Source organism: Chionomys nivalis, chromosome 21 (genome assembly GCF_950005125.1).
Source record: "Chionomys nivalis chromosome 21, mChiNiv1.1, whole genome shotgun sequence".
Classification (NCBI taxonomy): Eukaryota; Metazoa; Chordata; class Mammalia; order Rodentia; family Cricetidae; genus Chionomys; species Chionomys nivalis.
Genome location: NC_080106.1, coordinates 37,701,070 through 37,772,581, shown reverse-complemented (window position 1 = coordinate 37,772,581; position 71,512 = coordinate 37,701,070). Strand labels below are relative to the sequence as shown.

General features: G+C 42.8%; 1 protein-coding gene and 1 non-coding gene across 4 annotated transcripts; both read left to right on the top strand.

Annotated features, from left to right (window-relative positions):
* Window positions 1–13,723: 13,723 nt before the first annotated feature.
* LOC130864199 (5S ribosomal RNA) lies at window positions 13,724–13,842 on the top strand. The gene has a single exon (XR_009055900.1). It is a non-coding gene; the product is annotated as a 5S ribosomal RNA (ribosomal RNA).
* An 8,969-nt stretch (window positions 13,843–22,811) lies between these two features.
* On the top strand, window positions 22,812–71,156 carry Tent4b (terminal nucleotidyltransferase 4B). Of its 3 annotated transcripts, XM_057753870.1 has the most exons (13): window positions 22,812–22,935; window positions 23,606–24,097; window positions 52,741–52,864; window positions 54,704–54,750; window positions 56,367–56,487; window positions 58,602–58,709; window positions 60,391–60,519; window positions 61,769–61,982; window positions 62,738–62,864; window positions 62,966–63,069; window positions 63,176–63,363; window positions 66,016–66,180; window positions 68,560–71,156. In XM_057753870.1, exons 2-13 carry the CDS (start codon window positions 23,700–23,702, stop codon window positions 68,734–68,736), a joined length of 1,902 nt encoding a protein of 633 aa, XP_057609853.1. In that variant the 5' UTR covers window positions 22,812–22,935; window positions 23,606–23,699; the 3' UTR covers window positions 68,737–71,156. The 3 variants fall into 3 exon arrangements, with proteins under 3 accessions (XP_057609853.1, XP_057609852.1, XP_057609850.1); XM_057753869.1 differs by lacking the exon at window positions 22,812–22,935 and having other exon boundaries at window positions 23,370–24,097; window positions 63,317–63,363; XM_057753867.1 differs by lacking the exon at window positions 22,812–22,935 and having other exon boundaries at window positions 23,379–24,097.
* Window positions 71,157–71,512: the final 356 nt, after the last annotated feature.

The window sequence follows — 71,512 nt, the reverse complement described above, 5'->3', positions numbered from 1 at the left end:
TGAGTCTAAAGTTTCATATCTAATTTATCTTTTATCATAACTAAGGAAAGCTATAACTCTTCATCTCCATCAAAGACCCCTGAAGGATATAGTATTACCTAAGTAAACAGGAAGTACATTGTAAGCAACTTCCAAAATTCTAGACACAGACATCTCACTGCCTGGACAGTCAACCAAAGTTCTTCTGTAACATTTGGGCATCCATCTTCAGCCTACAGGCCCATAGTACTTGGCAGACTTTTTCATGAAGCAGGAAATTTCAAAGACTATTTCACCTATATTGGCAGTTTGTCAGTCACTTTCTTCTGTGTCCTGCAGAATGTCTGGCAGATTCTTTTATGAAGCAGGAACCCTAAAGGACTATCTCACCTTCTTTTGGCAAGTTCAGCAGACATTTTTCTGTGGGTCCTGCATGTCTAGTTTATACAGCATACCATCAAGTAGTTCAGGCAAAAACTGTTTCTTGCCCAAATGGCTAGCCTTGTTACCTTGAAGGCAAATTCCATAATGAGTTTCTTCAATGCCCATCAAGCTCTCTAAAGTAATTAGTGCTGCCAGAAGCAGACATGTCTCACTGTCAAGAAAAGTCTAAGTTCTTAAAACATATTAAATACCGTATTTTATAGGTCTTTAAAGTGTTGAAGGTTATCTAACTGAAATATATCTCTGTATATCTAAAAAACCTAATATAATTAAAAGTTTGATTACTATAGATGACTATCAATCTGTATTTCTTAATTATACATTGCATTTTTAAATAAACTGTATAAACATAATACCTTAAACAAGAGTAGAAATATGCATATAACAAAATTGACCTGAAATTTGTATCGATAAATCAAAGTCCATACCAGTGTATTCATTTCTATAACATATTCCTCTTATTTATCTTCTTTCTAGAAATTGACTGTGACCACTAACCATTTATAACCAACCTTTTTAAAATGAAAATAAACATTTATAAACAATTATTTGGGGAATTTGGGTGTAGTTTTTTCTCTAAACTGTTTTCTGCTGTTTGTTGGGCAAAGTATTTTTAGGGTGTTGTGGAGACTTTTAGGGGGTGGATCTTGTTACTTCAAACCATAATAGCCTGGAAGGAATCCACAGGTTTCCATTCTCTGTGGAAACAAAAGCAGAACCTCTTTTCCAAAGTCACATATCCTTAGACTCAAATTTTGAAGTCAAGATACCTTTATGTTGGTTTAGCTTAGGAACCCCACAATCAAATGTCTCTCTGCAGTTAGCCCATTAAGAGTCAAAAAATTCAAAGAAAACAAAATAGTATACATAAGCCAGACTCTGTGTATTTTCCATCTTTATGTGACTTTTATATTACTTTTACTGTCTCTTTAAAGACTTTGTTTTATTTTTTAAAACTATTTCTTTTATAACTACCTATCCCTATTTTCTTATTTCTTAGGCCTGTGTACATTTTTTAAACACACTATGACCCATTCAGAAGTTTATTTTTGGGCCAGGAGGTGGTGGCGCACGCCTTTAATCCCAGCACTTGGGAGGCAGAGGCAGGCGGATCTCTGTGAGTTCCAGGCCAGCCTGGTCTACAGAGCAAGTTGTAGTGATTAACCAACTTCCTGCTCCCATCTCTGCGGTCATGGAACTGTAATGAAAATGACCCCATTTCTTTTTTTTTTTTAAGTTGAACTCTGATTCTTTTTCCCCCTCTTTTTTTATTGATATTTATTGAGCTCTACATTTCTCTCTGCTCCTCTCCCTGCCTCTCCCACCCCCCTCTTCAGTCCTCCCCCAAGGTCCCCATGCTCCCAAGAGATCTTGTCTTTTTCTACTTTCTGCTTCTATTATATTATATATATGTAAGTCTCTCTTAGTGTCCGTATTGTTGTCTAAGTTCTCTGGGATTGTGGTTTGTAGGCTGGCTTTCTTTGCTTTATGTTTAAAAACCTCCTATGAGTGAGTACATGTGATAATTGTCTTTCTGTGTCTGGGTCACCTCACTCAAAATGTTGTCTAGTTCCATCCATTTTCCTGCAAAATTCATGCTGTCATTATTTTTTTCAGCTGTGTAGTGCTCCATTGTGTAAATGTACCACGTTTTTCTTTTTTTTTTTTAATCCATTCTTCGATCGAGGGGCATTTAGGTTGTTTCCAGGTTCTGGCTATGACAAACAAAGCTGCTATGAACATAGTTGAGCACATGTCCTTGTGGCATGATTGAGCGTCCTTTGGATATATACCTAAAAGTGGTATTAGTGGGTCTTGAGAATGGTTGTTTCCTAATGTTGGACCCTAGAGTCTAAACACTGAGAAGGAGTTGCCCCAGAGACCACCCCTCACACCATAGCTGATGCAAAAGCAAGAGGATTTTATTAATTCTGTCATGACAGGCTTCCTTAGCATTCGGGAAGCTGAGAGATCTTGAATAGCTGGTACAGGCTACTTTTAAAGGAGAAGGCCACAGAAGCAAGGGGGGTTTTTCTTTGACTATTATGATTGGCTTATTTGAAAGAGCTATTCCCAATAATTGGCTGGAGAGCTGTTGCCAGATCAGATGAGGTAAGAGGTCATTTTGACCCCGTTTCCCAGGGGACTGAATCAAAACATACGTGTATGGGTAATTGTTTAGGAACTGAGTCAACATCTTAAAGGCTATCTTGCACCAATTTCTGGAGACCATACGTGCATGTGTAGCTGTTAGGTCCTTGGTTCCCAGGGGAAGAAGGGAACCACTAAGGCACGGAGGCTGAGAGGGTTCAGAATTCTCAGAAATGGCTTCAGAATTGTCTTAAAGTTTTACACTAATTTTCTGAGAAATCACCACACTGACATTGAAAGGGGCTGTACCAGTTTGTATTCCCACCAGCAATGCAGAAGTGTTCCCTTTATCCCACATCCTCTCCAGCATAATGAACTCCGTTTCTTAAGTCTACTTCACTACAGCAACAAAAAATTAACTAACATACACCTAGGAGAGGGAGGCAAGAGGATCCGGAGTTCAAGGTATTCTTGGCTGCTGCTTAGCAAGTTAAAGACTAGCCTGAATTACATGAGACTTTGTGACAAAAACTAACCAACTAAATAAATAATAAAATAAGCTGAAGCCGGGCGGTGGTGGCGCACGCCTTTAATACCAGCACTGGGGAGGCAGAGGCAGGCAGATCTCTGTGAGTTCGAGGCCAGCCTGGTCTACAAGAGCTAGTTCCAGGACAGGCTCCAAAACTACATAGAAACCTTGTCTCAAAAAACAAAACAAAAAGCAAAAATAAAACAAAAACAAAGATTTGTTTTTAATTGTGTTTATGTGGAGGGAGACATGGGAATGTACATGGGCCCTTGGAGGTCACATGAAGTCATTGGATCCCCTGAAACTCTAGTTACAGGTGGCTGTGAGCTATCAGACGCCGATGCTGAAAATTCAACTCAGGTCCTCTGCAAGAACAGTATGTGCTCTTAACTGCTGAGCCAGTTCTCCAGCCCTTGAATGCAAAATCTTAATTTCCTTAAAAAACTTTTATGTATATGAGTGTTTTGACTGTTTATATGTAAATACACTACATTATCAGAAAAAGGTGTCAGATCCCCTAGAACCAGAGTTAGAGTCCTGTGCTCTGCCACGTGGGTACTGAACCTGGGTCCTCTTTTTTTGGGGGGGGGGGCGTGGAGTTTTCGAGACAGGGTTTCTCTGTAGCTTTGGAGCCTGTCCTGGAACCAGCTCTTGTAGACCAGTCTGGCCTCGAACTCACAGAGATCCGCCTGCCTCTACCTCCCGAGTGCTGGAATTAAAGGCATGTATTGTTACATTGAGCATTAATGCTATTTTCACTTCCTACCTCCTTGAGTTAAAAGTATATACTATTTTAACAATTAACAAAAAGGTCATTCGTTTTTGCTTCCCCCTTCCCCCCTGAGACAGGGTTTCTCTGTAGCTTTGGAGCCTGTCCTGGAACTAGCTCTTGTAGACCAGGCTGGCCTCAAACTCACAAAGATCCATCTGCCTCTGCCTCCCAAGTGCTGGGATTAAAGGTGTGCACCACAACTGCCTGGCTCATTTTTTGCTTGTTTTATTAACATGTTTGAGGCCGGGCGGTGGTGGCGCACGTCTTTAATCCCAGCACTTGGGAGGCAGAGGCAGGCGGATCTCTGTGAGTTCGAGACCAGCCTGGTCTACAAGAGCTAGTTCCAGGACAGGCTCCAAAGCCACAGAGAAACCCTGTCTCGAAAAACCAAAAAAAAAAAAAAAAAAAAAAAAAACATAACATGTTTGAGATAGAGACTCCAGTAGCCCACGCTGGCCTTGAATTTGCCAAATAACCAAGGCTGGTCTTGAACTCCTGTCTTCCTGCCCCCACTCCTGAATGACAGCATTACAGGAATGTACCACCACACCCAACTTAAGTCATGTCTTCATAGAGGGGGAATGTCCTCAAATTTTGCTCAATAAGAGAGATACTTTCTTTATTATTATTTTTTAAAGATTTATTTATTATGTACACAACAGTCTGCCTCCATGTATGCCCGCAGGCCAGAAGAGGGCGCCAGATCTCATTACAGATGGTTATGAGCCACCATGTGGTTGCTGGGAATTGAAATCAGGACCTCTGGAAGAGCAGCCAGCGTTCTTAACAACTGAGCCATCTCTCCAGCCCCCAAGATACTTTCTCTAATGGAACTGTTTCGTCCACTTAATTGGGCCCTTCTCCCCTTTTTAATGCAGGGTGAAACATTATCAGCAAGTAGTTTCCAGTGGTTTTGCTTAAGTGTGTATTTTTATACTCTCTAATCTTGCATAGGAATCTTAATTAACAGAACACAGTCACCCAAAATTTCGATGTTTTCTGGAATATTCATGAAATGAACAAATTCTTTTTGAATTAAGGAGCAGCTGACTTCACTTACTTCCATTTGCTAGGAATGGAAGCAGGAAACACAGTCCCTTCTCTAGTGTTTAGGAGGCGATTCCTGCCAGGCGGTGGTGGCGCACGCCTTTAATCCCAGCACTAGGGAGGCAGAGGCAGGCGGATCTCTGTGAGTTTGAGACCTACTTGGTCTACAAGAGCTAGTTACAGGACAGGTTCCAAAGCTACAGAGAAACCCTGTCTCAAAAAAACCAAAGGAAAAAAATAAATAAAATAAAATAGGAAGAATCCAGTTTTCTTTTTTTGAATGAATACTTTTAAAGGAGTAACCAGTCATTTTTGAGATTTCCAGAACAGCTCTAGACATGAAGCAGAAACGATTTTCACAAGGCTGTCTCAGAGAGGCAGCTTCACTTTCCCCCTTTTTCTCAGTCAAGAATTTGTACAAAAATGGATATTAAGTTTAAAGTTATAACCGTCTTCCAAAATAGTACATCTTTCAGTGAAACAGACAGCTGCAACCTGGGCATGGTGGTGCACGCTCATAATCCCAACATTGGTGCTGGGATTTGGGGATTTATCTCAGTGGTAGAGTGTCTGGCCTAACAAGCATAAGGTCCCGCTTCAGTCCCCAGCAGAGCAAAATAAAACAAATCATAAATTAACAAGATGCTAGAGGCAGGAAGCTTAGGAGCTCAAAGTCATCCTCAGATATTAGTGAGTTTAAGTCCAATCTAGGCTATGTGAGATCTTGCCCCACCAAGCAAAAAGAAAAAAAAAAAAAGGAAGGGATAATGCCACATCATGCAATTATTTTCATTAAAACGTGTACATTAATTTATGACTATAGATTACTAAATACTGGTAAAGCTGTATGAAAGGAATGGAAAATTTTCACTTTAGGACTCCACATTTCACCTTAAATCATACGTTAAAGTAAGTCTGGAAAAATCTAGAAGATGACATTTACCATGTCTTTTTTTCTTTCCTTTTTTTTTTTTTTTTTTTTTGGTTTTTCGAGACAGTTTTGGAGGTTTCTCTGCAGTTTTGGAGCCTGTCCTGGAACTAGTTCTTGTAGATTAGGAGTATAGGGATTAAAGGTGTGCACCACCACCGCCTGGCCCATGTCTTTTCTTGAAAGGAATTTTATTTCCTGTCAGACATGGAGATATAATCTTGTAATCCCAGCACTCAGGTCGCCAGGCTTGGTGGCGAGTGCCTCTACCCACTGAACTACTTCACAAGCCCATAGCCTTTTTTTTCATGTTTGTTTTAACAGTATCTTTTGGAAAATAGTGTGTTTATTTTGTAGTATGTATATAAATGTTTTACCTGCATGTATGGACTGCACTGTATTCATAGAGTTTGGAGCATCAGATCCCTTGGAACTGAAATTGCTGATGGTCAAGAGCCATCATGAGGGGCTCAGAACTGGACATTGGCCTCTGCCAGAGGAACAAGCGCTCTCAAACTCTGAGCCATCTCTCCAGCCCCTAAAGTCATTTCATTTATTTTGTGTCCACGTTTATGTGTGTGAGTACGCGATGAACACAGCATGCATGTGGAGTTCAGAGGACAACTTGAGAGAAATTAAATTTCTCTTTGTATCCTGTGGGTACTAGGGATCAATCTGTGAGGCTTGGCAAGACACACTCAGTTCTTGAGGGACAATTTAGGTCACATGGCACCTTGAAGGCCCTGGCTAGGAGATCAGTCTCTACCAAGGTCAGTAGTAGGCTTGGAATTGCTTTTTGTTGTTGTTTCATTTTGTTTTTAATATTTAATAATTTATTTATTTTGGTTTTTTGAGACAGGGTTTCTCTGTAGCTTTTGGAGCCTGTCCTGGAACTCGCTCTGTAGACCAGGCTGCCTCGAACTCACAGAGATCCATCTGCCTTTGCCTCCCAAGTGCTGGGATTAAAGGCATGTGCCACCCACCTCCCAGTTTAAGATTTAATTTTTGTTTTGTTTTGTTTTTTGATACAGGGTTTCTCGGTGTAGCTTTAGAGCCTGTCCTGGAACTAGCTTTTGTAGACCAGGCTGGCCTCGAACTCACAGAGATCCAGCTGCCTCTGCCTCCTGAGTGCTGCGATTAAAGGCATGCACCACCACTGCCCGGCCAAAATTATATTGGTTTTTTTGTTTGTTTGTTTTTTGTTTTTCAAGACAGGGTTTCTCTGTAGCTTTGGAGCCTGTCCTGGAACTAGCTCTTGTAGACCAGGCTGACCTCGAACTCCCAGAGATCCGCCTGCCTCTGCCTCCAGAGTGCTGGGATTAAAGGCGTGCGCCACCACAGCCCCGGCTTGGTTTTTTTTTTTTTTATTTGTTTGTTTGGTTTTTTTGGTATTTTGAGACAGGGTTTCTCTGTGTAGCTTTGGAGCCTGTCCTGGAAGTTGCTCCTTAGACCAGGCTGGCCTTGAACTCACAGAGATCCATCTGCCTCTGCCTCCCAAGTGCTGAGATTAAAGGCGTGCACCACCATGGCCCCGCTAAAATGTATTTTTATTTATTATGTATTCTGTCTACATTTATGCCTGCTCACCAGAAGAGGGCATCAGATCTCATTACAGATGGTTGTGAACCACCATGTGATTGCAGGGAATTAAACTTAGGACCTCTGGAAGAGCAGCCTGTGCTCTTAACCTCTGAGCCACCTCTTCAGCCCAGGGTTGTTTTTTAAAACTGTTATCTTAATTTGAGGCAGTTCTAATGGCTTCTGCTTGCGCTTTCCTGCCCTAACCACCATCTCTTCACAGGAATGGGAATCAATGTGAGGATTCTAGTAGGTGCTGAATGTGTCGATTTCAACTTTGCATTCTAGAGCTGAAAAATAACAAGATGGGTTAAGGGCCCAACTAGGTCAGCTATGAGGCAGATCTCAACTAAGAGTCCACTGATGACCTGACCTCTGGTAGCTCTTCCCCTCACTGGTGGCCATGGTGATACATGGTGGCATACTAGAGTAGCAAAGGTTCAGTGAATGCAAAAATATTTATTTATTTATTTTTAAACCAATCCAGAAATATCCATGTATTTTTATCTTCTTAATTTTTTCCCTGACAAAAGACCATAGATCTTTTTGAGGAAGGCTGGAGAAAAGGTTATAATGTAAAATGTCAGTTTGTTTATTTATTTTATTCTATGTGTATAAGTGTTTTGCCTGCATGTATATATGTACCATCGGTAGGCCTGATGCCAACTGGAGTTACAGCCGGCTGTGACCTGCCATCAGGATGTCAGGAATTGAACCCAAGTCCTCTGCAAGAGCAACAAGTGTTCTTAATCTCTGAACCATCTCTCCAGCCCCCAGATTTTCAGTTGAAATGGTGCCTTCCTTAAGGGGAGCAGCTCTCCACTTTGGTCAGGGGGCCTCTGGGTCTATAAACTGGCTGAAGTCCAGGATTCATTGAGGGGCTATACTTCATGTACTTATGATTCCAAGCTAGACTTGTGCTTATTTCATCTAGAACTTTCCTGCTTATCCAGATCAAGAGAGACTCTAATAATTAGACATCCATGTAGGGAGACGTGAAGGCCAGAGAGGACATGCACTGTTAACACGAGCACGGCCACGCCAAGGACCCGAGTATCACGGCCTTCCTCAGGTGAGGCCTTCCTCTGGTTGGTAGTGTGTGCAGAAAATGTCCACTGTAGCTTTCTCCCCCAGCTTGTTCACAGCCTGAAGACTGCTCCCTACAGAGACTGCTAAACTTGCCTCATTGTTCCTCTCTGAATGTGATAAGCATGCTGAGTGTCTGGGGTGCTGAACTTCATCAGATGCCCAGTTCATCCTATCCCAGCTTTTTGTGTGTCTCTGGATGTATCTTCGTTATTCCTTTGCAGTCTTAGTCAGGTCAATCTCTAGAGCTGTGCAGGATGGGACAGCCAACCTATTTTACATCTAGGAACACCATGGATCTATCAGCCAAGACTAAAGGTCTTGTGTGAGTCCCAATATCCTGATAAATGTCTTGACTGTTTTCTGCTATGGGAGCCATAACTACTTCATCTTAGGTGGTCAAGTGTCCAAACTGGCACCTGGATAGGAAGGAGGAATTCAACTGTGCTCACTACACGTAAGATTCCCAATTCTGTGATGATAGCCTGACTTAGAAGCTCTAGTTTGTAGAGAAGAGCAAATACAGAGTCCTTCAAGGATGCTGGACATCTCCACAACTTTGTTTCTTTCAGTACTGCCATACTCTTTTGTGCTGTTACAGTGTGGGTTCCTTTGAAACCTGTGAAACCTGCCTGTGCCAAACATTCTCATATCTCTAGGTCTTTCAGTGTTTTCCTTTATGGTAAACTGAGGCATTGCTACATCTAGGACTCATTTTGGTCCATGTTTGAGTCACCCAAGCAAACAGCATTTTCTAACTCCTCAAACTGTAATGCAGAAGGTAGAATGGGCTTGAAGGATGTATGTTGGTGGCAGAGAGCTTTTCTAGCAAATGTAAAGTCCTAGATCTAACCCCTAATACATTCATGTACCCTCATGCACATGTAGAAAGAAAGAGAAAGAGGAAGGGGGTCTTGATAGAAAATGGCCCCCAAAGGGAGTGGCACTATTAGGAGGTGTTGCCTTGTTGGAGTAGGTGTGGCTTGTTGGAAGAAGTGTGTCACTGTGGAGATGGGCTTTGAGGTCTCATATGCTCAAGTCATGCCCAATATCTCAGACCACTTCCTGCTGCCTGCAAGTCAAGATGTAGGACTCTCAGCTTATTCTCCAGCACCGTGTCTTCCTGCACATTGCCATGTCCCACCATGATGATAATGGACTGAACCTCTAAACTGTAAGCTAGCCACCCCAGTTAAATATTTTTCCTTCTAAGAGTTGCTGTGATGAAGGGGGAGGGGAGAGGCAGGGAGCAGAGCAGAGAAAAATGTAGAGCTCAATAAAAATCAATAAAATAAAATAAAGAAAAGAACCAAAAACAAAAAAATAAAATAAAAAGAATAAGAGTTGGTGTGCTCATGATGTCTCTTCACAGTGATAGAAACCCTGACTAAGACAGGAAGGAAGAGAAAGGCAAGAGTCTCTGTGTAGTGAGCCCATACGAATACGTTCAACTTCGTTCTCTTATGGTCTTGTCTCACCCTCTCAGTATCCATTGTCATACACACTCCTCCATTTCTGTCTATGAACAGCTTACTTGTAAGCTCAAGCGTCTGTTTTGTTTTGAAATTTGGCACATCTCTTCCTGGTTTGTATGTTTTATTTCACCTTTCGTGGCTTCTGGGACTGCAGTCTACTTCTAGGCCTGGAAGTGAAGAGGAAGGTGAGAGCTGTTCCCGCAGAGAGTGAGTAGGGTCCTGGACGGGATCTGCCTCACGGGGGGGTCATTCCAGATTCTCTCAAGCATTCTCAGCTACTCGCCTGAACTAAGGATAAGGAGGTCGGTAGGGAGGCCACGAGGGCCCGAGGACTGTTTCTGCTCCGGGTGGAAAGGCCTCTGGTGATAAAGACTCAGTGTTTCAGGCTCAACGCTCCTGCTCCAGCTCCTTCCACACAAGCACATTTCAATTTACAGCAGCCTGTTCCTTCTCCAATCAGTCACCTCACTTTAATAGGCCACATCTTGGGAGGCTGGGAATTCAGTGTGCTTCAGAATCCAGCCAGTCACAGGACAAGGTCCAGCGTTTGATTTGTGGTAGTCTCAGGTCTACACCAACAGAAGGTAGGTCTTCTTCAGGGTAGATCTGTGGTTTTCAACGTGTAGGTTGGAACTCCTTTTGTGGGGGGGTTGAACAATCCTTTCACAGGGATTGCATATCAGATATTTACATTATGATTCATAACAGTATCAAAATTGTAGTTATGGAAGTAGCAACAAAAATAATTTTATGCTTGGGGGGGTTTTACCATAACTTGAAGAACTATGTTAAAGGGTTGCAGGGTTAGGAAGGTTAGGAACCCCTGCTAGGTCATTTATCTTGGAAACTGTTAATTTGAGTTCTTAAGGGCATCTGTTGTGTAACACTTTCCTCCTAGACTGAAACAAACTATCCTGCAGGGAAACTCTTTAAACAAGAAGGTAAACCACTCAAAATAGCTTCAGGAAGTTCCCGAAACTGACCAGATTCATTAGGTCCCTCCCTGCCAGAGTAAGCAATTAAAGCTGAGAGTCGGTCTCTGAGACAAAGAAACCAAGCGACAAAAAGATTCAGACAAGCCAAACTGCAAAGAAGACTTTGACCAGACCAGTTGCCTAGAAGAAGCAGAAACCAGAGAAGCTTCTTGGAAGAGGTTTAGATCAACTGAGGCACCTGGAAAGGACACTGTCCAACCTGTTAAGCTTTTTGCAGGCTGTGCAATGTGCCCCAGGTTTCCCAGATTTGGTGAGCTGTAACCCATGCCCGGTGGTCTTTGAGTCATTTCTGCTCCTGTAAGTAACCCCTGATCCATTTACCTGTAAGTAAATCCAATAAAATTCCTTGGTTCACCAAGTTGAACTTTGGCAGGATTCATATTTTAGCCTGTCATGGATTCCCGTTCTGGGGGGAGTATACATGTGTGTTGCATCTCCCTAGGAAAAGTTTTGTTATACAACATAATTGACACTTGAACAGGGACACAACAGAACCAAAGATGAGTTGGGGAGGAGTGAGTTCATGGTTCTGGCTATTGGTAGCAAGGCATGCAACTAAGGCTGAGCCATCAGGATTAGTAGTGTCTGTGGAAGGAATCCAGGATGGCATCCTTCCATCTGTGTGGTGTGGGGTGTCATGCCTGCCTGATGAGTGGGGTCCACCAAGTGAATAGGGAGAAGCCCTGAGAACAGCTGACAGTTTCAAGGAAATTTTGCATTCCTTGAGATTAGCACATCCAAAGGTCAAGATCGTCAGCAAGCAATGGCAGCAGTTGCCTGGCCTCTGCTGTGTGTGGTTAGAAATGCATCTGAGGCTGAGATGGTGGCCAAGCAGAACTTGTCACTGTAAAGGAACAATTACAAGAAAAGGAGATGAAGCTGGCCGGTGGTGGCACACACTTTTAATTCCAGCACTCAGGTGGATTGTGGATTTCCATGAGTTCGAGGTTAGCTTGGTCCAGGACAGGCTCCAAAGATGCAGAGAAACTCTGTCTCAACAATAACAACAAAAAAAAAAAAAAAAAAAAGAAGAGACTAGCATCCTCCCAGTTAGCTTCTGACTTGACAAGTATATTAAATAAACAGGAGGAGGAGAAAGAGGTGTTAAAAACAATAGAAGACAGCCTTCAAGTCTGACCTTTAGTAGAAAAAGAGGAAAATACAACATATAGATGGGTAGATTTCCCTCCAGAAAACGGTTGTTCTAGGGGTAGAGATTGTTTTCTCCCTCAGGAACTACTGTGACAGCTAGGTATAGTGAATGAGGAGGCTATAGCCACGGTGCCAACTCAGGGCCACTCTGACCCGAGGAGACAGCAACTTCTTTTTTTTTTTTTTAAAGATTTATTTATTATGTATACAACATTCTGCCTCCATGTTCACCCACACGCCAGAAGAGGGCACCAGATCTCCTTACAGATGGTTATGAGCCACCATGTTGTTGCTGGGAACTGAACTCAGGACCTCTGGAAGAGCAGTCAGTGCTCTTAACCACTGAGCCATCTCTTCAGCCCTGAGACAGCAACTTCTGTAGGGGAAAGCAGAGCCACATTCGCTTTTGTCCCTGAGTTGATCTGAGCAGAGTAAGCCAGGCCCACTGCGTTTATTCGGTGTGGAGAAGTACAGGGAGACCCTGTGAAAGAGGTCTAGGATACAGAAACATGATGGCTCAGAAAGAACGACTGAAGATTACTGGGAGAAAGTCAGGTGAGTGCCTCCTATGCATGCTTCGAACTGACCTTGATCTGTGGAGGAAGCAATCACTACAAATGGGTGGAACCGTTCCCTGCTGTATTAGATATTGTTCCTGTTTGACTTAGTATTGTTTTGGTTTGGGTTTTGGTTTCGAGACAGGGTTTTTCTTTGGAGCCTGTCCTGGAACTAGCTCTTGTAGACCAGGCTGGCCTCGAACTCACAGAGATCCACCTGCCTCTGCCTCCTGAGTACCGGGATTAAAGGCGTGGTGCACCACCACCGCCTGGCCCCCGAGACATATTTGTTGAACTAATTGAGTTTGAATATTTACCTCTTTTTGCTTCCTCAACCAGGCAGTGAATTCATGAAAATCGGGCAAATGCCAGGTGTGCCACCACTGTCTGGGTGAACTTCTGGGATCACCTGGCACTTCCTGAGATCCGGCGGCAACACACTTTCAGAGTGCTTTACCAAGGTTGTCTTTCTAACCCGACTGTCTGTTATGGGATGATGGTTCCAGATGTTGCCTTGTCTTCCTGCTCATCCTCTAGAGAAGGTTTTGTTAAGTAGATTAACCTCAGAGCGTTTTGCAGATTTGGAAAACCACTGGAGAGACAATCAGGTACAATGTTACTTCCGTTTACCCTTACAGCCCTACTGGAGCTAAGCTAAGTGTAACAAACAACAAACAAAACCCAAAATAAATGCTACATGGGTAAAAAAGGACATCCCTAGAAACGATAAGGTTAGTGAACGAAAACCCCAGTGCCAGGGTTAGGCCACCTCCCTGTGAGGGTCCCCGAAGCCCCTGAGGGTCCCCATATCATGAAGGCTATCACTATTGCTGTTTTTTTCAAGACAGGGTTTCTCTGTGTACCATTGGCTGTTCTGGAACTCACTTTGTAGACCAGGCTGGCCTTGAACTCACAGAGATCCACCTGCCTCTGCCTCCTGAGTGCTGGGATTAAAGGCACATGCCACCACCGCCCAGCCACCACTTCCTGGCCACCTCTGCTGTTGATTGTATGCCAAAAACTAGACAATAAGATTCTGTTGCTGAAGACACCATATTACATGCTTTGACTATAGAACATGAAGAAATTAGTCTACAGCCATACCACCCTGAACGTGCCCAATCTCGCCTGATCTCGGAAGCTAAGCAGGGTCGGGCCTGGTTAGTACTTGGATGGGAGACTGCCTGGGAATACCGGGTGCTGTAGGCGAGAGAGAGAGAGAGAGAGAGAGAGAGAGAGAGAGAGAGAGAGAGAGAGAGAGAGAGAGAGAGAGAGGGAGAGAAAACATGAAGAATTATTCTGGGACTGAAATGGAAGCTCTTACTCTATTAGCTGGCTTTCATAGTGTCAGAAGGGGCCATGCAGGCTGCTGATGGAGAACTGTCACCAACATTCTGTGGACCCTACATGGTGAGACACCAACATGCTATGCAGGATATGCCTGCTCATGCAATAGTGGCTTGGCGATCGTGGGTAAGACTAAGTCTTCTCATTTATTAAAACCCAACACACAAAAGAGTTCACCTTTGGTATTATAAGCCAGGACAAAAAAACCTGTGGCTGGGAAGGTCATAGGTCCCAGTGTGAAAGTAACTTGTATTTTTTATAAGATAAATGTGATGTGCCTGCCAAATTGTCTTCTAAGCATGTGTTTATACCCATAGACTACTGTTTTTTTGTTTGTTTGTTTGTTTGTTTTTTGGTTTTTCGAGACAGGGTTTCTCTGTAGCTATGGAGCCTGTCCTGGAACTAGCTCTTGTAGACCAGGCTGGTCTCGAACTCACAGAGATCCGCCTGCCTCTGCCTCCCGAGTGCTGGAATTAAAGGTGTGCGCCACCACCGCCCAGCCTTTTTTTTTTTTAAAGATTTTTTTAAAAATATTTATTATGTATACAATATTCTGTCTGTGTGTATGCCTGAAGGCCAGAAGAGGGCGCCAGACCTCTACAGATGGTTGTGAGCCACCATGTGGTTGCTGTGAATTGAACTCAGGACCTTTGGAAGAGCAGGCAATGCTCTTAATCACTGAGCCATCTCTCCAGCCCCATAGACCAATGTTGTTGTCAACCTTAATTCATAACCATTGGTGAAAATCCTGAGAACAAGTGACTAATATTTTGACGTGGTGGTTTACTTAATAACCATAGGTGGGCATCTATAGCCACCATCTCCAAGACTCGGGGATCATTGAGGAAGAGGGGCAGAAAGAATGTAAGAGTCAGAGAGACAGGAGTGTAATGAAACAGTTTTCTCGGAGATTGAAACATTCTATCCTTCAGGGAAGCTTTTTAAAAAGGAAGGTAAACTACTCAAAATAGCTTCAGGAAGTCCCTGAAACTGACGAGATTCACTAGGCCCCTCCCTGCCATAATAAATTATAAAAACTTAGAGTTCCTCTCAGATGGACAGAAACAAAGTTGGGAAGAAGACGCTAAGATCAGACCAGCTACTTGAAAGAAATAGAAGTCAGCCCAGCTGCCTGGAAGTTTAGACCAGAGTCACTTAGAAAGGACACTGTCCATCTTGCTGGGCTGCCTGTAGTGTGTGCTCCAGGTTTCCCAGATATTATGAGCTGTCACCCATGCTGGGGTGGGCCTTGGTGATGTAGCTGTCTCTAAGTCATTTTTGTTCCTGTAAGTAAACTCCAATAAAACTCATTGGTTCACCAAGTTGAACTTTGATGGTTTCCATATTTGGTGTGTTGTGCCATCCTATGGGGGGTGAGTAGATGTGTATGTTGTGTCTCCCCAGGAAGTTTTGCTATTCAACAGCATTCTTTTTTTTTCAAAGATTTTTTTTTAAACCATTTGTTTCTTTCTTTTTTTTTTTAAAATCTTTTTTTTTTCAAGATTTATTTATTTACTATATACACAGCATTTCTTCCATGTGTGCCTGCAGGCCAGAAGACAGCACCAGATCTCATTCTAGATGGCTGTGAGCCACCATGTGGTTGCTGGGAATTGAACTCAGGACCTCTGGAAGAGCAGCCAGTGCTCTTAACCACTGAGCCATGTCTCCAGCCCCTTTTCAAAGATTTTATTTATTATGTATACAACATTCTGCCTCCATGTATGCCTGCAGGCCAGAAGAGGGCACCAGATCTCATTACAGATGGTTGTAAGCCACTATGTGGTTGCTGGGAATTGAACTCAGGACCTCTGGAAGAGCAGCCAGTGCTCTTAACCACTGAGCCATCTCTCCAGCCCATTCAACAGCATTCTTGACTTGTACTGCATTGTCCAACCACATTAGCAGTAAACAGCTAAGTTAATTACGCTCATTCGGTTTCTGAATTATTTTCCTTATGTGTTTGGTGTGTGCACCCTATATGCATATGGATGTGTGAGAGGAGAGGCTGGAGGGTGATCTGGGGTTTCCCATCCTATTATTTGTCTTATTCCTTGAAACAGGGTGCTTCACTCAACCTGGACTATGCTGGATAGCAAGTCTCAGGAATTCTCCTTCCTTGATATTCCCTTCACCCTCCCAGGTCAGGGGTGACAGGTGTGTGTAGAGGCCTCCATCTTTTTAATATGGGTTGTGTGCATTTGCACTCCAGTCCTCATGCCTGAACAGCAAGTACTCTTATTCACTGCTAAGCCATCTCCCCAGCTCCGACATGAGGAACTGGATAAAGGGTCGCAGTGTTGGGAAGGTTGAGGACCACCGTACTAGACAGAGTTGTTTCTATCTAGTCAGATCTAGATAATTCTAAAAACACTAATTCTAAAAATTCTGGAACCCATTTAGGACTTATTTGTAATGTTGCATTAGTGTTATGAATTAGTTGAGATAATCAGCTTTTGAGGAGGGAAGATTTATTTTGTCCATAGTTTTGGAGGGGTCAGTTCACTGCTAGTTGGCCAAATGCTTGTGAGCCTGTCATGAGGCCTGTCATCATGCTATCATCATGAGGTCATGCTGTCATCATGCTATCATCATGAGCCTGTCATGAGGCCTGTCATCATGCTATCATCATGCTGGAGACATATAGCTGAAGAAAGTCACATGACTCATTGGTGACCAGGAAACAGAAGTAAGACAGACAAACACGCCAGAGCCCATTATGGTTTGAATGTGAGATACCCCTCACAGGCTTATTTATTATGGATTTGAACATTTACTTTGTCCCCAGCTGGTGATGCTTTTTAGCAAGTTATGGAACCTTGGAGTTTATGGCCTCTGGTTCTGGCCTGCTTGTTCTCTGCTTCCTGGCTCCGTTGTGACGTCACCACCTGCCTCAGGTTCCCACTGGCCAAGACTGAGCTGATCCTGTCACCATGCTTTTCTTATTTCTTTTCTTTTTTTTTTTTCCTGTTTGTTTTTTGTTCTGTTTTTTTTGAGACAGGGTTTCACTATAGCTATCAAGCTTGTCCTGGAACTAGCTCTTGTAGACCAAGCTGGCCTCAAACTCACAGAGATCTGCCTGCCTCTCACCATGCTTTTCTTGGCATGATGTCTGAACCTTCTGAAACCAGGAACCTAAACAAGCCCTCCCCTCTTTAACTTGTTTCTGTCAGGTGCTTTTTAAAAATGAATACATTCCCAATATCTCCTTTGAGAGCATGTCCCCAGTAATCCAACTCCTTCTAAGAAGCCTCTTCTAAGAAGGAGTTCCAATGCTAACACCAGAGATCCCTATGAATATTCTGTTTCTCTGGAGCCATTTTTCTTTTCTTTTCTTTCTTTTTTTTTGGTTTTTCGAGACAGGGTTTCTCTGTGGCTTTGGGGCCTGTCCTGGAACTAGCTCTTGTAGACCAGGCTGGTCTCGAACTCACAGAGATTCGCCTGCCTCTGCCTCCCGAGTGATGGGATTAAAGGTGTGCGCCACCATCGCCCGGCCTTCAAACTTTTTTTTTCCAATTTATGATGACGCATGCGCGCATGTCACAAGCACACACAGACACAAGCCGGGATTTGAACCGGCGACCTCAGGCTCCGCGGGCTGCATTCCCATCCTCTCTGCCAGCGCTCAGACCGTTGCTCTGGGGCCATTTTTCGCACCAATGTCTGTGTTGTGATTCTCCAGAAAAAAAAAACCCAGCAGGATATGAATTTATTGCATTATAAGGAAATGATTCATATGCTTAGAAAGACTGAAAAACCCTATGGTCTACCATCTCCACCCTGGTGGTCCAGGCAAGCTAGTGCTATATCCCTGAAACCTAGAGGGCTGATGGCCTCAGTCCCAGTTAAGAGCAGAAGTCTGGTGTTCCAGTATGAGCAATCAGGCATAGAAAGCAAATTTTCTTTTCTTTTTTTTCTTTTCTATCCAGGTCTCAATGAATGGATGATGAGACTGGGTGAGGGAGGCTACCCACATTGGGAGGGCCATCTGCTTGACTCAGTCACTGATTCTAATGCTTATTTCATTGAGAGAAACACCCTGCCACACTCACAGAAATAATATTTGACATGTAAAATTAGCCATCAGAAATATGTCCACACACCAAAGATCCCCGAGATGCAAGCAACTTGTGTTTTGTTTCTTGAATAGTAGAAGACATTTTGACTGTCTTCAATAAGATACAGACTTTCAGCCGGGCGGAGGTGGCACACGCCTTTAATCCCAGCACCCAGAGGCAGAGGCAAGTGGATCTTTGTGAGTTCGAAGCCAGTCTGGTTTCCAAAGTGATTTCCAGGACAGAGAAGCCATGTCTCAAAAAACAAAAACAAACAAACAAAGGATTTTTCACATTGCTTTTTTTTTTTTTTTGGTAAAGATTTGTTTATTTATTATGCATACAATGTTCAGCTAATATGTACATGCCAGAAGAGGGCACCAGATCTCATTACAGATGGTTGTGAGCCACCATGTGGTTGCTGAGAATTGAACTCAGGACCTCTGGAAGAGCAGTCAGTGCTCTTAACTTCTGATCCATCTATCTCTCCAGCCTTTATGTTCCTTAGTTTGAAGAGCTATTGGGAAATATTTCTGTGATTGGAATCCTCTTAATTTATGAAAGTGAAAAATAGTGTATTGCTGGTATATATTTTGTACTAACGGGAGCAAGTATGTCAAATGGGGACTAAGTCTCAGATTATTAATACCTCAAACAAATGCTTCAGAGCCTAAACACAGAAGATACTAATTAGCATATAGGTGTCACTCACAGTTCTTATTAGCCAGATGAGTAATTTAATCACGTAAAATCATAGAATTAGTTATAATGGTGATTATTAATGACAAAATTATCATGTGGCAGTTTGTATGTGTTATTTCCCATTTTATCCAATAACTCAGTAAACACATTTAAATTTGTGTGATTCTTGGCTAACTTTCATTTCTCCACTCAATTTGAACTGTGTGGAACTTTAGTGCTTCACCAAATCCTCCAAGTTAAGATGACCAGATCATCATTTTCCCCTCATCAGGAAAAAGCACACTGAAAACAAACAGGATTCTGGAGCATGGAGAAAAATGCCTAGGTTTGTAATAGCTGTGTTCTTTTTTTCTTTCTTTGTCAATATACTTTAGATTGTTTTTGAGTAATACAGTCTGTAGTGATGAGGCAAGCGGGCCTGCTTTTCATCCCACCCGGCTCCCGCACGGCTAGCTTTACACCCGAAATAACAACACACAAATTGTATTCATTTAAATACTGCCTGGCCCATTATATCTAGCCTCTTCTGGCTAATTCTCACATCTTGGTTAACCCATTTCTCTTAATGTGTGTAGCACCACGAGGTAGTGGCTTACTGGGAAAGATTCAGCATGTCTGACCTGGCGGCTGGCTCCATGGCATCTGAGTCACTTCCCTTCTTCCCAGCATTCTGTTCTGTCTACTCCACCCACCTATGTTCTGACCTATCAGGCCAAGCAGTTTTCTTTATTAATTAACCAATGAAAGCAACAGATAGACAGATGACCCTCCTCCATCAATAGTCTCCCAAGTATCTGGAATTAGTCTTATGCTACTCTAGCAGGTATATAGGCTGGATGATTTTGTGTTTGCAGCATTTTTTACTTTGTGTGTGTGTGCCACTGCACACATGTGGAGGTCAGAGATCAACTCAGGGAGGTGGTTGATGGAGGAAGGTCATTGGTTAAAAAATAAAGAAACTGCTTGGCCCTCATAGGTTAGAACATAGGTGGGTGGAGTAAACAGAACAGAATGCTGGGAGGAAGAGGAAGTGAGCTCAGACGCCATGCTCCCCTCTCCCGGGGAGATGCAGGGCAGCTCCTCTGAGAGACAGATGCCATGCTCTCCTCTCCGGGGCAGACGCGATGAAGCAAGCCACCAGGTCAGACATGCTGAATCTTTCCTAGTAAGACTAGTGCTACACAGATTATTAGAGATGGGTTGATTGGGATATGAGAATTAGCCAGTAAGGGCTAGAGCTAATGGGCCAAGCAGTGTTTAAAAGAATACAGTTTGTGTGTTGTTATTTCAGGGCATAAGCTAGCCAGGCGACCAGGAGCTGGGGCGGCAGGAACACAGCCCGTAGCTCCCACAACAGGTTGTTTCTTTCCTTCTACTGAGTGAATCCAAGCAGCTTCGCTGAACCATCTTGCTATCTCAGCCTGGTTTTTGAGACAGATCTCTGATCAGGACCTGGAGCCTGTCAAGTGTGCTAGGTTGACAGAGCTGCGCTGGAATATCCAGCAGAAACCAGTATGCCTGTGGGTTTTTTGTTTTTTTTTATGTGGGTGTTGGGGATCAGGTTTAAGTCTTCATGGTTATGGGAAGCACTTTATCAAGTAGGCCATCTCTGGATGATTGGTAAGGAATCCTCCAGAATATACTGTATGCCACACATTCAATATTTAACTAAATTGCCTTATTATGTTATACACAAAGCAGATTTCTGCCTCAGGGCCTTTGGACTTGTTACTCCGTCTAATAATTCATTCCTTAAATGGTCATAGCCCAGTCTCTTACTTAAGTCCCTCCTCAAATATCACTACCTCAGAGCAGCCTTCCCTGGTTAGCTCATCTAAAATTAGCATGCTCTTGCTTTAGCCTGCTTCCCCGCCACAGCATTGACCAGTGTCTGACTTTGTATGCCTCACGCACTGGAATACAAGGTCCAGGAAGGCAAGAACTCTATCAGCATTGTTCATTGTCGTAGCCTCAGAACCTGGCATATATTTTGCCCAAGACTTTTTTTTGTTTTGTTTTGTTTTTTGTTTTTTTGAGACAAGGTTTCTCTGTAACTTTGGAGCCTGTCCTGGAACTAGCTCTTGTAGAAGAGGCTGGCCTTGAATTCACAGAGATCCTCCTGCCTCTGCCACCCGAGTGCTGGGATTAAAGGCATGTGCCACTACCACCCAGCCCCTGAGACATATATGTTGAATTAATTGAATGTATTTACCTCTTTTTGCTTCCTCAACCAGCCTATAAATTCGTGGAAATCTGGCAAATGCCCTGGTTGACTAACTTCTCTGAGGTCATTTAACTTAGCTCTGCCTGAAGGACAGACATTCTAGGACCTGCTGACAGTCTGGAGAAGTGGCTAAGTTACTGGCAGGGCTGGGCCCGGGGTGAGCTGCTTCGTGAGATCAGTAAGTATGGCAGCTCAGCCACACTTGAGTCTATAAAGTACTTTTTTATTCATTTCATATTTTGTTTAATGTACATTGGTGTTTTGTCTACAAGTATGTCTGTGAGTGAGTGTCAGGTCCCCTTGGAACTGGACAGTTGTGAGCTGCCTTGTGAGTGCTGGGAATTGTACTTGGGACCTCTGAAAGAGCAACCAGTGCTCTTGACTGCTGACCATCTATCTCTCCAGCCCTTATAAAGTACTTTTATATATTATCTCATTTGGTCATTTTAGTAACACTGTAGTAGTCCTTAATGTTTTCTGGAAGAAGAAATCGCTGAAACATCAATAGTAACTTTTGGTAGGTGCTACTGTAACTGAAAAAAATGAAAATGCACAAAAATTTAAGATACCAGTGGTGGTAGTATTTAATTAATGTGTTAGCAGACATTCGGGGAAGTGCTGAATTACTGAGTATCTACTTGTATTTTGACACGTATTGTACAGGGAGTTGGAGACGAATGGAGGAATGTTCAACAATGTCTTCAGCAGTGGATATTCATAGTAGGCTTTTTGTGGCTAGGGTCTTAACGTATTCCAAGTAGCTACATAGCTGGGGATGACCATGAACTTCTGATTCTCCTGCTTGGTCTTTATGGCGCTGGAGATCTGGAATCAACAGCAGGGCTTCTTTTGCTTTAGGAAAGCACTCTACCAGGTTACAATTAGCCCAGCCAGGGGACATTGTAGTCTTTTTTAGCAAGAAAAAAAAAATCAATACTTCATTCTGTAGCAAACAAATTTTTATCCTTTGCAAAATAAGTAAACACCAACAATCCTAAACTTTCCAGGATCTTGAGCTGGGCACAGAGCCAAAGCCCGTGTCAGGGGCTTGTTCTGGAATTTGCAGCAAGTGTTTCACTATTGATGATTTAAAGTACTGGAAATTCCCCTTTTGTGGGGTATTCTTCGGGCCCCAAGAAAGCGACACAGTTGACCACTCTATGGAAAACATCCACTAACGGCAATGGTAGAGTTATTTGAGGTTTATTTATTTATTTATTTATTTATTTGGTTTTTCAAGACAGGGTTTCTCTGTAGCTACGGAGCCTGTCCTGGAACTAGCTCTTGTAGACCAGGCTGGCCTCGAACTCACTGAGATCCGCCTGTCTCTGCCTCCCAAGTGCTGGGATTAAAGGCGTGTGCCACCACTGCCCGGCTTGAGGTATTTATTTATTTATTTTATTTATTTATTTAGTTTTTTCTAGACAGGGTTTCTCTGTGGTTTTGGAGCCTGTCCTGGAACTAGCTCTTGTAGACCAGGCTGGTCTCGAACTCACAGAGATCCGCCTGCCTCTGCCTCCTAAATGCTGGGATTAAAGGCGGGCCCCACACCGCCCGGTTTATTTGAGGTTTAAAAGGCTTCGAGTTTTCTTAGTTAGGAAAGTTAAGGGGCCCTGAGCCTGCAAGTGCATCTTGGAGCAACCGTGCTGCGTAACCCTCGAGCCGGGCAGTGATGAGAGGACGCGTGACACCGCGTGCCTCTAAGACCGCTCCGGAACGGAGATGCGCGTGCGGCCGCGTGCTTGCCTGGCCCCTGAGCGGAAGCCCGCCCATCCAGTGCCCGCGCGGCGCGCCGTCAGGAGTCCCGGGGCCGCGCCCGGACCAAGGGGCGGAGCGGGCCGTCCGGAGCGAGGTGGGGCGGCGCAAACCAGCCACTTTCCGCGGACTCGGCAGCCGCCTCGTGCGCCTCGGGTTTGTCGCAGGGAGACCGGAGCCGGGCGGCGGCGCGCGCCTCCGATCTGCCCGAAGACCCAGGTACGTACGACCCTGACTAGGCTAGCGCGGGACGTTTGACCGGGCGGTTGCGGCCTCGCAGCCTGCCGCGGCCTCTGTGACGCGCTGTGCGGCCTCGGGACGCCCGCGGACGGCGGGCTGAGGGACGGGGCGGGGCGACCGCGGCGGCGGGGCGGGGCGGAGCGAGGGGCGGAGCCGGCGGAGGCCCCGCCCCGGGGCCGAGCAGCGCGGACGCTACGGAGCAGGCGCGTCCCCCCGCCGCCGCCGCTGCCGCCGCCGCCGCCGCTCGCCCTTCTCGGGAGCCGCCGCCGCTGCCGCCGCCATTTGCACGGGAACCCCGGTGACAGGGGCTCGGCGGAGGGGCGGAGGGAGGGGGGAGGGCCTGCGAGCCCCGAAGGCGGGAGCGACGCCGCCGGCGCCGGCCAGGCTCCCTGCGCGACCGCGCCGCCCGCGGCGGAACCCGGGTGGCGGCGGCGGCGGCGGCCGAGGCCGGGCGTGCGCCTGAGGCGGCGGCGGCGGCGGCCCTGCGGGCGGCCGGGAGGGGCGGGGGCAGCGGCCGCCGCCGTTTGATGGATCCGAGGATCGCCTGGTTCCAGCCAGAGCAGCTCGGACCGTCCAACAGTCTGTGGATGCAGATCTGGGAGACGACCCAAGGGCTGAGGAACCTCTATTTCAACCACCACTGTCACAGCAGCGGCACGAGCAGCACGAGCGGCGGCACGGCCAGCGGCGGGAGCGGCAGCGGCCCCAGCAGCCCCGGCGGCACGGCCTCGTCTCCGGCCGGCATGTTCCGCTCGGGTGAGCGCCCGCTGGGCGGCCTCGCCGTGCCCGCGGAGCAGCGGGACTTCCTGCCCCTGGAGACGACCAACAACAACAACAACCACCACCAGCCGGCGGCCTGGACACGGCGGACAGCGGCAGGCCCCTCGGCGTCGCCGGTCCCGTCGGCACCCTCGTCCCCGCGTCCCGCGGCTGCGCTCCCCAGCTCCGAGCCCACCGATCCGGCCTCGGGCAGCAGCAACAAGAGGAAGCGCGACAACAAGGCCAGCACGTACGGACTCAACTACAGCCTGCTGCAGCCCAGCGGAGGGCGCGCGGCCGGGGGCGGACGGGCGGACGGTAGCGGGGGCGTGTACAGCGGGACCCCGTGGAAGCGGAGGAACTACAACCAGGGAGTCGTGGGGTAAGTGCTGGCGCTGCGGCCTGCCCTGAGGGTCTGCACACACGCGCAGAGGGGCACACGCCCACAGGGACCTGGGGGTGGGGTGGGGAGGAACCCCGGCAGGGCCTCCTCCAGAGCATCAGTGGTTATTCCTTCCTTCATCGCTTGGCGGTCCTAGGCCGAGCTTTCTTGGGGATTCCCTTCAGCTGTCCACTTCCCTTCCGTAGTCATCCCCACCTTCCTTCTCTCCTAACTGTCCATACCTTCCCGATGCATTCTCCCGACGCCGTCTCCTCCCATGCCCTAGAGTTCAGCCTGCCCGCTGATCCCTTCCTGTCCCCCACACCTTGATCCCCATCACCACTTCCTTAAGATGAAGCCCCTTAGCCCTGGGCCAGTACTAACTTCCTAAGAACGTTCGTTCTTGCGTCTTTAGATGGTTAGGACCGGGAGGTCCTCTTGCCAAGAATAGAAACATCCAGAAAGCTCTTTCCCCTCCCCCAATACCCGACAAGAATCTTGTCAGCCTTGAAAGACACTGCTTGTTCTTGACCCTGTGGCCCATGATTGTTTATTTAAAAATCTTGGGTTTGCAATGCCTGGACTGTAGAGTGAACGCAAGCACTGACAGCTTCGTTTAGGTTGGCAGAGATGGTGAGCTCTTCTGAGCCCTGATAGAACTTTCCAGGAGTTCATGGTTGGCAGCCTCTCACTGTGAAGTTGTCACTGTGGCAGGGCAGCAGTGGTTCTCATTTAGGGATGACCGTGGTGCTGTGTGTGAATGTTGCTCCACTAGTGACTTTGTCCAGCTCTTACAAAATGGAATCTTACCTGAGCCCTAGTGAATTATGTACATAAGCTGGGAATGTTTCCAGCCTGGTTTCCCTTTGGGAAGAACCCCTGTGCTGTCTGGATTAGGTTACTGACTTTCTTCTCCTTTCTTTTTTCTTTTTTTTTCCTTTTCATTTTTGATAAAATGAAGCTTTTGGACTGTGATGTGGTTTGCATAGCTCCAGTATGGAAAATCAGCTTGGAAATTGCTTCTCATTTCCAGGTTCTGATCTGTAGAGAGGCCTCAGGAAATCAATTAGTAATCCTGTGTAAACCTTTCTTAGCTTCGCCCATTCCGGTCTGCCCCAATTGGCAAGGAGAGAGTCATATGCACCTTCTTGAAGGTCTGTAAAATGAGTTGGTGGGTTCCATGTGCTATAGTGGGCTGGTGTCTGCTCCGTACGCTACTATTACAACTCCCACCTTTTATGGAAAAATGCAGTCACGTGGTCAGGACTGGTGCTGGGGAACGCCTCATAGCTGCCCTCATTTTCCAGAGGAGATCCTTCAGGGCTCAGTCATTTTTTTGCCCAGCTTCAAGGGCGCTCTCCGTGGTCATCACCTTTTATTAAAGACTTGTGGTTGCATCCTGTTAGCCTTTCCAAGGTGAAGCATGTACTGGTGGTTTGGTGACAACAGATTGACGCTGAGAGCTCTGCTAGGTTGGTCTCACAGGAAGGGGCTCTGCTTAGGGAAACAGTGTCAACTAGTATCTGGATGGCCCCTAACTGCATTTTACTGAAGCCCCTTGCCTGTTTCTAGAAAAGATACATTATAAATCTGGCTGCCTCTGATCAGAAGTTGTTCTCTTTTCTCCTTAATGTTTAACGTAAATCCTGAAAAAGTTCACACAGAAGCTTCGGATACTGTATTGCCCTCAGAAGGATCAGGGAGGACTCTTCATTTCCCTGAGGGATTACTGTTAAAAACTGACTGTAAACTTGTTAAGCGGCTTATCACACCATCAGACTTCTATTCTTTCCCACTCCCAGAAGAAGACACCAGCAGTTAGGAGTTCATTTTTCAATCTGAGACTTCTTAGTGTTGAGAGGTACATCAGACACTTCTAAGAAAGCTTGCTAAGAGACTCTGGTTCTGAATGATTTTTGTTTTATTTATGCAGCCTTATTTCTTAGCCTTTAAGGGAATTTTACTATTTTTTATTACTTAAAAAGTTATATTTACTTATTTTGTGTGTGTGTGCCTGCATGTGTGCACGTGCATGTGTGCATGCACATGCCAAGGTAAGGGAGTGGAAGTCATAGGATTACACATTGGGAGTTGGTATTTTGGGTCTTGGGTATCAAACTCAGTCCATCATGGTTGATGGCAAGCTATTTTACCTCCTGAACCATCTTGCCAACCTAGTTTTGCTTTTAAATTGCATGTATTTAAACAGTTGGATTTCTGAGTGTACTTTTCATTATTGCACTCTTCATTATGTAACAGCTTTCCCTGGGGAGGCAAAGCATACTTGTCTACTCATCCCAGATACTCACAGATCAAAGGATGGATACTGCCAAGGTCCAACTTGGTGAACTGTAAGTTTTATTGGGGTTACTCAAAGGAATGTGAGTGAAAGGTTACTTATACTTATAAAAGTAGAAATGACTCAAAGACAGCTGTATCACCAAAGCTCTCCCCAGCATGGGTGACAACTCAAAAAAGCCTGGGAACCTGGAGCACACTGCATGGCCTGCAGGCAACTGACAGGTTAGATAGTGTCCTTCCCAAATGCCTCAGTTTGTCTCCAGGAAGCTGTTCAGGTCTCAAAGTCATCTTTGCAACTGGGCTCTGCTTCTAAGAGGAATTCTTAGGTTTTATTGTTTGCTCTGAAAGGGAGGGACCTAGTGAATCTGGTCAGTTTCAGGGACTTCCTGAAGCTGTTTTGAGTTATTTATGTTCTTGTTTAAGGAGCTTCCCTATAGGATGGAATTTTTCAATCACAGTGAAAATTTTAACATAACACTTCTGACATTACATTTAGTGTGACTCTTACCATTTTTTTCTGTTCTTGGGATTTAACTAAATGGTAAGTGTGCTGGTTGAGCAAATTATGGTTCCTTGACTCTGAATTAACTCTCCAGATAGGGACCTGGGACACACAGCTTGTGGACAGGGCATTAGAACTCAGACTGTCTGTCCCCTGCTATCCTTTATGTCCCCTATCTCTTGTGCCAGTGGTTGACTAAACTCCCTGAGTGCCTCTAAGACTTTGAGTTTGAACCCCGACTCCTCAAATTGCCGAAGTCTTGGTTCTTAACATGCCTCATGTTCTTGCAAGGCAAGCTTACATTTAATCCTTTCTTATGAATGAGTTTCCTTCTATTCACTGGATAGAAACAACTCTTCATATAGAGTACTATATGAGGCCTGAGAGTGTAGCCCAGTGATACATACTACGTACCGGAATGAATTCCCTTCTATTCACTGGATAGAAACAACTCTTCATATAGAGTACTATATGAGGCCTGAGAGTGTAGCCCAGTGATACATACTACGTACCGTGGTAGAACACTTGTCCTCTCAATTTCTCAGGAGGCTCTGAGCTGTTCAGTCAGCTCAGTAGAAAAAAGAATACAACCAGCTGCTAGTAAATGGACCCACCAGTCCTCAAAAACAGTGTCTTCCATGGCCCATCACCCCATCAAGAACACACCACACCTATGTGTGTGTGATTAGTGTCCTGTAGTGTTGTAGATGTGATCCTGAAATAGTTTCCACCTCTGCATGCTACTCCACCAGTCAAGAGAGCAGAGAAAGCTGTGTGAAATCATACAACAGCTTTTCTAATTTCCACAGAGGAAGTACCCAGGATTTTTCTCAGCTTCGGCAGGTATAAGAATACCTACCTGTTCACTGCCCTCATGTCTATCTCATTTTTACAATTCTTAGGTTGTCTGAGAAAGTACTCAAGGAAGACAGCCACTTGCCCAGTCCAGTGCCACTAAGGGAAGCTATAACATTGCTTCCTTCTGAGCTCCTAATACTACAAGTAGTTATTTCATGTAGGTAACTGAGACCTGTCAGTTGCACACGTAGGATCCAGACCCAGCCAGGCAATGCCTTTAATCGCAGCACTCGGTAGGCAGAGGCAGGCGGAGCTGTGTGAGTTCAAAGCCAGCCTAGTCTACAGAGTGAGTTCCAGGGTTGACTCCAAAGTTACACAGAGAAGTCCTGTCTCAAAAAACCGAAAACAAATACATAAGTAAATGTAAATAAAAGATTACACGTAATGGTTGTCATATAAGTAATTATGTATTGAAGATGGCGTTGACCTAGGCTTTTCATCAATTTGCAATCACCTTTAAATTCTGATAAATTGTATAGATATAGAACTCTGGACCACATAGGAATTTGAGTTAAAGATTTTAGGGAAAAGTTGAACTTGGAGCCACTTAGTGTTTGCTGCCTGGAGATTACATTAGTATTTAATAACAAAACATAAGAATTCTAGTTCAAGTCCCTCCTAAAATAGTGGTTTGTAATTAGTACAGAAATGTTTGCTTTCTTATTTAGTTTTTTTATTTGTTTGTTTTTGTTTTGTTTTTGTTTTTTTTAATTTTATTTTTCTTCGAGACAGGGTTTCTTTGTTGCTTTGGAGCCTGTCCTGAAACCAGCTCTTGTAGACCAGGCTGGCCTTGAACTCACAGAGATCTGCCTGCCTCTGCCTCCCAAGTGCTGGGACTAAAGGTGTGTGCCACCACCACCCAGCTTCCTATTTGTAGACGTGCTCAAGAAAATAGAAACCATTATTACCACGTTTCAGAAACTTTAACAACACTTTTCTACTTGTTACTGTAATTAACCTCTTCATATATATATATATATATATAGTTGCATTAATTTTTTCTTTTGAGATAATTGATAGGTTAGTAAGAAGTTATAGGAATTAGTAGAGTGATTGTCATGCTTTATTTGCTCAGTTTCATTTAGTAACATCTCAATTACTAGTTTAATTGAGAAGCAGGGAACTAAATATTTTTATAATTGTAATGTTTCATATTTTGCCTTTTTCACATGCATATGTCTGTAGAGCTTTACCACATTTGTAGATTCTTAACAACAACCACTACAATCAAGATACAGAACTAGGTTAGGTTCATCTTGGTTGTTCATCATGTTTCCTTCATGAGGAACAACAACAAAAAGATACAACTATTCTCTCAACTCAGTCACACACATCCTTTATGTCCCTAACTCTTAACAAGCACTAGTCTATTCTCCATCTCTGCAAATTTGCCCTTTTGAGAATGTGCTGTAAATGGAATCCTAGCGTCTGTAACTTAGGCTTTTTCTTCTGACTGAAATTTCTTTGCGTGTCATTCAGCTTGCCTTATGTGCCAGTAATTCCTCTGTCCCTGGTAGTGTTCCATTGTATGGATGCTCCAGTTGAAGGATAGTCCAGAAAAGTAGTTTCCAGTTGTTGACTGTTAAAATAAAGCTGCTCTAAACATTTATGTGCATATTTTTATGTGAACATAAGGCTCCATTTTGGTGGAATAAATGCCCAAAGTGCCATATGGTAAGTACATGTTTAGTTTAAAGGACCTCCTACCCATTTTTATACTTCTTTTGTGTGTGTACATGTGGTGCATACATGTGCATTTGGAGGTCATAGGTCAACACTGTTCTCCACCTTGTTTTCAAGTTGGCCCCCAGGATCCACCTGTCAGCGTCTGTGCTGCTGGTATTGGGGTTACAGGCAGGCCCTGCCTTCCACTGTTTTGTTATCTAAACTCAGGCCCTCACACTTGCATAGCAATCACTTTACCCACTAAGCTGTCTCCCTAGATCCCCTCTACGTTCTTCATTTGATTTCAGTCAAGAGGTTTAGAGTGACTGCATCATGCCAAGTTCCTGTATGAGGGGTCCGGATTCCATGCATCTCTCCAGCATTTGCTGTGAGCACTGTAGTACAGCTCTTCTAATAGATGATCTCAGACAGCTAACTCATTGTGCTGTGATCCTATTAGACTTGTAGGAATAACTGTTTCCCCACCTTCCATCTTAGTTTTATTAATCTGCAGCTTGCTGGTAGAAGAGACCCTTTGCCTTACTTATATGTACAAAGTCCTGCCGGGCGGTGGTGGCGCACGCCTTTAATCCCAGCACTCGGGAGGCAGAGGCAGGCGGATCTCTGTGAGTTCGAGGCCAGCCTGGTCTACAAGAGGTAGTTCCAGGACAGGCACCAAAGCTACAGAGAAACCCTGTCTCAGAAAAACCAAAAAAAAAAAAAAAAACAAAAAAAAACAAAGTCCTATGTTCCGTCCTGGCATTGAGAAAGTTTCAATTCCCATGATTTCCTTAGATTTTACTCTTAGTTGTATTATTCAAAGTTTTTTATTTTGTGGGGGTGTGTGTCATTCGTATACTCCTCAGTGGGGTCTTACTATGTCAGTTTATGCCACGACATTACCCTTGGTGGTTGGTTTTTTTTTTTGTAATGAATTAATAGAGAGCGAGAGAGACAGAACAAGAGTCTTACTATGACCTTGAATACCTGGCAATCCTGCCTCAGCATCCTGAATGTTGGAATTGCCAGTGTTGGCCACTGTGCTTACCTATAGCCATTGAGTGGAATGAAATATCCACTGTTTGTCTTCCCAGTTGCCCTTTAATAACCTCTTAAAAACAGCTTGTTCAAAGCCGGATCCAAATATGGTTCTTTCCCTGCTATTTAAATCTTTTAATCTATGGGTTTCTCTGCCATCTGTTTCCCTCTCTATTAAATTTGTTGAAGAAATTAAGTTTTTTTTTCTTTCCTTTAGATGACATTTTTGGATGCATCATGTGTGTGTTATGTATTTGGACTTGTGTGCCTGTGTGTGCAAGTGGGGAAGCCAGAGAGGACATATGGTGCCCTGCTCCATTGTTTTCCACTTTATTTCTTTGAGTTAGGGTTTCTCACTGTTTTGGTTAGGTTGGGTGGCCACCTAGCTCTGTCAGTCCTGGGGTTGCAGGCATGCATGCTGGGTCACATGTGACTTTCACAGGGGTGCTAGTGGTCTGAACTCAGATTCTCATGCTTAGGCAGTAAGCTCTCTTACTAAGCCACCTCCTCAGCTCTAGGTGATTGTTTTCTGTAAACTTCGCTGATGTCTGGCTTTTTCTGATTGCATTTCTGTTAAGTCACTTTAGTGTTTGTTTGTTTGGTCTTACAGTTTCTTTAAATCCATAATTGGAACTTTTTTCATAATTTGATAATTTCACTATTCATAATTTGATCTTTTTTCATGAATGCTTTATAGGTGAGTGATACATGTTTTTAAAAGGCAGATGGGAGCTGGAGAAATGACTCAGTGGTTAAGAGCATTGGTTATTCTAGAAGACCCAGGTTCAATTCCCAGCATCCATATAGTGGCTCACAACTAGCCGTGGAGTCCCAGTGGGTGATCTGACACCAGCTGAGTTCGGTAGTAAGTGCCTTGAATCCCAACACTGGGGAGGTAGAAGCAGGTGAATCTCTGAATGCAAGGCCAGTGTGGCCTATACATGTTCTGGTTTCTGGACAGCCAGGGCTAAGTTGAGAGACAATAACCAACGAATGACAACAGCAAAAAAGAATAACTTTCTTTTGTGATGTTAGTAGCCATTTATGGTGGTTGGCTGGTGGTATTAATGCAGTAGGATTGTAAGCTCATATTCTACTTAGAGCTCTTTCTCTTGTTAGCTGGTACTTCTAAGATCTCCTTCCCTGGCTGAATCGGTCATCGTGAGAGCACAGTTCTCTGTTGGAGTACAGCGTGAGTGAGGATGGAGGTGGGAGAACTTTCAACTTCAGTTGTGTGTGTGTTTGTGTGTATCTCTCTGTCCTTTCCTCTGTCTGTCCATCTGTCCGAAACGAGAAGGAAGTTCTCCCCACGGTGGCTTTTGGTCTGTGGTTGAAAATGTCATGAAAGCCCTTTGCCCATTGTCACCTTGCCTTGGCTTTTGATCTGTGGCAGCCAAGGGAAGCCTTATGAGTTCTATTGCCTGTGAGCCTGTGCCCAGGAGACAAAGTTCACACAGCCTTCACACAGCATTCAGGAACAGTGCTTGTTTTGTTTTCCTTTAAATTAGCCTTAGATTATATTTCCTTGTCTGTGCTGTTTTTAACCTTGTAACAAGTCATTCTTTATTTCAGGGTGATAGAACCCATAGGCAACCTAGAAAGAATGCCTATAGGAAGTAAAGTTGTCAGGAGTCGCCTTCCCCTCAGACACTTTAAAGGCCACCACTTACACCAGTAGAGCAAGGTCTGTGTCAGCAGGGTGGCCTTTGGGGAGCAAGACTCTGAGGAAACTCTGGACCCCAGCCTCTAGGTCCCCAGCCCTAAGTTAGCTTTGGTATCCTCAGGAGCGTGCAGGAGTTCCTTTGGGGAGGCAGCAGTCAATCATGGGCAAGATGGCAGTCACACACACACACTCTTACAGTCTGAAGATCTCTTCCTTTTTGTCTCCTTCCCAAGGCATGTGTAGCTCAGTAGATTTTGGAAAGCAGTTTTAGGTTTATGGAAAAAGTGAGTAGAAAGTTCAGTTTCCATGTGCCCCCTGCTCCTGGTTTCCCCATTACTAATGTCTCGAGTAGAATGAACTTGATGAACCAGTTGCTAAGTACAGTCGTTTGGCAATGGGATTCACTCTTGGTGTTACAGACCCTAGAGCTTGGGCAAATGTGTGCCAAAATGGTTCTAGTGCCCATTCTTCAATTCTCGTTTCTCCACCTATTCATTCCCCTTTTTCCAAAACACCTGGCAAACACTAGTTCTTTCTTTGTCTCTACAGTTTGCCACACCCCAGGCTGTATTCTAAGTTGCTGTCACTAAGTCCTTCATGTTACCTTTCACTGGCAGCCCGCTTTTGAGAGCCCTTCATGTTTTTCCTGGCTTGGCGAAGCTGATTTCTCTGTAGTGCTGAATAACACGATGGATATATCAGTCTGTTTACCCACTCATCTTGTTAGTTCCAAGTTTGGCATTTGTGCATTAAGCTGCTATAAACTTCATGAGCAAGTTTTTATATTGCCACACTTTTAGTATCTTTGAGTAAATACCAGGGAACATGATTGCTAGATTATGTGGTAAGAATATTTTTTTTTTTTGTAAAAATACTGCTGAGGGGTCTTCCAAAGTGGCTGTATCATTTTTCACTCATAAAGCAGAAAATGGGGTTTCTTATTATTTCATGTCTTGTTCCAGGTTATTATTTTGGCTTTCTGCTATTCTAGTAAGTGAGTAGTGATAACAATTTAATTTATGGTTCTCTCATTTCCTTAACAAGTTCATGTGCCTGAAGCACAATCTGAATGCATCAATGTTGAGAGGTGGGGTCTGTAAGAAATGATTAGATAGCCAGATTTGGGGAGGCTGAGACAGGAAAGTGCTGAGTTCAAGACCAGTCTGGGGCTTGGCAGTGGTGGCATACGCCTTTAATCCCAGCATTTGGGAGGATTATTGTGAGTTCAAGGCCAGCCTGGTTTACAAGAGCTAGTTCCAGGACAGGCTGTCTCAAAAAAAAAAAAAAAAAAAAAAAACCACCCAAAAACAACCAGTCTGGGCTTCATAGCAAGACTCTGCCTTTTGAACTTTAGTGCCTCTTGCATGCTAGGCAAGCACTGTCACTGACATACATCTCAGCCCAAGGCTCTGTCTCAAGATGAAGCAAATTAATAATAAATGTTGTTATAAGAGTCTTGCCCTCTAGATTGATGTTATTGTTCTCTTTTTTCCCTTTCTCCATTTTCATGAGTGTATAGTATGCATGTATGTGTGTGTGTGTAAGCATGTATGTATGTGTGTATGTGGAGGCCTGAGGTTAATTCTGAGAATCAGTTAATCTTCCACATTATTGCTGCAGGGTCTCTCCATCAAACCTTAGTGTACTGATGTGGCTGGTCTCACTAGCAGGCGGGCTCTGGGACTCCCTGGCCTCTGGCTTCTGAGGCTGTATTTATAGGCAGGCTTCCATGCCTGTGTGGCAGTTTCATGGCTTCTGAGGCTCTGAACTCTGGTCTTCACACTTGCAGGGCAGGCACTTACCCACTGAGCCATCCTCTTTAGCTTTCTCACATTGCTGCTTTGAGAGTGGATCTGTTGGACTTTCTTCCTCTCATATGCTGTTATAACCATGGGGTGGGGGCTCAGTCAGGGGAGCAGAGGACTCACCAGATGAGGCAGAGTTGTTCGTTTTTTACTGTATAGCCCAGGGGCTTTGCACTTCAGTTCTGCCTCAGCACTGGGATTATAGGCATATGCTAACACTAAACCTTCTTTATCCTTCCAGCTCATAGAATTATGAGCCAAATACATTTTTATTGCTTATGTGTTTCTGTTATCTTAGACTAAGATAATTTTATTTTTTATGCCACCCCCTTTCCCCTCCACTCCCTACCACACATACTCACACACATTTATTAAAAGTATCTGTTCTAGTATTTTGCCCATAATTTATTTGGGTTTTTTTTCTTACTGAGTTTTAAGAATACTTTGCATATTTTGGATATCAACTTTTTATCAGATAATGGTTTTGAAGATATTTTCTTGCCACCTGTGGTTTATATTACCTCCTCCCCCAAGTCAGTGTAGTCAGGGTTTGTTCTTTTGCTGTTATGTCTAGAAGGTCATCTCCAAACCCAAGAACACCTAGATTTTTTCTTATCATTTAAGGAGTTGTTCTTGACGAGTTTGTTTAGAGACTTGACTAGTTTGTTTAGAGACAGGTTGTGCTATTTAGCCTGGGCTAGGTTGGCCTTGAAGATGCCTCAACCCAAGTGATAGATTACAGGTATGAGACACTGGTTATTTTTGGTTTTTCGAGACAGGGTTTTTCTGTGTAACAGCCCTTGCTGTCTAGGAACTCACTCTGTAGACCAGGCTGGCCTCAACTCACAGAAATCTGCCTGCCTCTATCTCCCAAGTGCTGGGATTAAATCCAGCACGGATTGCTTTTTGGTGGTATCTTTATTGTCCAGGCTAGTCTCTGAATCCTCAAGTAACTTCTCCTTCTCTTCCTGAACCCTAGCAACACTGCCCACAGTTTTGCCTTTTCCAGAATGTCATATAAGTAAACTCATACACGATGTAGATTGGCTTCTTTCACTTAGCAGGAGGTGTCTTTGCATGGCTTGATAGCCTTCCAAGTTAAGACCACTGGTATGTGCCAGTGGATTTTATAATTTTTTGTTTTACATCATGGTCTATGGTTCATTTTAAGATTTTATGTGTAGGTATAGGTATAAGATCTGCATTTAGAATTGAATTTAGAATTCGTTTAGGCTTACTTAATTTTTTATGTATGTTTTGCTGCATGTATGCATGCCTGGTGCTGGGGAGGTGAGAAGAGGATGCATATCCGCTGGGACTGGAGTTGTGGATGTTTGTGAGTTGCCTGGAATAGAATCCAGGCCTCTCTAAGATTGCTCTAAACTGCTGGGCCTTTTCTCCAGCCTCTAGAGTCTTTTTTTCCCCCTCCCTAAGACTTTTTTTTGTAGCTTTGGCTGTCCTGGCACTCACTCTGTATACCAGTCTGGCTTTGAATTCACAGAGATTCACTTGTGTCTGCCTCCTGAGTGCCGCCTGGTTTAAAGGTGTGTACCTCCACTACCTGATTGATTCTTTTGTCTTTTTATATTAATTTTAGAATCGGTTTTTGATATTCAAGCTTTTCTATTTTTATTTTATAGATGAAGCTGGAAAAAAATGACTTAATGGCCACACTGAGTTTTCCTTCTTTCTTTTTCTTTTTTAAAGGGAAAACCATCTTTATTTTTTGTGAGATATGCATGTATGCAGGTGTCCTAGTAGGCCGGAAGAGAGTATTGGGTTTTCTAGAGAGCTAGAGTTATAGGCAGTTGTGAGTCATGCAGTGTGGGTGCTGGGATCTCTGCTAGTATTGCAAGTGTGACCATGGTGCAGTTCAGTGCTCTTAACTGAGCCATCTCTTTAGCCCCTAAATCCTTGTTTCTTTCAAAGATTTATAGAGTTTTATACAGATCCTCTACATACTAGATTTTCTGTCTGAGTGCTTGTATAAATGATACTATAAGCTTATAGAATAAGCAAGTTCTGGACTTATTTAACTTAATTCTGACATGAAGTCAACAGTTTTATTTCTTCCTTCCCATTATTTTTCTTACTGCCTTAGCTGGACTTCTAGTATATGACATTGAATAAGACAGTAGAAATGTACATCTTACCTTGTTCCTAAGTTATTTTTATTTTGAGACAGACTTTTTTTTGTGTGTTACAGCTCTGCTGTCCTGGAGCTTGCTCTGTAGACCAGGCTGGCCTTAAACGCACAGAGATCCACGTATCTCTGCCTCCCGAGTGCTGGGATTAAAGGCCTGTACCACCACTGCTTAGCGTCTTGTTCTTAACTTTAATGGTGGGAAAACATCTGATTCCTAACTTATAATTTGTTGATTTGAGTTTTTTTTTAAAAAAAATCAAGTTAAACTTCCCTTTTCTAGTTGACTGAGTTTTTTTTTGTGAAGGTTTATTAATTAGTATAACCCTTTTTGCATATCAATGAGATTATAGAATTTTTCTTTCTTAGTTCCTGTAATGGATATTATTCTTGAAGTTTGAACTAGCCTTGCATATCTGGAGTAAGGTTCTGTCCATTATAAATTGTCTTGCCTTAGCCTCTTAAATGCAGATATTGCAGGTGTGAGCACCATGTCTAGCATTTGTAGCTATGTTTTCTTAGCATTGGCAAGTCTCATCTAGGCTGACAAATCTGTGGGACCAGCAGTGATTATTTGCCTTTCGTTTCTTTTTTGTTTTTAAATTGTATGTATATGAGTGTATTTATATATGGCTTTATGAATGTGGGTGTTGTATCCACAGAGTCTAGAAGACGCTGTTGGTTCCCTGGAGCTGGAGTTAAAGGCAGTTGTGAGCCACTTACTTCACCTGGTGCTGGGATCTGAAAGCACCTTGTGCTCTTAACTAACTGCTGAGCTGTCTCCAGCCTCCTTTCGTTGTTAATAGTAGTAGTTTAATATTTTTATGTGTGTGAATGTTTTGCCTTCAAGCATGTTTGGCACTAGATGGGTGCCTGAGGCCAGAAGAAGGCATTAGGTCTCCTGGAACTGGAGCTACAGGTAAGCAACCATGCAGGAACAGGGAATAGAACTAGAACTAGGGTCCTCTGCAAAAGCAACTAGTGCTGTTAAGCACAGATCATTTCTCCAGCCCCTACTACTAGTAATTTTTATATCCTCTCTTCACTAACCTAGTGAACTAGACGTTTATCATTTTTTAAATAGCAGCCATTATTATAGTCTATATGATGTGTTGGTGTGTGCATGAATGCATGTATGCCGTATCATGCATTTGAAGATCATAGGACAACTTGTGGGAGTTCATTTTTCTCCTTTAACCATGGGATCTGGGCTTTGAAGTCAGGACATCAAGCTTGTACAGCAAGCCCCATTGAGCTAGCTTCTTGGCCTAATTTATGAATTTTTTTTTTAAAGAAATAAGCTTTGCTTTCATCAAAGTTTTCTTCTTCCATGATTTGTATTTGGTTTTAGTTTCATTGCTTTTAAAGTTGTTTGTTTTGGTTTTTCAAGACAGGGTTTCTCTGTAGTTTTGGAGCCTGTCCTGCGCCACCATCGCCCGGCTGGAACTAGCTATTGTAAACCAGGCTGGTCTCGAACTCAGAGATCTGCCTACCTCTGCCTCCCGCGTCCTGGGATTAAAGGTGTGCGTCACCACCGCCCGGCTATAAAATCATTTCTTCTCCATTTCTCACCAAAATCACCAGCCCATGGCAACCAACCACCAGTCAGTGTTGTTTCTATGGATTTGACTGTTCTGTATATTTCATATTAATGGAGTTGTACTTATTTTTGCTTATGTGTCTAGAGACAGGGTTTCTCTGGAGTTTTTGGTGCCTGTCCTGGAACTAGCTCTTGTAGACTACAGATTTTCAGATCTGTTTATACACTATGTGTGGTACACTCTTGCTTTCTAGGAGGTGATTGCTGCTCCAGGGAGGACGGGTGTCCTTTCCATAGTAATGTGCCATGATGTGTACTTACATGCATGAGCAATGTGCCTTGATGTCTGTACTTACAGATTTTACATTAGTGGTTTATCTCTCTCTTACTTGTTTGAGAGAGAGAAAGCATGTGCATGCACACTCGTACCTGTGCCATTTTGAGGACATAAGGGAATTTGTTTATATGAGTCAACACTTAGATATTTTGGTGTTTTTTTTTTTTTGTGTGTGTGTGTGTTTCGAGATAGGGTTTCTCTGTAGCTTTGATGCCTGTCCTGGAACTAGCTCTTGTAGACCAGGCTGGCCTTGAACTCCCAGAGATCCGCCTGCCTCTGCCTCCCGAGTGCAGGGATTAAAGGCGTGCGCCACCACCGCCCGGCTCGATATTTTGGTGTTTTATGAGAACTTAATTTGAGAAATAGAGCTACAGAATAGAAGTTTAAAATCCATGTGTTGCCAGGCCTGGTGGAATTCATGGAGCCCTAAGTGCTTACAAGGACCAGAATCCTAATGTTTGCCACTTGTCTTCAAGCCACATGTCTCCATTGCAGGCAGCTTGTTTTGTCCATGTGATGAAGAAAATGAGGCTGAAGGAGATAGAGGGGTCCTTTGGTACAGATGTGTGTCAGAAGCAGGTTCAGAATCTAAGGCCAAGGCTCCTTTTGCAGTGATTCTGGGGCTGCAATCAGTGGTCTTGGTTGTTCCAGGAAGGCGGAGTAGGAATTTGTAAGTGATCATTATGTGGGTGACTCTGGTTCTCATGCTTTCATAGCATGTGCTTTACCTACTGAGCCATCTTCAGAGCCTGATCTTTAACTTGTTAGATAAATCATCAGTGGCATTCAGCACATTTACATCACTATACACCTTTATTTTAACTTATTTTTATTTTATGTGTATGGGTGTTCTCCCTGCGTGTATGTTGTTTACCATGTATGTGCAGTGCCTGCAGAAGGACTGCAGCTATAGATAGGTAGTGAACTGCCTTGTGACTATTGGTAATTAAACCTGGGTCCTCTGGAAGAGTAGCCAGTGCACTTAAACTGCAAAGCATATATCTAGCCCCCTTGTTATTCAATTTTACCACTATCTAACTACAGTACTTTCTGTCATCTCAAATAGACACCGTAGAATGAATGAACCATATTCCTCTCCAATCCTCTCCTGCTTTTAGTGTTTAAAATTTGCTTACTCTTTGTCATGAAAGTGGGATCAAGGAATGTGTTTGGCTTTTCCCACTTAGCATAAATAGAGACGTTAAAGGCTTACTCATGTATAGCATATATCGGAATTTTGTTATCTTTTTATGAGTATACTATTCCATTGAATATTCTTTTTTTGATTTTTTTTGAAGTGCTGTATATTGAACCCTTGCATGTACAAGGCAAGTATCCTACCAAACCCTCATTATCCATTACTTTTTAAATATTTGGGTTGTTTCTTTCTCCTGTTTTTTTTTTTTTTTCTTTTGAGGCAGGGTTTCTATGTGTAGCCCAGGCTGTTCTGGAACTGTCTTTGTAGACCAGGCTGTCCTCAAACTCACAGAGATCCACCTGCCTCTGCTCGATTAAAGGTGGGTGCCACCACATCCCACTATTTGGATTGTTTCTACTGGTCGATTATTGTGAATAATGCTAAACATTGATTTACAAATATTTGATACTCCGCTTTCAGCTCCTTTGGGTTCATATCTAGGAATAAAACTGTTGGGTCAGATGGCAATTTTGTGTTCTCAAATTAAGTTTTAATATTTTTTATTTTAGATAGGGTCTTTCTTGTCCAGACTAGCCTCAGCTTTGGGTACATGGAGGCATTAAGTACAATCACAATGTTGTGTGGCAGTTGCCACTATCAGTTCCAAAATATTTTATCACCAAGTGAAATTCTGCCCTCTTCTAGCCCATGGCAACCAAGAATCTGCTGTCTCTGTGGATTTCCTTGGTCTTCACATTTCATGTAATAGAATCATACCGGGTGTGGGCTTTTGTGTGTTCAAGGTTTATCTGTATTGTAGCATGTCTTTTTTCATATCCATTAGATGGTTATATCACGTTTTATTAATGACAAATCTTGTAGTTAATTACAGTAAAAACATTACTATGAAGGGACACTTGACCCATGGCAACTCTTATAAAAGAAAGCAGTTAATTGTGGCTGGTTTACAGCTTCAGAGGTTTAGTTTGTGATCTTCATGATGGGATGCATGGTAGGACAGAGGCAGACATGGTGCTGGAGAGGAGCTGAGAGTTCTGCATCTGGATCCCCAGGCATCGGGGAGGGAGAGAGAGACTGAGCCTGGCTCGAGCATTTGAAACCCCAAGTGACACACTTCCTCCGATAAGGCCACACCTACTCCACAAGGCCATGCTTCCTAATCCCTGTCAAGTAGTTCCATTCCAGATTAAGAATTGAAATATAAGTCTGGTTGCTATTCTTATTCAAACCACCACATCTTTACTATACAAAATTTATTAATCTAACGATTTGAAGTGTACAGTTTATGTTATCCCATTGTCCATCTCCAGAAATTATCTTCCTAACTGAAGCTCTGTATCAATTAAACACAGCTTTATTCTCTCCTCCATTCTTGCCCCAGTAGCTATAATTGTCTGTTATCTCTGTTACTGAGATTACTCTAGGGACCTCGTATAGCTGGGATCAGACAGTGTTTATCCTTTGCGTCCTGCTCGTTTCACATTGCGTGGCAGTGTCCTCAGGTTTCATTTCATCTTTCATCCATCCACCGTTCATCCAGAGATTGACTTGATGTTGTTCTGCCTGTGCCGCTGTGAACAAATACCCCACTTTCAGTTCACTGGGGCTATGTACCTATGTATTGTCAGTTTTTCTTCAAGAAATTGCCATGATTTTCTTCAGCTGCTGTTCCATTTTACATTCCCTGTAGCAGGACGCTAGGGTTCCAGTTTTGTCACATTCTTGTTGGCACTCTCAAATTAGCTACTAATAAAATTTAAATTCTTCTTAAGTCTTAGTGTATAACTGAATAACAGTACCACTAAAGCTGGGAGAGCAAAGGATGTTGACAGATGTTACTGTAGCACTCTGACACCTGCCACTCTCCTTCAACTTTCTTTACTTCCAGAAATGAAGGCAACACAGTGTAACTTGGTCTGCCACATTACTTCTGAAGACATCCTAGGACCTATGATGACAGGGGTCAGCAGATGTTCACTGTAGAGACATAATTACTCTTTATTGGGTCTGTGGGCTCTGTGTCCGCTGCTCCACTCTGGTGTGCTGGGAACAAGCAGACAAAATGGAAAGGAGTGGGGGATTGTACCGTTCTGTCTGTCTTCCATGGGACAGTTCGCGAGTTGGGCAAGGGACTGGAGATTGAAACACACACACACACACACACACAGAGAGAGAGAGAGACAGACAGACAGACATAGGTCATCCTTGAAAGAAGAATGTCGTCTTGTGTTCCAGGGCAGCTTATATAGGACTCTCCTTGACTAATGGCCATGCCCTAGCTCTTGGGATTTTTCAGCTGCATGCCCACCAGAAACCACTCCCTTGCCATCAGGAACTCATGAGGGTCTTGTGCTCAGAGCAGCTGCAAACACAAGTTGTTTACTCCGACAGGCAAGGGGTCACACAAAATTCAGGGTCTGAGGGTCTGCAGTCCCCAGCAGGGGATATTGTTTCTGGAAAAATTATGTATACTTTAATCTGAATTATATACTTTTCTTTAAAAAAACTTTCCTAAAGTTTATTTTTACTATTACATATATTAATGTTTTGCCTGAAGATATGTCTGTGCACCACATTCATGCTTGGTGCTGGAGGAGGATGTGAGCCTAGGAATCGAACCTGGGTCCTTTTCAACAGCAACAGTTCTTATCGACTGAGCTAACTAACCAGGCCAAATTATATATGCGTTTCATGCACCCCAGTGTAATTCTGACTTCTTTTCAACCATTTAAAAATGTAAAAGCACTTTTAACTTGTGGACTGTATGATTTCTGTTATACAAAGATTAGTGATAAGGAATGTGGTTTGTTAAAACTTTTAGTAATTTATTTTCTGGTTAAGGCAAAGGGTTCAATACGTAAGTAGTCAAGCTGATGGCATAAAGTGCTAAGTTCAGAGTAGAAGACCCTGGGCTTTCAGATGTGATGTAAAAAAGCTTAAGTGATTGGGCCAAGACCTGACACGGGGCTCAGTACATTGCCTGCCATTAAGTGCCTTGTGAGATATAGATAGGGAGGAGGAGGAAGGCAGTCTGTAAGGACATGGAGGATGGTTGGTGGCTACCATGCTAAATGATTGCTGTTTTGGTGAACCTGTCTTTGAGACATACTATCATTACCCTGTGCCTGAGTGAGCCCAGTAAGAAGATCTTTGAGAGCTGAGGTCTGGGAGTCACATCAGGACTTGGAAGTATATGGAGTGACAGGCAGTAGGCGTAGGACTGAAAATGAAGGAAGGTAGTGTCTTGTTTATGCTGTAACAGAACACTAGAGACAGGGTTATTTGCAAAGAACGGATGTGTCTTTCATTTAGCTCTGGAGCTGAGAAGTCCAGAGTCAAAGGGCTGGTGTCAGTTATGGAGCTCTTGGTGCTCTTGTTTTCTAAGCCTCCACTAGAATTGTTCTTAGTGCTGGCTCACAGCAGCTGAAGCATTTTCTAGCTAGTGTCTCCAGCCTCTGCCAGCCCTTGCCCTTTACCCAGTTCCAGAAGTGTTTTAGCACCTGTACCAGATCTGTAGTAGGGTTTCTACAGAGGCAGAACCAATAGAATACAGACAGACAGACCAGTCATTTATTAGAAAGTTTAACTTATAAGATTGTGGAGGCTGAGTAACCCCACATTAGGCTGCCTAGAAGTTGGGGGTGCTGGGATGACAATAATCTGTAACTCTTCAGTCTTTTTCCAGAGGTCTCAGCCTTGGGAATCAATGATGTAGCTGTCAGTGTGAGACCTGACCTTGCAGGCTCAGGTGCCCAGAGAAGCCTAATAGTTGTGTTGCTATGAGGAAATCTCTGCAGATCAGACTAGATACAGGGGACAGGGCCTTGGTCTTGCCTGGAAGTGAAATGTCAGAGTTTGTTGATTTCCCATGAGAAGCCTTACCCTTTCTGAGGTAAGGATGAGGGGTAAGGGGTACGGTGGGGTGAGAGGAGCAGAGGGAGTGGGAACAGGGATAGTTATATAAAATGAGAAGATTGTATTTAAAAAATTCTTAATAAAAAAGGGAAAAGATTGACTCTGCAGAGTCTTCCTAATATTAATAGTATTGTGGGTACATGAACCAGAGAATAGGTAAGAGCCCATGTTACTCTCAGAACCAGCATCAGAATTGGGGGTTTGATTCTTCTGTGAGTTTCTTAGTGACTGTATTGAAGTAGAAGAGAAGCCAAATGGTGGATGGAGAGAAGTCAGAATGATGTAATAAAAATGACCAATACAGAGCCCAAATTTAGATCCCTAAGCTACTATGGATGATAGTATTTGGTTTTAAGTTAGGATAGTCACAGAGGGTTTTTGTTTATGATAGGATAGTTAGGCTGACCTTGAACTCACCATGTAGCTGAAGGTGATCTTGACCTCCTGATATTCCCACTTTATAGAATTGTAGGGGGTATATCCATACCTAGCTATTGAGCATAATTTTTATCATTAGTAAAAATTTTAGCATATAAAGTAGTCTGCAGTATTTATTTTTTTCGACTAATGAGACTTAATAAGGCCGTTATTATGGGATGTCTTTTCAGTTTTAGTGTTGCAGAATTTTTATAATAAAGCCAAGTGCGGTGGCACATGCTTGTATTCCCAGTACTTAGAAGCTGGGTCTGGTAGTTTGAATGAGAATAGCCTCTAGGCTCATAGGTTTGAATGTTTGGTTCCCAGTTGGTGGATGTTTTAGGAGGTGTGGCACTGGCATGGGCTTTGAAGTTTCTCCCTCCATTTTGACAATAAGATGTAAGCTCTCATTACTGCTCCAATGCCATGCCTACGTGCCTGCATTGCCTGTCTGCCTGCCTGCCTACTTACTTGCTTGCTTCCATGATGAGCATGGCTTCACTCTCTGAAACTGTAAGCAAGCTCCTAATAAATTTTTTCTTCTGTATGTTGCCTTGGTCATGGTGTCTCTTCACAGCAATAGAAGAGTAAGACACTAGGCTACATAAAACCAGTCTCTAAAAAATAGAAACTAGATTAAATTAAATATAGCTACCCCTCCCCCAGTTAGTACACTGTTATTTTTTCATTGTTGTGACCCCAGAACCCAACAGAAACAACTGTAGAGGAAAAGTTTGTTTGGATTTACAGTCCACAGAAGGCATGGCAGAGTTCTGTCAGTGGGGTACACGATGGGGTTCCGTATATTACAGAGGATCAGGAAGCAGAGACAGAGTGGGGACCAGGACCTACAAAAGCCTGCCCTAGTAGGTAGGCCCACTCCAAATAGTGCTATTATTTATAAGCATTTAAAACATGAGCAAGCTCTAGCAGCTGTCTAGGGAAATGAATCTTTTCCTTTGCCCATGGGTCTTAAAGATCCAAACCTACTTCAGGTTAGAATGATTCTGGCTGTTTTTGTGAGGGTGCCGAGAAGTATCGTTTCATATATGTGTATGGAATATAGGCACAGCAGACAGTATTGTGTATATTTAGAAAAAATGTCATCCATCTGTTATTTGGTTGTTAAATTTAAAGTATCAGATATGTTTTTATTTTGTTTGCCATTTTTGTGTTAATGCTGAGTTGGGCAGTGGCAGTACATGCCTCCAGAAGCAGCGGCAGGTAGATCTCTGAGTTTGAGGGTAGCCTGGTCTACAGAGTGAGTGATAGGACAGCCAGGGCTACACAGAGAAACCCTGTCTCAAAAAACTTACTAAAAAAAAGGATGCTATCTGATTGAGAATATGAAAGAAAAATTTGATATATTAATGTAGTAGGTTACTGTAGTTTATTTGTGAAATTTCTTTTGGAGGTTATAAAAGACATGTGTAAAGTTCTCAGCTTTTCTGCATGTTCACTCATCACATGTAATTAGAAGTGAAGTTGGAAAGGTGAGGAAAGTCCGCAACAAGGCTGGTGAGATGGCTCAGCAGGTTAAGAAACTTGCTTCTGGAGTCCTGTCTTGTCCCTGAGACCATGTGGTAGAAAAGAATTGGCTACTACAACTTCCTCCAAGTAAATGTAATAAAAATTAAAATACCTTTGCAATAGATGACTAATAATATATATAATTACTTTTATGTGTGTGAGTGTTTGCCTGCATGCACATATGTACCATGTTGAGTGCTTGGTGCCCACAGAGCTTAGAAGGTAGACGTTTCATTTCCTGGAACTGGAATTACCATGTGGTACTGGCATTGAACCTTCGTTCTCTACAAGAGCAACAAATACTGTTAGTGACTGAGCCAGTCTCCAAGCCCCAATTTATTCAAGAACTTTAAAGGATAATTTGAGCCCTAGAGTATGAAATATACAGCCATAGACTGGAAAGAATCCAAGATTTAGCCATAAGTGAATGTGAATGAGTGTATAAATTTGAGGTTTTCTGTGTGAGTCAAGTTACTCAGATATAGGGAAAGAAACTGACAAAAACAAGCTCACCTGCATGGTGAGCTTTGGATAATTCTTGCCTCAGTGAACCCAAAGGCAGTTCGGGTGCCCTGCTGCTTCTGTTCTTTCTGGTCTTTGTTTTGTTGATTTTTTGTTTGTTTGTTTGTTTGTTTGTTTTGTTTTTTCGAGACACGGTTTCTCCTGCTGGGATAAAGGCATGTGCGCGCCACCATCGCCTGGCTAGTTGTTGGTTCTTTAGCTTCTATTTTTTAATGACTTATCTCTGCCACAGCCAAGGAATGTTTCACTAATGGACCATCTATGACTATTCCTTCAGCAGATTTTATTGTATAGTCTTGTCAATATCATATTGGTCAGTTGGAAATAGAACTGTCTCCCTAAAGAGTTTAGTAGGGAAGTAGGGGACAGTCCATTGTATACTGTAGAAGGAACAGTATATGCTCAGTAGCTGAGAAAAAGGTGGAATACTCTGTATGGGACACTAGACACTTAGCTAGGAAAAAAGATGATAGTTTTCTCCCTTTTCTGAGCTTTCGTCTCTCATAAACTGCCAAGATGAAAACATTTACTAAGCTTTTAATTGTACATTCCTGTGATAACATGTTAAATTTCTCTCTCTGGGCAGGACTTGGACCATGCCTTTGTCCAGTATGTTCATACTGTGCTTACTACTTAGAGATAACCATTTAACTACCATCTCAAATGTTTGGGTTGCAGCCCTAAATAACCATTTATTTTACTTAGAAATGGTCACGGAATATAAAGGAATGACGCCGAGGAGAAGCCATAAAGTAAAAAGATAAAAAGCATGACAGATTTTGTTTTCTATTCTGGGAGCTGAGCTGAGGGAATGGAGGAGACTGCACTTGGGAAGCAGAGGCAGGCAGACCTTGTGAGTTCAAAGAGAGCTACACAAATCAAAAAAAAAGAAACCAAAAAGGCTGGAGAGATGGCTGGCTGCACTTTCAGAGGACTGGGGTTCAATTTCCAGCACCCACATGGCAGCTTACAACTGTCTGTAACTCCAGTTCCAGGGGATCTGACCCCCTTACAGGCAAAACACCAATACACATAAAATAAAAATAAATTGTTTAAAAAAAAAACAAAACAATCCCAGCACTCAGGAGGCAGAGGCAGGTGGATCTCTGTGAGTTTGAGGCCAGCCTGGTCTAAAAAGGGAGTTCCAGGACAGGCTCCAAAGCTACAGAGAAACCCTGTCTCGAAAAACCAAAAAAAAAAAAAAACTGTCTCCTGGCTTACCTTAAATTCAAGATTCCTCTGTCTCCTGAGTTTTGAGATTCTAGGTGCATACCACCATGCCCAGCTAAGTAAAGAAATTTATAGAGAAGAGGGGGGGAGACACTATATTCACAAAACTCGTTTATGAATTGATTTATCATGGGTGTATGAATCTGAGACAAAACTTATGTGCCTGTCCATGGTTTCAGGTATCTGCTGGGGTTTTGGAAGGGTCCGTGAATGGAGTACACTATTGTTTTTCCCTGTCTTTCACAATAATCCCAAGTGAGTGTTAAAGAAAAGAATAATTGGAAGAGAATATGGTTTAAATTTTTTTCAGTAGAATTTATATTTATCTTTGCAAAGTTCATAGTAAAATTGATTGGAAAATACAAAAATTTTATAACCCTGGCCTGCCCCTTCTTAGTCCCTATCATGGCATTCTGTGCCAGAACGGCTTGTTTGTTCAGTTAGTGAATCTGGGTAGCAAGTGGCCTGTGGTATGTATCAGTATTTGCTGGGAACTTTTTACATTCTATGGAACTGATGGATCCACTTATAGTATTGTTTTCATTGCCCAAAGAAGTCTTTGCTCTGTCTTTCAACCCTTGGCAGCCATCAGTCCTTCTTTCCCGGTCTTCAGTTTGATTTTCCCCAAGATGTCTTAGAGTTGGAATCATACAGTATACAGCCTTTCATTTTGGCTTCTTTCACCAGCAGCCAGCAGACTGGTCCCTGGCTTGGTAGCTCGCTTCTTTCCCCTGCTGTGTAATGCATCCTTTGTATGGATGTACTAGACTGTACGACTGTACAGTATGTGCTGAAAGATGTGAACTGCTTCCAGGCTTGGGCATCCATGAAGAGCTTGCTCAGTATGTCCTGGTGTAGGCTTTTGTGAGCATGTTTTTAGCTCCTTGGATTGCTGGATTATATGCTTTTGAGCATGTCTGTTCTTTAATTGTGTTTGTCTATTTACCTATTTATTTAAAGGCAGAGTCTCACTGTGTAGCTCTAATCTAGAATTTATAGAGAACTGCTGACCTCTGGTGGGATTAAAGGCATGCACCACCACTCCTGGCCTATGACTTTCCTTCTCATTCTCTTTAATATTTTCTTTTTTTATTCTCCTAAATATTTTTCTTGTATCATGTTTTTTTCCCTTCATCCCAACCTTTGAAATAAACAAATTTAAAAACAAAGATTATGGGAGCTACAGCAGTAGCTCAGTGGTTAAGAGCATTAGCTGCTCTTCCAGAAGACCTATGTTCTCCAGCACCTGCATGTTGGCTCACGGCCATCAATAACTTCAGTCCCCAGAGAGCAGAGATGCCCTCTTCTTCTCTCTGAGTATACTCTATGGATGTAGTACACAGACATGCAGGGAAGAAGGAATAGGACCTGTGCAAATTCCTCTTCTGAAAACCAACCAACATTCCTTAAGCCATCAAATCAGTATGTAGAGAAAGGTGGGCTCTGGAAGCAGATAAAAGGTGGACTGGAGAAGAAAGTTCTGGGAAAGCTGGGACTGGGAGTAATAGGAGTTTTGGTTCTGGTCCTATGGCATTTGAGGTGACGGCCTGGCAGAGGTATCTAGCTGATAGCTTGAATTTCATAGCTGGTTAAATATGTTTCTATTTCTACCATGAATTCTGGAGCCTGCTTAAAGTCACTCACATTGCTTTGTGATTTTTGTAGAGCTCCATTGGGCAGTTCTCTTAGTGTATTGGTATATTTGAGAAAAATGAAATGGTATAGAAAGTTGTAAGTCCATGACATCAACTGTCAGTTCCACCTTGGAGGAAAGAAAATACCACCAGCAATTGTGGTCATTTTGGAACTTGGTCTCAAGTTTGAGTCTGTAGAAACGGCACCAGCAGACTCGCATTGAACATGCGTGAGGCCGACCTCAACTTCTTAATCAGAGGTGTCTGTACCAATGTGCGGTCACTGAGGCCTGGAGTTGGAGTCCTATGTCCCCCCTGGTGGCTATGCTGCCCACTGTCTGACCACAGAATCCCTTCTACAGTTGTTCGGGCTCCCTAGTTACACATGTATAACCTTTTGATCTTCAGGGTAAGATTATTAAAATAATTTGATTTTTTTTTCCTGTGTTATTTTTTTCTAATATTTCCTTATACAAAGATTTGGTTTTAAAACATACAATGCCATTAACATGTACATTTTGAAAAATTGGTCATAAAAATGTATAATATTTATATATAATATATTTATAAAAGTAAATCCCTTCTCTTTGAAGTTACTGCCTAAATTTATTTATTGTTAATAGTAGGTTACAGTTGTTGTGGGAACAAGGAAATGCACACATATCCAAGAGAAGCATATGCACATACATGTATACACGTATCACCTGGGAACTGTAGAGAGACAACACATCTTATGACTGTTAAATCATTCATACCCATTCCCTTAACCCTGTGGACTGTTTCTGGAAGATAGTAAAGAGGCTGGGAATGATAAGAACCTCTGAGAGGTTGTGGTAATTCATACTCCACCTGCAGTGTGTGTGCTTTTTCCATGTATCCTTTTCAAAAGTGTATGCCTAAGACTTCACTCAGCCTACTTACTAATAGTTCTTGAGTAGATCTGGCCGATGCTTTCATGTAACATGAGGTTCTTTTGTTAAGAAGCCTGGGTGGTGTTTGTATCATACTCTATTTTACTGCAGTGTTTGCATATTCTGTGCCCTTCTAAAAGGAATGTTATTTTTCACCTACTCTAACTTTTAGAAGGAAAATAGTGTTATCCGAATGGATAACAAAGTATTATGTACTTTTTTGTACACTGATGACTGGCTGATGGTGGGCACCCCTTGGGTAGCATCACAGTGAGGATACTCACTGCAAAACCCAGGGTACTACAAGAGAATCAAGCTTTCATGTTCTACCCTGCCACTTGGACTTCAGGTTGATCATGCCTGCAAGATAAAGCTTCCCGCCCCTCAAAAGGCCTGGGTCTGGCAGAGCTTGCAGAGCTTGCAGACAGAGCACATGGGCTTTCCCCAGAAGGTGAACAAGAGTCAGGAGGGTGCATATCTCAACTGCACTGGCTCAGAAGCTGGGGAGTTCAGGAGTCTCCAGACCATCCTGTGCATCTCTGCTTCTGGCCATTTATCCTTTAAAGCAGCTTTAAAGGTAATCTAGTAAGTATGGTTTTGAGTTCTCAGAGCAGATCTAGCACATTACTCTAAGGAAGTGGACACAGGATCCCTGGTTTACAGTCAACAGCCTAGGGTTTACAATTAGGCTGGGGCCTCTGGTGGTAGAGGCTCTGTTGCTATCCCTGGATAAATAATGTCAGAATACAGGTCACCCAGCTAATGTCTGCTACAGAACCAGTAGCTTGCCTGGATATCAAGTTCAATGCCTGCCTGAGCTGCATAACAAGACCCTGTGGCAAGGAATGTAGCTCAGTGTTAGAGCTCTTGCCTAGCATGCATAGGGCTCTGAATTCTTTTAGTAATTTAAAGAGTTAAATAAATAGACTAACTACTAGGAGTAGAAGGGAGAAAATAATTCATGGAATATTAAGTACTTGTGTAGCTTTTTCTTTCGTAGTGCTGGGGATCCAATCCAGGCCTTTGCCTATCACGTGCTAGGCAAAAAACCCCGGTAAACTGCACCCTAGCCCAGAGGGAAATCCTGTCTTAAAACTTGTAGAAGCCTGAATAACTTCCCTTCAGGTTAATATGTGCTGGCAGAAAGCCCAGAATCCCAGCACTGAAGGTGAATTTTAGAATCGTCTCTACCTTTCCACTATGTTCAGAAATCCCTTTTGTGGGACATTTGCCTTGTGGTTGTCTAGTTTATTTCATGTGTAGTGACGGGGACCCGTGGTCCCTGTCTGAAAGTCGTCTGTTGTGCATCATTGCAGACAGACCACTAGCCTTACAAAACCGGCTTTGATGAGTTTTTTCTGTGTTTTTGGATAGAGATGGCTCAGGGTAAGGCTTGGGTTTGACAAGTCCTATTTATCCTATAGCTTGGTGTACACATTCAAAAGTATTTAGAGAACGGGCTTCCTTTTGGCTGGTGACTTCTGACTTAGAACTGAACCGGCAGGTAGACTCAATGTTTTGCTTGCATTTGAATTAGAAAATGTGTAAGGGAGCCTTTCTACCCACATTGGGTAGGATGCTAGTATTCTGCTTTAGCACTCAGAGCTGCAGATAAACTCAGTCTGCTGCAGACTGTGAAGTGAGCTGAGAACTTCATTTTTGCTGGCAGGCCTGTGTAGAGGAGTAATGCAAGCTTTCCTGTCTTCTGTCATCTGTAAGTAGTAGACATTGATTACCTACAGAAACCTGTAAACCTGAAAGAAGGTTCAGTGGCCTCCAGAAACAAACCGAGGAGCACCGGGCTCCTTTGGATAGCTTTCTGGATTCTCTCAGAGTTGTTACAGTTGTGTGAGTGTCATTGTACACCTGCGTAAGCCAGATTACAGCTTGCAGAAGTCAGTTCTCTCTACCATGTGAATCCCAGAGTTTAAACTCAGGACCTCAAATTGTCTGTCTGGGTGGCAAAGACCCTTCCTTAATCTGTTTTATTTTATGAGATGGATTTTCACTATGTAGTTTTGACTGACCTCAAACTTAGAGATCCACCTGCCTTGGGACTTTTAAAATCAAGACATTACTCAGTATTATGTGGCAGACAGGCAGCTTGTGATCATGTTTATCATTCCTTCTGGCTCCTACTTGGCAGTCTGTCCTGCATATGATGACCAACACATGGGTTGGGGAGCATCAGGAACCAGAGCCACATGTTCAGGAGATATAACTGCTCTTGGGCAGAGCCTGAACTAGAACTCAATTTTTGACATAGTTTTGTTGTTGTTGGTGGGTTTTTGTCTTGTTTTTGGTTTTTTATTTTGAAAAATAAGTTGATTGCTCACTTGGTCACATTTTCATGTCATCATGAAGTCATCAATGTTCTTGAGGTAAAAGCTGTGGCCAGTGAAAGGTGGGGCATTTTTTTTCTTTTCTGAAAGCCAATTTTGGTTTACTTAAGTTTCTATCTTCCTGCTCTGGAGCCAAGTGATCTTTCTAATTGCAGACCCTTGGCCACCTCCAGCTCATGAGTGCCTCTCTTGAGTCTCCCCACTTCCTCCAGTGTAATTCTCCAAGGTCTCAGGAAGTTGGAAGCAAGGAGTGCTGCTTTCATGCCCTCTGCTGCACGGCATGGGTTCAGTTCTGCTAACCAGCCTACTTTGTCCCTTGGTCTTGTCCAGTACTTTATTCACCCTCAGCTCTCACCTCTGCCTACCCCACAAGGCCCAGTCAGTTTGTTCATGTACAGTGTTCCTGGAGTTCCTGTCCTACCACCATCCTTAGTGATGCATCTGTTCTAGGCCTTGCCCCACTGTCCATCTCTGATACAATTGCCAGTTTGATCTTTTTAAATACTGCATATTGCAGTCAGGGTCTCCCCAACCCTCCCAGTTGCTCCAGAGGGAAGCCTGAACTTAATTTCCCTTCCCTTTCTCTCTTCCTATCCCTTCCATTTCTTCTTTCTTTTCCGTTCCTCCCCTTTGTTTTCCTTTTTTTTTTTTTTACTTGTGGATCTTGGGGATGAGCCCAGCCTATTGAACATGACCACTGAGCCATTCCTGAGACCAGCCGGAACTTCTTAGTTTGCCATTCAAATTGTTCATTATTCAGAGCTGCCTTCCCCTTCAAATGCACCTCTGTATTTCCTTCCAGATGTTCTGTCTACTTGCTGTACTGTGCATTTGATTTCATGCCTTGCACACTGTGGTCTCTAGAAGCCTGCAGCTCCTCAGAGTCCTTGTCTGCTGGCTCTTCTTAAGGCACTCCTGTTACTCACTACCAGCTGGTTCGTTTGACACTCGATTCATTAAACAAATGCCATGGAAGTCATACTGTTCCTCTCCTAGTGGAGAGCTGAGGTGGTCAGGAAACTGCCTGTGTAGGCTGAGCTCAGGGCTTCCCTTCCTGCTGTTAATATTCTTCAGGAAGCTGGCTTCCTACTGGGTTGGCCTGCTCACATTTACTTTCTGCTCTTCCTCCAGTCTGCATGAAGAAATCAGTGACTTTTATGAGTACATGTCTCCCAGGCCCGAGGAGGAGAAGATGCGGATGGAGGTGGTGAGCAGGATCGAGAGTGTGATTAAGGAGCTCTGGCCCAGTGCTGACGTGAGTACTTGTCCTGGGACCTGGGGCTTCAGGCAAAGCCCCTCCACAGAATCAGTCTCACATAAGACCTCACCCACAGTGTAAGTGCTTTTGTAGAGTTAGTCTACCTCATTGTATTCTACTTTGCAACAAGGTCTCACTGTGTTCTACCCCTGATTGACCTTGAACTCATAGAATAGCCTATTTCTGCTTCCCAGACATGTGCCACACCTAGCTTTGGTCAGATTACATTTTGAAGGCCAGCAGTTTCCTGGAGTCATTAGACTTTGGGATTTGGTGCTTGCTTTCTTTCACTCATACCTTCTCCTTAGTTTTTCCTGAGTTCTGAATAGCACCCACTAAAAGTAGGCTCAATTTAGATGGTTAATGTAAGCCTGATGACAGTAGTTCTTGTTGGCTGAGAGCTGTCATGGCCCTGTTTTGTTTGATTCCCTCCTGTCGGCATAAACATTTGCCTAGAACCAAAGGCGTTTCTTTGCTACCTGAAGTTGACTGCTCCGGCCAGTGCAGGTGACTATGAGCCTCTTCCCCTGGCCAGCTTCTTGTGATCCCCCCGTTAGTGAACAGAGGTTTTGCCTGGGTCTCTACTTGTGTTTTCCTTTTTATGATTTCTTTGCAAGTTTGTTCTAGAATTCTTACCTGTTCAAAGAGTAACTCTTAGTGTGGCATAGTTTTGTTAGACCTCCTTAGTTTGACACTGGAGAAGCCAGGGACAGTTTTTCCATTTGGCAAAAGAGATTCAAATGTGGTGCTGTCGCTAAAGAATAAAAGGGAGGGTGTCTCACTGAGACGCTGCTATTGACAGTGCTAGGATTGCTTCTATCCCTGTTGGTTGTGTTCCCTGGGGCATAAATATTGTAATGGCTCTGACTGGCATGATTTGGCAAGCACTGCTGACATCTAGTGGGTAAATAAGGAAGTTACTAAATGTGCAGTGAAACGACACAGCCCCTACCTTCAGCAAGGAATGATTTGCTCCAGGTTAAGATGTCCTGATCTTTTAATATGCATCTTTTTAAGGTAGGCAATTCTGTTCAAACAAATACGAATGCAATGTTAGGTTCCCAGGTTCTTAAAACAAAACAAAACAAAACAAAACAAAAAAAAACAACAAAAACAAAAACCCAGAATGTTTTAACATTTTTCCTTGTCTGGACTTACACATGTAAAATTGGCTGGGTCCCACTGTGCTCTCTGGGCTGAGGTGGAGTTTTTTTCTCAGTTGATGTCAGGATCTTGCAGAAACTGCTCCTGGTATTCTCTTACACTGGCCTGCATACCAGCACATTGCCAGCAACTGAAGCATTCTGAATTCATGGGAGGACTCCTGCAGAGAGAATAAATTAATTAAGGATTGTGACCTTCCTTGTTTTGTAAGGGAATACTAGGCTCTGGAACATTACTTTTGAAGCTTCTCTATTTTAAGTTTTTTATTATTTTTATTATTACTAAATACTGTGTACACACACACAAATATGTATATGTATATATTATGTATGTATGTTTAGGTACATATGTGGAGGCCAAAGGACGATTTTGTAGAGTTGATTTTCTTCTACCTTTACATGGGTTCTGGGGATCAGGCTTGCATAGTGAGCATCGTTAACTGTTAAACCATCTTGATGACCTCAAGTTCTCTAATTTAGATTATATGCCATGTTCTAAATGACTACCTGCCTGTGAATCACTAGGAAAGCCTAGATATTGTGTGTGTGTGTGTGTGTGTGTAGGGGGTAGCTCCTGCAGTTCTAAAAACCAACAGTAGAGGGCAGAAAGAACATTCATTTCTTTATCAGCACCTTAATGTGATTTTTGTTTTCTTCTTCTTTCGTGTTCCAGGTCCAGATATTTGGAAGTTTTAAAACTGGCCTGTATTTACCAACTAGGTTAGTATTTGTATGAAGCTTTGAAGGGATTTCTGTACACTTTGTCTCTTGAATGTGTTTGAGTAGAAATGGGTTTGTTTTCTTTTGGAGACAGGGTCTTTTTATGTAGTCGCAGCTATTCTGGAGCTTGCTATGTAGGCTAGGCTGGTCTCCTGAGTGCAGGGATTAATAATATATGCCACCACGCCTGACAAAATGGGGACTATTTAGGGAACAAAATTCATCAGAGTTTCTTTACAGTAGAATATTACTTCCAGTCATCTGTTTAGGCTGAGATTTACAGGAAGCATGTAGCAGTGAAATCAGTTAGTTATTTAGTTTAGATATAAAATAAACTAAGTTGGGCTAGAGAGATGGCTCAGTGGTTAAGAGCATTGCCTGCTCTTCCAAAGGTCCTGAGTTCAATTCCTTGCAACCACATGGTGGCTCATAACCATCTGTAATGAAGTCTGGTGCCCTCTTCTGGCCTGCAGACATACACACAGACAGAAGATTGTACACATAATAAATAAATATTTAAAAAATAAAATAAAATAAGTTTAGATATAGTCCTGCAGACAGGTACTTATTTAACCTATCACTTAGCCTGGCTAATAGGTGTCAGGATGAATGTCTAGTTCCTATGTGCTATGAGGTGGGAGAGATTTTCTTTTTTAAATGAACTCAGCCTGCTTTGATCTCAGCATCCTACCACAGAATTCAACTTAGAACCCCAACTCCTTCTTAAACCTTTTAATGAAGGCTTGTTTAATACATAGGCTACACCACCACCCCCGTATCCCTGTGGCTGTATAGTCTGCCTTCTGCCTTCCCTCAACTTAAAGTATGTTATAGTGTTGCAGTGGTTGGATCCATCCTAGCCATATCTGTTCTTCCCCAGGCTGCCTTTGGCTTCTAAAACCCAAAAAATATTATACTTCATTACTTATGCTCTAAGAGTTAACAAAACCTAAAATATTACTCTTTACAAAAGTTATGCCCCCCCCCCAAAAAAAAAAAGTTATGGCCAGGTGTGGTGGTACCTTTAATCCCAACATTTGGGAGACAGAAGCAGGTAGGTGGATCTTCTGAGAGTAGTGGTCAACCTGGTCTCCGTAGCATGTTTCAGGCCAGCCAGGGTTACATGGTGAGACCCTATCTCAAAATAATTAAATCAACACACACACACACACACACACACATATATATGGTTAGAACGGTTATCATAATTTAAATATGGAAAAGGCACAAAAGTAATGAGATTGGGAGTGTGTGTGTGTATTTAGACATTGGACGCATTGAGACAACACACCTTAAGTTTAACACCAGAAAGTTTTATGGGGGAAAAACATGCACTGATACTATTATGTTTGAGGTTTTGTTTCTGCTAACATTACCCATGTTTGGAGACCTGAGTTCTATGAAATAGCTGAGAGGGTAAGGTTGCTAAAATCAGCACCTCCACTTCCTTCCCTCTGCTTCCTTTTGAAATCCATTGCCATCAGCACATTATCTTCTGAGGCAGAAAGGGAACGGGTTCTCACTGCACCAACTTGAAGTTGGTAAGCGTGATTGTCAGCTAAAATGCGGACGGCTCGATGCTTCTGACCCTCCTCATGCATGTCACTACAATGCAGTGACATCGACCTTGTGGTGTTTGGGAAGTGGGAGAACCTGCCTCTCTGGACCCTGGAAGAAGCCCTTCGGAAACACAAAGTCGCTGACGAGGATTCCGTGAAAGTTCTAGACAAAGCAACGGTAAGTTCTTAGCACTGTGTCTTTGTAACTCTTACCTACATGAGGAACTTAGACTCAGGTCTTGCTGACTTGAGTGGGATGTGGCTCAGTGAATCATTTTGTGAATGTCACAGTGACTGCAAAGTAACTTGTCCTGGCTATACATTTTATTCTTAAAAGAAAAATAGCCAATTTTTTCATGCATTATTCAAGATTTCAGTATAAAAATATGTAAGTAAGCCAAGCGGTGGTGGCATATACCTTTAATCCCAGCACTCGGAAGGCAGGAGTGTCTCTGTGAGTTCAAGGCCATCCAGGTCTACAGAGCAAGTCCAGGACAGGCCCCAAAACTACAGAGAAAACTTGTCTTGAAAAATCAAAAAACAAAAAATGTAAGTAAAAAGAGGTTTCTGGCCGGGCGGTGGTGGCGCACGCCTTTAATCCCAGCACTCGGGGGGCAGAGGCAGGTGGATCTCTGTGAGTTCGAGACCAGCCTGGTCTACAAGAGCTAGTTCCAGGACAGGCTCCAAAACCACAGAGAAACCCTGTCTCGAAAAAACCAAAAAAAAAAAAAAAAAAAAAAAACAACAAAAAAAGAGGTTTCTGGAAGCTTGAGAGGTGGCTCAGCAGTTAAGAGTTCTTATAGAGGACCTGGTTCAATCCCCAGCACCCAACATGGCAACTCACAACTGCCTGTAACTCCTGTTTCAGGGGCTCTGACACCCTCACACAGGCATGCATGCAGGAAAAACACCAATCTACGTTAAAAAGAAAAAATAATAAATTATTTTTAAAGAACCATCTCTATAGCCCCTGAAGTCATGCTTAAAACAGATAGACTGGCTTTTAAAGAACTTCCATAGAAGCTCAGATAGAAACAGATACATTCATTTAAAAGGTCTGAAATTTTGCATATCAGGTTTTCTTAGAGCAGAATACTTGTTCTAGTGATTTTAGAGACCCAGTTCCAGTTTCTAGTTTACAGTGCATGAACAATGCTTCATTTAAGAAGTTAATTCCTGGCAACCACATGGTGGCTCACAACCATCTGTAATGAGGTCTGGTGCCCTCTTCTGGCCTACATACAGACAGAATATTGTATAGATAATAAATAAATATTTAAAAAAAAAAAAAAGAAGTCTTAGTACCAACCAGATGGTGGTGGTGCATGCCTTTAATCCCAGCACCCAGTAGGCTGAGGTTGGCCAGTCTCTTAGTTCAAGGCCAGCCTGGTCTACAGAGTGAGTTCAGGATAGCCAGGCTACACAGAACAACGCTGTCTCAAAAAGACAAACAAAAAGTTGTAATACCATATAATATGCATCAAGTTTTTTATTAAAAACTTTTTCATTGAGGACAGTTGTAGTGGTGCGCTCCTTTAATTTCAGCACTTGGGAAGCAGGGGCAGGAGGATCTTGGTGACTTTGAGACCATCTTGATCTATACAGTGAGTTCAGGCTAGCCAGAATTACCTAGAGAGATCCTGTCACAAAAAAAACAAACAAAAAAAATTTAAACAAAATTTACTGTATTTACTGCTTTTATTAATTTTTTCATTACCTAGAGAGATCCTGTCACAAAAAAAACAAAAAAAATTTAAACAAAATTTACTGTATTTATTGCTTTTATTAATTTTTTCATTACTTTTTGTGCTTTTTATTAATTTATTCTTTACTATTTATCTATATGTGTTTGTGCTCCCAGACATGCGCATTCATGCTCTTTGTAGATATGGGGGTCAAAGGACAACTCAGAGGAGTTAGTTCTCTCTTTCCACCTTGTGGGCTCTGGGAATCAAGTTTGACAACAGCCACTTTTACCCACACAGTTGACTGGTACACTTCATTTTTTTTTTTTTTTTTTTTATGGTTTTTCGAGACAGGGTTTCTCTGTAGCTTTGGTGCCTGTCCCAGAACTAGCTCTTGTAGACCAGGCTGGCCTCGAACTCCCAGAGATCTGCCTGCCTCTGCCTCCTGAGTGCTGGGATTAAAGGCGTGCGCCACCACCGCCCGGCCACTTCATGTTTTTTATGGTTTTATGAGAAGGGTAGAGATCACAGGCCTAACCAGTAACCTTTTACCTTTTATCATTTCATTTAGTAGAATATTTTAAACTTTTCTGTCTTCTTTTTCTAGGTTCCTATTATTAAATTAACAGATTCTTTTACTGAAGTGAAAGTTGATATCAGCTTTAATGTCCAGAATGGCGTGAGAGCAGCGGACCTCATTAAAGACTTTACCAAGGTCAGAGCCATGACAGTCTGTACAGTGAACCTCTTAGGACACTTAAGTCCGTTTTGGGCGTCTGCCATGCTGTGCTCTGTCCCTTGCTCAGCTTTTACATGTGCATGCTGTTGACAGTTCACTCGTCTAATTTCTTATGCTTCCTGTTATGGGCTTAGGAAAGGTTGAGAATAAAGACCACCGCTGTTCTAGATCCTTGGGCTGAGTGACATGACCTGAGATGGTGCTGCATGCTGTGATTCTTGTCAGTTTTTCATCCCAAGTTCATTTTAGGCCCTTCCCTCCCTCAAGAGCCTTTTCTCCTAAATTCTTTGTCAGGAGGTGCCTGTGAGTTTTGTTACTTTACCTTGAGGTAACACTAGTTTATTTCATTTGGTTCCAAAATAAAGAAGCTGCCAGCATCATCTTAAGAACATCTTATATAGGGCTGGAAAGATGGCTCAGCGGTTAAGAGCCTTGCCTGCTCTTCCAAAGTTCCTGAGTTCAATTCCAGCAACTACATGGTGGCTCACAACCATCTGTAGTGAGGTCTGGTGCCTGCAGTCATACATGCCGACAGAATATTGTATACATAATAAATATTTTAAAAAAAGAAGAAGAAGAACATCTTAAAAATCTAGACCACTGCTGCTATTCCTCAGAGCTGAAGGTGTTGGGATCTCTTCTCTGCACTCACTGCTCTTTAGTAGTTCTCCAGTGCCAGTTAATTCTTTTTTATATTTGAGGCAGGATCTCAAGCTTGTAACCCTTCTTCCTGAGTGCTGGGATCACACTTGTGTCCCACCTTGGCTTCCTGCCTGATGAACCTTGCTTCCCTTTTCTTATCAGGCACACAAGAATGTAGAGGATGGAAAGAGAAAAAAGTCTCTTTTGGAGGGTTTATGCATATGTGCATAACTTTTCATGAAAAGAAAGTTGAAAATTATTTGCTTAATAACTGACAATGGTTGCAATCACCAACTCTGGAAATTTCTGTGTTCTCTGCCTGGAACATTAAAAGTTCTTGAGATGTGTGTGAGCTATCTTATTTGTCAGCTCTGAGAGCCCTGCCCCATCTTCTGTAAAGATGGAGGAAGAGAAGGCTTGGGTGGTGATTCTGTCTGTGTGGATGATGCAGGCAAGGCTGTTTGTGCTCTGCTGAGGTACCTTGCTATTCAGTGGAGAGCCACCTACAGACAATTTACTACTGGTTTATGTTTAAACATTCTTAAATGTTTAGGGGCTTTGGCCTGTGTGCTGTTTCTGTTGTCTGTTTACAAGAGACTGTCGTCCTGTGATTGTGGTTATATGGTTAGATGGTTAGTATGTCCAGAGAGCATGTGGCTACAATTATTAAATCACCATGAGGAGAAGGCCTTTCATTACTTAGAAAGGTTACTTTTAAAAATTGAATATATTGGCCGGGCGGTGGTGGCGCATGCCTTTAATCCCAGCACTTGGGAGGCAGAGGCAGGCGGATCTCTGTGAGTTCGAGGCCAGCCTGGTCTACAAGAGCTAGTTCCAGGACAGGCTCCAAAACCACAGAGAAACCCTGTCTCGAAAAGCCAAAAAAAAAAAAAAAAAAATTGAATATATTAGATATATCTACTAAATTTTGTAATGTAAGGACCATTTTATGCCCCTGGTGATTCTTTGAGCTATTATAATATAGGAATTCATTGTAATTTTATTTTTCTTTCAGAAATATCCCGTATTGCCATACTTGGTTTTAGTATTGAAACAATTCTTATTACAGAGGGACCTTAATGAAGTATTTACAGGTGGAATTGGTTCTTACAGTCTCTTTTTAATGGCAGTCAGTTTCCTTCAGGTAAGTTGTGTGGGTGTGCTATACCAGTGTACACTGAAAAGAAGTGCTTGGAGAAACGTTTGGGGAGAAAATTTTAAATCAAATTTTTAGAATGCTTCTCTCTTTAAACTGGATACCTTTGTATAGTTACAAATTAGTATTTTAAGTGTTCCTAAGAGAGAGGATAAGACTTGTCACTATGTATAATATCATGCTATATTCTGATTTTGTAAGGGAATGCTAATATAATAACAATAACAACCAAAAATACAGGGTTGTCTGCAGCTCAGTCGCCTGACAGACTAGCCAATTAGCAAGTTCTGGATTCAGTGAAAGACTTTATTTCGTAATATAAGACAGAAGGTGATTAAGGAGTCCAATCAATATCAACACCAGACCTTTGGCCCCCACACGTATCTGCGCTTTCACTTGGACATGCACTTGAACACGTATACAGCGCGCGCACACACACAATGGCACACATAAACAGGCTGGAAGATGGCTCAGTCAGGCCCAAACTTGTCATGCAAGCATGAGGATCTGAGTTTGGATCCCTAGAGCCCAGATAAAAGGCTAGAGTTCAGCAGGTGCCTGTGATCCCAGCACTGGAGGCAGAGACAAGACGATCCCAGGGGCTTGCTGGCCAGTCAGTCTAGCCCATTAAGTGACCTTCAGGGTCAGTGACAGATCATTTCAAAAAGTGAACTAGAAAAGAGTTAGTGATGATATACTTGCCTACTGTCTATAAAGTCTGGGTTTGATTCCCCAGAACTATCACCCCAAAAATAGGTATGGTGGCTAGGAATAGTGACAGCCAGATCTCTGAGATAAAGGCCAGCCTGGTCTATATACTGATTTCCAGAACAGCCAGACCTGCATAGTAAGATCTTTCCCTCACAAAACCCAAAATAAGTTAGCAAATAAATAGGTATTGTGGAAACCGATGTAGGAAAACACCTCTCATCATAGTTGCTGTCCTTGATATGCATATGTACAACACACACCCCGGAAATAAGAATATTTTTTAAAGCTGTTAGTCATATAATTTCATCTATAATGTTGATTTCTGGTTTTGCTTGTTTGGCAGTGTTTGCCAGTAGCCAGAGGTTTGTACCCATAGGGCATTGTCTGGTTTCCATAGCAGTAGCATAGCGGTCAACTGGAATTGTAAACCAAATAATAGTGTTCATAGAAGTTAGGCTCTTACTTATATCCCCTTCCTCAAAATACAGAGAAAATTCAAAATAATTTTTCTTTTTTTCTGTTTTAGTTACATCCCAGGGAAGATGCTTGCATCCCCAATACAAACTATGGTGTTCTCTTAATAGAGTTTTTTGAATTATATGGACGGCACTTCAATTATTTAAAGACTGGCATCCGGATAAAGGATGGTGGTTCCTATGTGGCCAAAGATGAGGTCCAGAAAAATATGCTTGACGGCTACCGGCCATCAATGCTTTATATTGAAGATCCTTTACAACCAGGTATTGAGATGAGGTGAATGTGTGGACGCCAGAGGGGAGGGCCTCATAGCCAGGCAGTAATGTGCATATACCTTTAATCCCAGTATGTGAGAGGCAGAGGCATGTGAATGTCTGTGAGTTTGAGGCTAGCCTGGATAAGTTCTAATTATATTTAATTTTTTTGTTCAAAATATTTTCTTACCATACTCAAATAAACAAACACATGGTGAGGGCAGGGAGAACAACACTTTGTTGCAGACTCCAGTTAAGTTGGGGGTAGAATCCACTTGACCCCTTTAAAGCCAAGTAGAAGAGGAATCTACTTTGGGGGTGGGTTTGTAATGCAGGTGGAGTATTATTCCACCCAGTGGTCAGCAGGGCTTTAAGGGTGGTAAACCTTAGGCAGCAGTGAGCATGGGCAGAAAGGTTCCAGGAGATTGCTGTTTTATTTATATTCTACAGACTGCTTCTTTCTGATTTTTGTGTAGCCCTTCTGTACTTTCCTAACTTTGGGAGTGGCTTGAAAGAAGTTACACGTATAGGAAGTATGTATATAGCTCATGTAGACAAAGAACAACCAAATAAAAACAAGCAGACAGCACCATTGTTTTCAGTTTAGCTTGGCTCTATTTGAGGAGAGAATAGTGAGCTGTTTCTTTGAATATATGATAGGAGAATCCTTGTTGGTAACGTGCATGCAGGCAGCTATTGCTCATCAGCATTTGTTCATATTAACCAGCCAGGCTCACATCTCTCTGTACCCATTTTCTTTAAAGGTAATGATGTTGGAAGGAGTTCCTATGGGGCCATGCAGGTGAAACAGGCCTTTGATTATGCTTATGTGGTATTGAGTCATGCTGTATCACCAATTGCAAAGTACTATCCCAACAACGAAACAGAGAGGTAAATGTCTAGCCCATATCAACCCATTGTGTCAAAAGTGGTTGTCACTTCTTTCTTGTCTTCAAATTAATGTACATACTTTTTTTTTTAACCCTATGCAGCATATTAGGTAGAATAATTAGAGTGACGGATGAAGTCGCCACATATAGAGATTGGATATCAAAACAGTGGGGCTTGAAGAATAGGTCTGAGCCATCATGCAATGGTGAGTAAGACCTTTTCCTTGATGATGGAATGGGTCTTAGGGCTTTTTCTGTGTTGTGTGTTTTTAATGGGAAGAAACGTTTTCCAATCTTTTGCTGCTTTTTCAGGAAATGGTGTTCCCTTGATAGTAGATACTCAGCAGTTAGATAAGTGTAATAATAATCTGTCTGAAGAAAATGAAGCCCTTGGAAAATGTAGAAGTAAAGCCTCGGAGTCTCTTAGTAAACACTCTTCAAACTCTTCATCAGGTCCAGTGTCCTCCTCCTCTGCCACGCAGTCCAGCTCTAGTGACGTGGTAAGTATGGCACACGTGGCCCCACGCTTGGATGCCTTGCCTGCTCTCTGTAGGGTTAGCTTCCTTTCCCAACAGAGAAATTTCAATAGCTTTTACTCTTGTAAATATAGTGACATCTTTAACCGTTACATGATCCGTTAACATTACTTGCTTGCTAACCCTTTGTTCCTTGATGAATTTCAGAGAAGATAGCAGGTATTGTCACCTTTACCCGAGCCTCAGTAGTGCTCATCATTAACTGGATTTAGATTATCTGGTTATTCTTTATGTCTGTGTTAAAGGGAATCCTACTCAAATTCTAACTTTTATCACCCATACTCATGTTACCCAGAAATACGATAAGATAGAGAATATCCCAATCAGTCCAGGAGATGCTTCATTACCAGCAGTCCCCAGTCTCACCCCAGAGGACATCCTTATTAAAGGATTTTCTAACAGTATACTTTTTACGTGTAGTTCATAGAAATGTGACCACACAGTATATAATATTCGTAAGGCTTTTGTTTGTTTGTTGAGACGGTTTCACACTGCGCAGCATAAAACGTTCTTTTTTGTTCTTTCAACTTTTCTTTTTTTTTTTTTTTTTTTTTTTTTTTAATCTTCTGAAACAGGATTTCTCTGTGTAGCTTGGCTATCTTTGAACTCACTGTGTATACGAGCCTGGCTTTGAACCTAGAGCTCTGCCTGCCTCGATGTCCTAAGTGCTAGAATTAAGGCATGTGTCGCCACTGCCACCCCCACCACCGATCTTTGACTTTCTTAAGCTAGTTTTTATTTTTACTTGTTTTTGAGCTTCCTAATTGAATTTTTAATTGATAAAATTTACAAATCAGAAAGTTCACCATTTAATAAGTACATTTCAGGGTTCCAAGCAACAGTGTCAAGCAGCTCACAACTGTCTGTAACTCCAGCTCCCAGGGGTCAGGGTCCTCTTCCGGCCTCTCTGGACACAGACACACACAGCATACACAGAAACACACATAAGCATAAATAAAATAAAAATATTTTTTAAAGTACAGTTTAGTCATTTTTAATGTATTTAGTGATATACAGCTGTTTTCACTCTTAATTCAAAGATATTTCAAGCCATATGTGGTGGCACATGCTGTCAGTCCCAATACTCGGGAGGCAGAGACAGGCAGAATTTTGTGAATTTGAGGTTAGTCAGTGCTATGTAGAGAGACACCGTCTCAAAAATTCAAACCAAAAATAAAAACAAATGCTTATGTTACTTAGTGGCCTCTCCCCTAACTTCTAATCCACTTTCTGTCTGAATTGTGGTGAGTTACATCTTACGTTAATTTTTTTAATCAAAGAAAATTTTGAGTCAACTTAATTAAAATTTAAGGTAGGTTTGCCTTTTCTTTGATTACAAAAGTCTGTAGGATCTTGGAGGCATAGTGCTTGCCTTGCATGCTCCCTGGGTTCAGTCCCCAGCACTGCATTGGGGGTGCAAGCCTATAATCCCAGTACTAGGGAGGGGAGAGGCAGCAGAGGCAGGGGCAGGAGTTAAAAGACACCCTCCAGTGCATATTGAGTTTGAGGCTGCCAGCCTGGGCTAATTAGACCATGTCTCAAAGCAAAAATACAAAAGATACAATTTCTCATTGATGGATGGTAGCATATCATTATGGTGTCATGGACATTCATGTGCAGGATCTCCCTTTGTCTGTGGGTTTTGGAATGGTCCTTTGAGAGGGGGAGTGGGTGTTACACTAGATAGCCTACAGCAGGGTACAGACGTCAGGTAGAAGACTACCTTGAGAAGAGAGAATAAGGGACTGAGCTCTACTGACATGTCAGGGAGGGTGCCAGCATAAAGCAGCCAAGAAGCTAGGTGGGACTTAGACATGCCTCTTCATTTTAGACTCTCAGATTGAGGCCCTTAAACTTGTCATCTTGTACCGGGCACGGTGGCACAAGCCTTTAATCCCCGCACTCGAGAGACAGAGGCAGGCAGATCTCTTGAGTTTAAGGCCAGCCTGGTCTACAAAGCAAGTTCCAGGACAGCCAGAGCCATACAGAGAAACCCTATCTTTAAAAACAACAGCAACAACAAAAAAACAGCACAGCGAAACTTGTTATTTTGTGTTTGATTGAAGGTCCTGGGCCGTGCCTGGGTCATAAGCCCCTCCCTCTTTGTTGTGGTCCTCCATGGTTCCGTAATTTGATCACATAAATAAAAGCTCATGTCAACTAGGATGGAAGTAGACCCATTCACAATTGTCAGTGAGTGAGCCCATGGTAAATAGGTCACTTCAAATGTTTGGAGAAGGGACTGGGGACATTACTGTGAGAAAGAGTGCTTGCTGTGTAAGCTAGAGGGTCTTAGTTGGAATACTCAGCATCCACTTAAAAGCAGGCATGACTCTGTGTGCTGCAGCTGTAGCATCAGAGACAAGCTTCTGATGCAGCGAGAGACCCTGTCTTACAAAGTGGAAAGAGATAGAGGAAGAGACCAAAAGTCATCATCCTCTGGAGTCTGTGTATGCTTGGATGCACATACCTTCCCACACACAGCAATTGAAGGAAAGCCTCCTTAGTTCCCAGATGTGTCTGTTTACACTAGATGGTACTTACTGCCTTTCTGAGTACTGAATATGAAAATTACTAATATATTGCTTTATATATAATCCATGTAACTTGTCTTAGGATTCTGATGCAACGCCATGCAAAACCCCCAAACAACTGCTCTGCCGTCCACCCACTGGCAGCCGGGTAGGCTCACAGGATGTCTCCTTGGAGGTCTCACAGGCAGCTGGAAAAGTGCAGAGCACCCAAACCACTAACACACCCAACAGCACCAACAAATCACAGGTGAGCAGAATTTGTGTTCATCATTGTTAGTGTTCAGTACCAGATAGTCTCTCAGAATTATTTATAACAGGGACGAATATCCTATGTTGCAAGGAGCAGGGTCCATTGTTCTGGCCACCCGGCTAGCTTACACCTGGAATAATCACACAGAAACTGTATTAATTAAAACACTGCTTGGCCATTAGCTCTAGCCTCCTATTGGCTAACTCTCACATCTTGATTTGACCCATTTTTATTAATCTGTTCACCACGAGGTTGTGGCTTACCGGGAAAGATTTAGCATGCTGGCTCTCTGACTCTGCTTTCCTCCTCCCAGAATTCAGTTCTGCCTCCTCGCCTACCCTATGTGCCCTATCACCAGGCCCAAAGCAGTTTCTTTATTAACCAGTGAAAGCAACACAAATACAGAAGGACCTCCTACACCAATCCTATCCATTCTTGCTGTAGTTAATAAACTACATTGCTTCTCTCTGTGTCTAAAAGCTCCAACAGACTCACACATTCCCATGCCTTTACCAAACACTGCTATTTCACGGGTCTAACTTATCAACACTTGTTAGCATATCCTGATGGGCGCGGACAGCTCAGATAGCAGTTGTGTTTATATGAATGTAAAACTTATCCTAATTAATTAAAATTTAATTCTGCCCTAATAAGAATAAGTAATGAAACACAACTGGAAAAAGCTGAAATCATAATGATGCAGGATAGCATGCCTTCAGGTTTTTGATTGTCCTAAGTTTTAAATTCCTGTTTATTGGCTATGGGGAATATGGCCTTGAACATTTCATTTAACCCCTCTGTGTTACTTGTCTCATCTGCAGGATGGATTTAGTTCTATACCTACCTTATCTATAAAATGATAACAGAGGGGCTGGAGAGATGGCTCAGCGGTTAAGAGCATTGCCTGCTCTTCCAAAGGTCCTGAGTTCAATTCCCAGCAACCACATGGTGGCTCACAACTATCTGTAATGAGATTTGGTGCCCTCTTCTGGCCTGCAAGCATACACACAAACAGAACATTGTATACATAATAAATATTTTTAAAAAATAAAATAAAATAAATAAAATGATAACAGAAATAGTATGTTTTTAAAATTTCTAATGAATATTATGTTAATTATTACAAAATGTTAAAACACATGTCATATAGTTAGAATTTCTTACATGTGAACAATGGCTACCATGGTCTTTTAAGATCTTGGTGCCAGCCAACCCCCCAACCCCTTACAGATTAAGCATAAAAAAAAATTACAATGGGCTGAGGATGTAGCTGAATATAGAGCAGGCTGGTGAATGGCCCACATGGCTGTGCTTGAAGTACACTGGCTTGGAATGTCTACAGCATCCCTAGAAACAGTGTGTCCTTTGTTCATATCTGATACTTGCCGCTTATGCCGATCATCAGGTAGCTGGGAGACAGGTTTAGTTGGTTAACGTTAACTTTGACTTACACAGGCCAGGCCACAGAGATACTCTATTAACTATTTTTAGTTGCCTAATAGTATGTTTAATTAGCCATAAGTAATGAATCAGGCAAAGGGAAGAAACAGTTTTTGTTTGTTTGTTTGTGACAGGGTTTCTCTGTAGTTTGGGGGCCTGTCCCAGTATTAGTTCTCATAGACCAGGCGGTCCTTGAACTCACAGAGCTACCTGCCTCTGGCTCCTGAGTGCTGGGATTAAAGGCGTGCACCACCACTGCCCAACAGAAAGAAGTTTTTGATACTGGTCTCTGGCATAAGTTCTCTCTTCATCCTCAAATGTATTGAGGCCCCTGAGGAAAGGCCTCTTGATGGTAGAGATGACTGTCACCCATCATTTTGATTTGACTTACCCAGTCCACTCCACAGCCTTAGTATATGGGCACCAAATGCAGGTGAGGAATAGTGACAGGGCTGACCAAGAGAAGGTCATTAGGAAATCACAGGGGCTGACATCGGGAACAGGAAAGGAAGGAGCAGCCAGCCACTGCCCCTGACCTGCCTGTAAACTGTGTGGGTCTGACAACCTATTCTGGTAGTGGTGTGAGTTCTATAGCAAGCTTTCATGTTGTATGCATGCTGTCAGGAAGAGAAGTCAGGGGTCTGTTCTTTAGAGAGCTCACCTCCTTTTCCAGCCCCTACAAGAGTCTGTGGTAGCTGAAAGTGCTGGCACACCCCTTTAATCCCAGCACTTGGGAGGTAGAGGCAGGCACATCTCTGAGAGTTCAAGGTTAGCCGGCTGGCTGTTCTACACACAGCCAGGGTGATGGGGAGACTGTCTCGTATTGGCTACATGAGGTGGGGGTGGAAGGATCTATGGTAGGTGGTGTGCATGCCCCTGAATTCAGGTTTGCCCATGGAAAGCTGCTGCATTTCTCACTGCTGTCTTCTTCTGCAGCATGGATCAGCAAGGCTCTTCCGCTCTTCCAGCAAAGGATTTCAAGGTACAGCCCAAACAAGCCATGGTTCCTTGATGACGAGCAAACAGCATCAAGGCAAATCCAATACTCAGTATTACCATGGCAAAAAGAGGAAACACAAGAGGGACGCGCCCCTCTCAGACCTTTGTAGATAGTCGGCGCTGTGCGACGGACTGTCTTCTGTGTGCAATGATCTCGTGCTCAGGACAGTCGCACAGGGACTCCTGGGACGGCAGGAGCCTCACACTGTTCAGACGTTGATTTAGCAACTGCGTTTTTTCCCAGCTCGCCACGGAATGGATCATGAAGATTGACAACTGCAAAAACAAAAAGCAAGCAAAAGGGGGAAAAAGGCTGCTTATTTGATAAGTCATGTGCTACAACAGGGTCATTTTAAGATTTAAAGCTTGAATGTAAAATAAATATATTTCTCATTGGCTTTATGCAGAGTTATAGGGACTAGGACTCAGTGTGGGGAGGGTGATAGGAATAAAAAGCAGTTTCAAGGAGATGGGTGGGAAGGCCAACAAGAGCATCTCATAGGAAGTCAGACTCCAAGAGGGAAAGTGATTTGTGCATGTTTTTTTAAAAATAATTTTGCATATATTTGCCATTTTATTGTGTGTATATATAGAAGATCATATAGGAAATTGATATTTGTAATAGTGGATTTGTTAATACTTTTTACATAACATTACTGTTTGAATTGTAAACAGATTTTTTCTCAGGATTAGTTTGAAGAATAATCTGAATTGTCATTCTAACTCACATGCAGGGAAGTGATTAGCTCTGTTCTTTGGTTTGTTTTCCTCGGCATTGAAATGACTTCATTGAACCCGTGACCTGCTGCGAAATTCTTTCCTCTCTAAAGAAAAGGTTTATGGTGGCAAATGATGTTTATTTTATTTTGTAAAAAAGAGAAAAATGTACTGTGTACTTTGTGTATACACTGAACATCCTCTAGTCATCTCTGAGAGTCAGCCCAGCTGTCCTCTACAGTGCTGCTGTCTTCTTGGGCGCTGGGCAGCAGCAGGACTGTGTGTTTGTTTCCTTCCCAGTCTCTTTCCCTCCCTTCTCTTCCTCATAGGAAACAAAAGGCACCCTGGGCCTGGGCTGTTCCTGTCAGTGCGACCTCTAGCTCCACAGACCTCGCATGCTGGCTCCTCTGACCCTGTGTGCTATGTGCTTGTGGTGTCATCTCTCATTCTTTTTAAGTTCATGCTTACTATTGTGGGAGAGAGTAACTGTAAACAGCTTTAATTAAATCACACTTATAAAAAAACTATTTTCTTATACTCCACTTTATGCTTTTGGTATTGTCGATCTTTAAAAATTAAATGGTCTTTGATAATGGATCGATTTTTGTATTGCCTTATTAAGACCAAATACTTCTGTCATCCCATTCTTTCTCCTCTCTGTTAATGGAATTGCTGTCTTTAATTAAACTTTGTAAACACTGGCTTGTTTTAATCCTCCTGTAACTTTGGCTGTGGTCAGCTGTGAGTGCAAATGTATACCTGTTACTCATTGCCTGCTGAGTCTGAGACTCAGGTGGGATATTTAACATAATGGATTATATGCACTCGTCATCAAAGTGGTTTTTGGAGGTGAAAGCCCTCATGTCTAGCATCAGTGTGTGTGTGGCTCTGTTCAGTATGGCCATTTCCGAGATGAGATTCCTTTATATGTATATGTGTGAAGTACTGTTGGCTTTTAGAGATTTCTTTTATATACACTTATGAAATACTGAAGACCAATCAGACCGTTAATGGACACTTAGTGCAACTTTCTGTAACAAGAATAATGCTATAAAGTAAGACCAAAACTGGTGTCATTGCTGAAATTAACAATTTTCAATATGTTCATATTTTAATTTACAATGGGAAAATGTGTTCCAACAACTGGAAACTCACAGTACATTGTAAACTGTGGAAGATTTTAAATGTGGTATCATTTTGACTGTTTCAAATTTTAGAGTCACATTTTATTCTGATCAGAATTTTTATCAAGATGTTGAAGTTTTGTTGTTTTGAAACTAGTTTGTCATAACATATTGTGTGCATAATCACAGTATTTATTTTGTAGGGCTTGTGAATGTGTAGACTTATGTTTACTGCTAAGGGAACAATTATTTATAAAATAATATTAAATCCAGTATTAGCTGCCTATTTCAGACACTTAACACCTGCAGAGATCTGTGTTACATTTACCACACTGAAGTTTTTTTAAAGAGTCACCCTCATTGTTGAAAGTAAATGTACTCTTAGGGTGGGAATATTAGTGTCCAATAAGCATGTGATTATATTAAGGTGGTGGTAGCGGGAAGATAATCTTGATTCCATTGGGAATCTTAGGTTTTCGTAAATTTATTGGGAAAATAGTTTTTCCTGTACTGCTGACGTTTCTTTTTGGTAAACAGTATCTTTCTAAAAGAAAAAGCATGAAGGAGAATTGAGGTGTGTATACATTTCCTCAGATGGCCAGCATTGTATTCGTGAATACTGTGTATCTGGAATGAACAGCATGGAAGCTGTTCATTTTTCAATCCGAAGTAAAATACTTTCAAGAACTTTTAGTTTGCCTGCTCATTTGTTTTGTTCATTTTATCTTTGCATTTGATTCCCATTTGTCTCTTGAATTTGAATACTTTTGATGAAGATTTTGTAGCAATCTCAAAAATGTATCTTAATCATTCTGGTTGGTCCTTCCATGCCCATGGATTGTTAGTGGCATTCTTTGACGTTCTTAGGGGTAAATCTTACAAATACTGCCTCCCTGCAGTGACATTTCTCTGGTCATATTTGAGTGCCTGTCAAAAGGAACATTTAAATACTACTCTGTAGCCGTGCTGGGGGGCGGGGTGGCGAGGTATTCACAGCGAACCCCAGTGCTTTGGGTCAGTTGATACTGCAAGTTCCTTTTTCACTGGCG

Coding starts and splice junctions, on each gene's coding strand:
- Tent4b (XM_057753867.1), top strand. CDS start 23,484: ATGGATCCGAGGATCGCCTGGTTCCAGCCAGAGCAGCTCGGACCGTCC. Junction 24,098..52,740: donor TACAACCAGGGAGTCGTGGG/GTAAGTGCTGGC, acceptor CTCTTCCTCCAG/TCTGCATGAAGAAATCAGTG. Junction 56,488..58,601: donor AAGTTCTAGACAAAGCAACG/GTAAGTTCTTAG, acceptor TTCTTTTTCTAG/GTTCCTATTATTAAATTAAC.